Source organism: Canis lupus, chromosome 15 (genome assembly GCF_011100685.1).
Source record: "Canis lupus familiaris isolate Mischka breed German Shepherd chromosome 15, alternate assembly UU_Cfam_GSD_1.0, whole genome shotgun sequence".
Classification (NCBI taxonomy): Eukaryota; Metazoa; Chordata; class Mammalia; order Carnivora; family Canidae; genus Canis; species Canis lupus.
The window spans coordinates 61137340-61209428 of record NC_049236.1 but is presented as its reverse complement, the minus strand read 5'-3'; the positions used below and the strand labels follow the sequence as shown (position 1 = coordinate 61209428).

At 39.0% G+C, this 72089-nt stretch overlaps 1 long non-coding RNA gene across 2 annotated transcripts; it reads left to right on the top strand.

Moving 5' to 3' along the window:
- Positions 1 to 25589: 25589 nt before the first annotated feature.
- Positions 25590 to 57380, top strand: LOC119874590. Of its 2 annotated transcripts, XR_005370028.1 has the most exons (7): positions 25590 to 25659; positions 47644 to 47751; positions 47944 to 48129; positions 48702 to 48829; positions 50127 to 50177; positions 53677 to 53825; positions 56681 to 57380. It is a non-coding gene; the product is annotated as an uncharacterized LOC119874590 (long non-coding RNA). The 2 variants fall into 2 exon arrangements; XR_005370029.1 differs by lacking the exon at positions 48702 to 48829.
- The last annotated feature ends 14709 nt before the right edge of the window (positions 57381 to 72089 follow it).

Sequence of the window (72089 nt, the reverse complement as noted above, 5' to 3'; positions counted from 1 at the left end):
ATCTAACCTTTTGTGACTTGAATTCAGATCTAACCTTTGAAAGTTTGTGTAGCGTTCACTTTTACTCAGTTTTTCCTGTTTAAGAAGCTAATTTGGCTTTACATTTAAATTCTTCCCACTCCAGCCTCCATTTGAACAGTTTCTATGTGTCTTCCTTTTTTTTCCATTCTCTTCCAAATGAAAGTTTGTTTTCTCAGTAGGAATAGTGAATGACTTTAAATCGGACAACCTAAAGAACTACTAGTTTCCATGGACCTGTGATTGACCTTAATCAGAGGATCTAAACTCAAATGCATCAAAAATTTTGGGGAAGAGGGAATGCAGGGAACAGGGTGTGAATCAAAAGGCAGTTACTTCAAACTGATAAGTGTATGACCTGCCTAAAAACATTAAAAATGCAAAACAAAGCACTGTGTCATCAGAATACCATATGATTTCACTCATAGGTGGAATTATAGGGGAAGGGAAGGAAAAATAAAATTAGACAAAAACAGAGAGAGGGGCAAATCATAAGAGACTCTTAACTCTAGGAAACAAACAGGGTTGATGGAGGGGAGGAGAGGATAGGGTATCCGGGTGATGGGCATTAAAGAGGGTACTGGAAGTAATGAGTGCTGGGTGTTGTATGCAACTGATGAATCACTAAATTCTACCTCTGAAACTACTAATACAACATATGTTAATTACAATGAATTTAAATAAGAAATTAAAAGAAAAAAAACAGGTCTTCAGACCAAATTTTGATGACCACCGTTCTATTTATGTCCTTGACTTAAAAGTCTTACATTGGTCAACCTGTAGACCCTATCTCAGTTGGTTATGACTTCTTAGTGATACTATTTGAGTGACACTGCAACAAAATGCTGTGTGCATATTAGAACACAAGATGGTACAACAGGAATTTGGGGATATATTAGGAAGAGCAAGAATAAGTAGATAGAGAAGAGAGAGAGAGAGAGAGAGGGAACATACAAGCAAACTACCTACTATATGCATGACCTTGAGTAAGCTACAAAGATTCTCTGAGCCTATTTCATGTGTAAAATGGAGACTGCCTTAAGGTTCAAAGGAGATAATACTTATAAAACTTAATACACTGCTGGATACATAGTAGGCACTAAATAAAATCCCTTAATTGACTTTATGTGACAAAATTTACTGAGAATATTCTGAAGAAGATGGGATGTCTGTAGCACTAACATACTATATATTACGTATAGAGGGAGAGGGAGTAGACTAGTATCAATATAATAGTATGAATATAACATCTATAATGTAAATATATATTTATATGTAAATATACTATATGCTTATATATAGTATATATTTTTCTAGCACTAATATACTATATATATATATTTGGTGGTGTGAAATATGATACAGAGCCCTGTCCAAGGCTAAGTTGGAAATGTTAGATGCAGATTGCTCACAGCTGAGAACAAGGCAGACCACGTCCTATGGCTACTAAATTCAGAGGCACACTCCTACTGAATTTGTTTTCGTCTTTGTTTTCCCTTTCTCTGTCACTTCTTGCCAAATCCAGGAAAGGCACTCTTTTCTTGAGTTTTTCTGAAAGGCAATCCCACCCAGAGGTTATGGAGGGAACCACTGCTCTGGGTTTGGGAAAAGGGTAGGCAAAAGAAGTCAATTTCTACCCAATGACAAAGAGCAGGTTTCAAGGACGGCCTAGCTGGGCACCTTAGACGCTCCGATACGCCCACACAAAAGAGCCAGGGCCAGATTTTTCCTAGAGAACAGAGCTTGAACTCCTCAGCTTTGGAAATTTCCTGTGGTCTTGGAGAAGCTGCATATCCAAATGAGTAGTGGCCGGATCCATTCCTTTTCCATTGATGTCCCATTACCTTTCTTTCACACGTGTTCTGTGAAAAAAGGGGTCACCAAAAGAAGGTGAAGAGAACTGTGGGGAAAAGATATTACCGAACTAAATGATAAGATTATCTGAACTGGATTATCTGTAGGAGAGAGATAAAATCTTACATCATACTTGAGGGAAAGTTTGTTGGATTCGACCGGGCATACTGAAACGGGCACAAGAAGTGTTGTGGTCTGGGCAGGCTGTGGGGAGGAGTAATACTGCAGTTTTAACAACATAGCACGCTTCGGGCAGCACATGTCTGAGGTCTTACTCATACTCATACCTGCCACACAGGTATTGCTCTGAGCAATCTCCCCTCTTATGTTTATCTTGGTAGCTCCCCTGTTCATTGTCCTAACCTCCCTATAAATAGCTGCATGCAGGTTACAATGAAGGGACCCCAGTGTGGAGCTGGGCTCCCGGACTCATTTCTGCTCGGAACTGCTTCATTTCTATGGTTATCACATCAGCAACCTTGACCTCATTAAGCTGAGAATCCAAAATATTGTCTGAATACCTAATGTGAGTCAAGTGCTGTACTCCGTTAATTTTCGCATTTCTTCATTCAAGATTAATATTTGTTGAGAGCCTGTTTTGTTCCAGATACTCTTCTAGGTGCTGGGAACACATCTTTGAACAAAACAAAGCCCCCCTTTCTCATAAAGTTTACACTCCAGCGGAGGCATGCAGATACACAAACAAGCACACCAAACTAAGCTATGTTCTATGTCAGGGTAGAAGATGTGATCCAGAGGGGGAAGTAGTGTTTGAGCAAGGATCCAAAGCAAACGTTACATGAGGCCATGTAAATACCCACAAGAGTGTTCAAGGTAGAAGTTACAGGTCCACAGTGGCCTTGAGACAGAAGAGTACCTGGCACGTCTGAGAAACAGCAAGGAGACCCACAAGGCTGGAGATGAAATAGTTGGTGACATGGAAGTAGTTATCAGGGAGCTCACCAGGGGCCAGATTGTGACCCATCATTGAAGGCCCTCAGAAGGATTTTGGATTTTATTCCACTGAAATGGAAAGGCCTTGGAGGGTTAGAGTGTAGAACTGACGTTTTGAAAAGATCATTGCTACGTGTATGGAATGTGTCGATTGCATGGACTGTGCTGTGATGAACACGGTGTCACTTTGTTCCCATGTACGATGATAATGCACACACTCAACCCGGAGTGTTGTCCTGTTTATAAGGCAAAGTGTGCTTCAATTATTGTTCCACGGAATGATATGCCTCATGTGATGAGATGCCTCAGACGATGCAGTGCTTGAAGGACTTGCTGTTGCCTACGCGTGTCTTTAGTTGAAGTCTGTAGAATAGTTTAGCCTATTTCAAAAGTTGTCGTGACACTGAAATCTGGAAATGTTCTGTTCCACGCTTTTTGCTCTTTACATTTCATAAATGCTCTAGCAGACCCGAGTCTGTCTGCTGGAATTAGGAAGTGGTGGTAAGTATCTTAGTTCAGTAAGTCCTAACTTAAAGTGTTGTGGCTTAAAAAACATCGTATTGTATAAAAACTGGGATCTTTTTCAAGCCTTATTAAGAAGTTTTGCCTAATGTCAAAAGTGACTAATAAAGGAACAAGGCATCTTGTTTCCACATAATTGTAAATTAAAGCACCCCAGAGATGGGCAAAATCTTTCCGAAAAAAGAAAATAAACATTAAAAGAAACAATTAAAAAATAAAAAGTGTTGTAAGGCTTCAATTAAAACCAAGAGAGAGCTAGGGTCAAAGACAAAGGAAAATGTATGAGCCACAAAAAGAGACTTCAGAAGACAGCAAAACACCACTTTTAAACCATGTTTGAAATGTCTTGGTGATCCTCATTAAATGTTCTTTATTTTTAGAATAAGCTGAAATGTTCCTGGAAACTATTGTGACATGGCTAAAAAATAAGATAATATATTCAACACATAAGCTAGGAAGGCCGTAGAGAAAGAGAATATGGTGTTTTCCCTCACAGCTGAGTTCCTTGGTGAATTAGGCTCTAAACGTCTGTGAGAAATTATTACTGAGAAATGAGATAATACCCCAATACGAAATAGAATATATTGTCACTGAAAACAAACTTGCATATTTTATTTTTCTCCATAAAACAATAAATTATACCCATTTTGTCAGTAATGGACTTAATAGTGAGCTAAAATATAATTAAAAATGAGGGAATTAAGTCAATTTTTTATTAGGGGAACACTAAACTAGAAATATGAACTTCTCTACTTCAAGAGGTAAAAGGTCTCGATATGCTGATTGATGTCTTTTTAAAAGATGCACAACTTTTGGTGATTTAGGCTGTTGTCAGGCTACTTTTGACTGTGCCCATTAATCAAAATATTTCATGCTAAATAATTTTTATATATTTCTTCCAAATACAATAGAATTGTTAGTTTCTATATACAGTTATACTTACTTGTTTTTGAAACGTGAAACTATCTGGAAGGACTCGTTACTTGTGCACTCCACGGTGGTGTGTGGATTCCAAACCCTGAAATAACTCAGTTGTGAAGGCTAATGGAAAAGAAATCCTTGTGCAAATCAAGTAGACGGAAACCCAGGAACATATATGACCTCGGTCAGTCGGCCTAATCTTTTTATTTTTTAAAGATTTTATTTATTTATTCATGAGAGACACACAGAGAGGCAGAGACACAGGCAGAGGGAGAAGCAGGCTCCATGCAGGGAGCCCAATGCCGGACTCGATCCTGGGACCCAGGATCACACCCTGGGCTGAAGGCAGTGCTTAACCGCTGAGCCCCCCGGGCTGCCCAGCCTAATCTTTTTAATTACAATTTTCTTCATCTATGAAAATACAGTTACAGAAATATTAAATGAAATATCATCTATAAACATCTAGCATAGTAGATGCTACATAAAATTTTTGTTCCTTTACTATCTAATGAATCAATTGAGGGATATCTTGATGGTGGTTATATATAAAAATTGACCCCAATAGGTAAATTCACGCTAATTCATGAATTTAAAGCAAAAGGGAATCGAATCAGTATTCCCTAAACTGTAATCTTGCAGCTAACATGACATAATATTTAGCTCCAAGCACAGACAAATTGGGAGTAAATGGCTTGTTTTGATGCCTTCAGGTTTTTAAAATTTTGCACTCCTTTTCTTGTTCTGTTGTTGTTCTCTCACTGCTTGCTTTTTGAGCAACCTATATCATAGATTTACAGAGTCCTAGAGTATGAAAGACTCTTGATTAGAACATGAGAAGCCTTTGTTCTTATGTAGCAGTTCCATTGACAGCCTGCCTAACAGGTGGTCATCCATCCTCTACTTGCATACTTTCAACCAAAGTGAGTTGTAACTTGTCTAAACACACTTATATTTTTTAAGATTTTATTTATTTATAATAAATACTCAGAGAGAGAGCACAAGCAGGGGGAGTGGCAGGCAGAGGGAGAGGGAGAAGCAGGCTCCCCTCTGAGCAGGACCCTGGGATCATGACCTGAGCCAACTGAGCCACCCAGGTGTCCTAAACACACTTAGATGGAGCAGTAATCATTTTTTCAGACCCCCTGGAAGCTGAGCATTTACTTGCTTTGTTTATAACAATGGAATGTGAGCAAAAATGATACACATCATTTCAAATCAGAGATTTAAGCCATTGAAGCACCCATCCTCCATATACTCTCTACTTCCTTCGAATGAGCCAGATCTTGGATTACAGCTCCATGCAGCTTTAACCAGGCAAACAAATAAGCAACAATAAAATGAAAAACCTCAAAACAATATTGAAGAGCCCGGGCTCCAGAATGACAATCACCCTCTGTCTGGAATACTGTGGATTGTTACATAATAAAATAATAAAATTCTATCTTCTTTAGGCAATTGAATTAGCATTCTCTCTCTATTATTATTATTATACTCTATTATTATCCTAACTCATGCAAGAATTAGGCTATTCTATTCTCTGGAAAAGATTGGTTAAGACTGGGTTTATCTATTTTTTTGAATCTTTCCTAGCACTGGCTTATAAAATCATCCAAATAGATGTTTAGAGTTCATCATAATGTTTTTAAAATTTTTAAAATCACTGCTACATAACTAGAAATTGGTTATGTCCCTCTTTTTACTCTTTTTAAAATATAAATATGTTTATATGTTTTATTTTATTTTTTAATATTTTATTTAAATTCAGTTTGCCAACTATATAGTATAATATCCAGCCTCTTTTTACTCTTGATATTGTTTAGTTATTTAAATTTTTTCTTTACCATTCTCACCAGTTATAATTTTAGATTATATCTGTCATTTCACAGAAGCAACTTTGGCTTTGTTGATTTTTTATTTAATTGTTTTGTATTTAATTCAGGTTCTTTATTTTTTATTTTATTCTTGTTTTTTTGGGAGTTGATTCTATTCTTTCTATCCTAAGTTATTAAGTGAGAAATTTTAATTAATTTCTAATAGGAAACCAGTACTATATAGAAGTATGTTTTTAAATTTCAAAATTTAGAAATGAAGTAGACATCTCAAGGAATTAGTATCAATTACTGAGAAGGATATATTAAAATATTCTGATATTAAATTTGTCAGTTTCTCTTTGAGGTTCAATTCCCTTTTCCATCTTTTTTTGCTTTATATAATTTAAAGATATGTTAGTTGGTGCAAATAAAAATATATATATATTTACTGTTTTTAATGTCTTTGGACTTACTGATACATTTTCTATTTGTTTTCTTTCTTTTTGCCTTTTCTTGAATGAAATTTTATTTTCTTTTTGGTCCATTTTCCCTCTTTACTGTGTTGAAAATTAAACACTGTTATCCTAAAAGTTTAAACATGCACATTAAACACAACAAAGATTTAATCTAATAACGCTACCCTCTCCCCAAACAATGCAAGGATTTTCTAAATGCTCTAACATCATTGCTATCTCATACAGTCAATGTTTATTCAGATTTCAATATGCTTACCATTTTCTGCGGAGGTTGCTTTTAGGCAACAGGGTTGAGCAATGGAAACTAGATGGAAGTGAAAGGGCCACCTCAACTACCAAGCTGAAGGCAAATATGCTCACAAGTGACACACCTCAAAATAGCCGTAGACCCTAACCAACCATGGGGTACTTACAACCAGGCCCAGTTACCAAGTAGGGAAAATCCCCTATGTTCCCATATTGCCTCACTCCCACCTATAACTGTGACCCCTTGCCATTGCCTGGTGGCAGGCAGTCTCTGCTTTACCATCTTGCCCATGACTCCCTGGTGGTGTATTCAGTAAACTTCTATCTCCTTTGTTCTGCCTTGCGTGAATCCTCCATCCCATGGGGTTGCTGCACATTTGGTGACCCCCTCATCCTATCAAGGAGACTCCCACATTTTCTTTACTCAATTTGTCTTTTTCATATTTTATTTATTCCTTCTGGAATCATATTCTTTTTCCTGAAAAAATGTTTTTTTCTTGCAAAAAGTCTTATTGTTTCCATTTGGTCTTAAGCTTGAGAGAGGGCTCCTGGGTTATTGAAAAGCTGCCAGGTGGCTGGAAGGAGAGGCGGAGGCAGAAGGACTGGTACCAGGGGAATGTCAGAGGATCGCTTCCAGGCCACCGGGCTCCAGAGACTCCTAGTCATGCTTGAGGGTGAGCCTTTGGAAGAAATAACTTGTCCAGTGAGCCTGGGGGCCAGCCAGCCTGCAGTTAGTCAGGTGGTCGCCATCCTCTAGATGACTCTCACCTCCTCATCCAGGAAGTGGTTCTCTAGGAAGTCTTAGAGGTGGGGTCTGCACAGGTGGAACCCAGGGCATGCAGATCCAAAGAGCCTATTTCAGGTTCTCCAGGACTATGGCACCTTCCACAGTGTCCAAGGTTTTACCCCACTTATCTTGGGACAGCTTCTGCACATGTCTGAAGAGGATGCCCTGCCTGTCCCCACCTCCTGCGCTGGTTTTGCATTTTCTTCTTTTTTTTTTTTATTTGTTTTTATTGAAGTTCAATTTGCCAATATATAGTATAACACCCAGTGCTCATCCCATCAAGTGCCCTCTTCAGTGCCTGTCACCCAGTCACCCCATCTCCCCACCCACCTTCCTTTCTTCAACCCTTTCTTTGTTTCCCAGAGTTAGGAATTTCTCATGGTTTGTCTCCCTCTCTAATTTTTCCCACTCAGTTCCCCTCTTTTTCCTCAAAGTCCCTTTCACAATTTCTTATATTCTACATATGACTGAAACCATATGATGATTGTCCTTCTCCAATTGACTTACTTCACTCAGCATAATACCCTCCAGTTCCATCCACATCGAAGCAAATGGTGGGTATTTGTCCTTTCTAATGGCTGAGGAATATTCCATTGTATACATAAACCACAGCTTCTTTATCCATTCATCTGTCGAAGGACATCTCAGCTCGTTCCACAGTTAGGCTATTGTGGACATTGCTGCTATAAACATCGGGGCGCAGGTGTCCCGGCATTTCACTGCATCTGAATCTTTGGGGTAAATCCCCAGCAGCGCAATTGCTGGGTCGTAGGGCAGGTCTATTTTTATCTCTTTGAGGAACCTCCACACAGTTTTCCAGAGTGGCTGCACCAGTTCATATTCCCACCAACAGTGCAGGAGGGTTCCCCTCTCGCCACATCCTCTCCAACATGTGTGGTTTCCTGTCTTGTTAATGTTCCCCATTCTCACTGGGGTGAGGTGGGATCTCATTGTGGTTTTGATTTGTATTTCCCTGATGGCAGGTGATGCGGAGCATTTTCTCATGTGCGTGTTGGCCATGTCTAGGTCTTCCTCTGTGAAATTTCTGTTCATGTCTTTTGCCCCGTTCATGATTGGATTGTTTGTTTCATTCCTGTTGAGTTTAATAAGTTCTTTATAGATCTTCGATACTGGCCCTTTATCTGATAGGTCATTTGCAAATATCTTCTCCCATTCTGTAGGTTGTCTTTGAGTTTTGTGGACTGTTTCTTTTGCTGTGCAGAAGCTTCTTATCTTGATGAAGTCCCAATAGTTCATTTTTGCTTTTGTTTTTCTTGCCTTCGTGGATGTATCTTGCAAGAAGTTGCTGTGGCCAAGTTCAAAAAGGGTGTTGCCTGTGTTCTCCAGGATTTGGATGGAATCTTGTCTCACATTTAGATCTTTCATCCATTTGAGTTTATCTTTGTGTCTGGTGCAAGAGAGTGGTCTAGTTTCATTCTTCTGCATGTGGATGTCCAATTTTCCCAGCACCATTTATTGAAGAGACTGTCTTTTTTCCAGTGGATAGTCTTTCCTGCTTTGTCTAATATTATTGACCATAGAGTTGAGGGCCCACTTCTGGATTCTCTATTCTGTTCCATTGATCTCTGTGTCTGTTTTTGTGCCAGGACCACACTGTCTTGATGACCACAGCTTTGTAGTACAACCTGAAATCTGGCATTGTGATGCCCCCAGATATGGTTTTCTTTTTTAATATATTCCCCTGGCTATTCGGGGTCTTTTCTGATTCCATATAAATCTTAAAATGATTTGTTCCCATTCTCTGAAGAAAGTACATGGTATTTTGATAGGGATTGCATTAAGTGTGTGAATTGCCCTGGGTAACATTGACATTTTCACAATATTAATTCTGCCAATCCATGAGCTTGGAATATTTTTCCATCTCTTTGTGTCTTCCTCAATTTCTTTCAGAAGTGTTCTGTAGTATTTAGGGTATTGATCCTTTACCTCTTTGGTGAGGTTTATTCCTAGGTATCTTATACTTTTGGGTGCAATTGTAAATGGGATTGACTCCTCAATTTCTCTTTCTTCAGTCTCTTTGTTAGTGTATAGAAATGCCACTGATTTCTGGGCATTGATTTTGTATCCTGCCACGCTACCGAATTGCTGTATGAGTTCTAGCAATATTGGGCTGGAGTCTTTTGGGTTTTCTATGTACAGTATCATGTCATCTGTGAAGAGGGAGAGTTTGACTTCTTCGCCAATTCGAATGCCTTTTATTTTTTTTTTTTGTTGTCTGATTGCTGACGCTAGGACTTCTAGTACTATGTTGAATAGCAGTGGTGAGAGTGGACATCCCTGTCTTGTTCCTGATCTTAGGGGAAAGGCTCCCAGTGTTTCCCCATTGAGGATGCTATTTGCTGTGGGCTTTTCGTAGATGGCTTTTAAGATGCTGAGGAATGTTCCCTCTATCCCTACACTCTGAAGAGTTTTGATCAGGAATGGATGCTGTATTTTGTCAAACACTTTCTCTGCATCTATTGAGAGGATCCTATGGTTCTTGTTTTCTCTCTTGTTGATATGATTTATCATGTTGATTGTTTTACAAGTGTTGAACCAGCCTTGCATGCCAGGGATAAATCCCACTTGGTCATGGCAAATAATCTTCTTAATGTACTGTTGGATCCTATTGGCTACTATCTTGGTGAGAATTTTTGCATCTATGTTCATCAGGGATATTGGTCTTAGAATTCTCCTTTTTGGTGGGGTCTTTGTCTGGTTTTGGAATCAAGGTGATGCTGGCCTCATAAAATGAGTTTGGAAATATTCCATCCCTTTCTATCCTTTGAAATAGCTTTAGTAGAATAGGTATTATTTCTTCTTTCTTTCTTTCTTTCTTTCTTTCTTTCTTTCTTTCTTTCTTTCTTTCTTTCTTTCTTTCTTTTTCTTTCTTTCTTCCTTCTTTCCTTCTTTAAATGTTTGATAGAATTCCCCCAGGGAAGCCATCTGGCCCTGGACTTTGTGTCTTGGGAGGTTTATGATGATGCTTCAATTTCCTCCCTGGTTATTGGCATGTTCAGGTTTTCTGTTTCATCCTGCTCCAGTTCTGGTAATTCATGGTTTCCCAGAAATGCATCCATTTATTCTAGATTCCCTAATTTGTTGGCATATAGCAGCTCCTAATATGTTTTTAAAATCGTTTGTATTTCCTTGGTATTGGTTGTGATCTCTCCTCTTTCATTCATGATTTTATTAATTTGAGTCTTTTTTCTTTTTAATAAGGCTGGGTAGGGGCTTATCTATCTTATGAATTCTTTCAAGGAAACAGCTCCTGGTGTTGTTGATCTGTTCTACAGTTCTTCTTCTGGTCTCTGTTTCATTGAGTTCTGCTCAAATGCTTATTAACTCTCTTCTGTTTGGTGTAGGTTTTAGTTGCTGTTCTTTCTCCAGCTCCTTTAGGTGCAAGGTTAGCTTGTGTATTTGAGTTTTTTCCAATTTTTTGAGGGAGGCTTGTATTGCGATGTATTTCCTTCTTAGGACTGCTTTTGCTGTATCCCAAAGATTTTGAATGGTTGTATCTTCATTTTCATTAGTTTCCATGAATCTTTTAAATTCTTCTCTAATTTCCTCATTGACCCATTCATCGTTTAGCAGGATACTCTTTAACCTCCATGTGTTTAAGGTTCTTCCAAATTTCTTCTTGTGATTGAGTTCTAGTTTCAAAGCATTGTGGTCTGAAAATATACAGGGGACAATCCCAATCTTTTGGTACCAGTTGAGACCTGATTTGTGACTCAGTATGTGGTCTATTCTGGAGAAAGTTCCATGTACACTTGAGAAGAATGTGTATTCAGTTGCATTTGGATGGAAAGTTCTGTAAATATCTGTGAAATCCATCTGGGTCCAGTGTATCATTTAAAGCCCTTGTTTCTTTGGAGATATTGTGCTTAGAATATCTGTCATTTGCAGAAAGGGCTGTGTTGAAGTCTCCCAGTATAAGTGTATTATTATCTAAGTATGCCTTAACTTTGGTTATTATTTGATTGATATACTTGGCAGCTCCCACATTAGGGGCATATTCATGATTGTTAGGTCTTCTTGTTGAATATACCCTTTAAGTATGATATTGTGTCCCCCTTCATTTCTTACTATAGTCTTTGGGATAAGCTTTAATTTATTTGATATGAGGATTACTACCCCTGCTTCCTTCTGAAGACCATTTGAATGGTAAATGGTTCTCCAACCTTTCATTTTCAGGTTGGAGATGTCCTTAGGTCTCAAATGAGTCTCTTGTAGACAGCAAATAGATGGGTTTTGCTTTTTTATCCAGTCTGAAACCCTGCATCTTTTGATGGGATATAGTATTCTTGGCTGCATGTTCTTCTCATTTAGGACCCTTTATATATCTTGCCAACCCTTTCTGGCCTGCCAGGTCTCTGTGGAGAGGTCTGCTGTTCATCTGATATTTCTCCCCATATAAGTTACAAATCTCTTGTCTCAAGTTGCTTTAAGAATTTTCTCTTTATCTTTGGGCAGCCTGGGTGGCTCAGTGATTTAGAGCCACCTTCAGCCCAGAGCATGATCCTGGAGACCCAGGATCGAATCCCACATCCGGCTCCCTGCATGGAGCCTGCTTCTCCCTCTGGCTATGTCTCTGCCTCTTTCTCTCTGTGTGTCTTTCATGAATAAATAAAATCTTTAAAAAAAAAGACTTTTTATCTTTGAAATTTGCAAGTTTCACTATTAAATGTCGAGGCATTGAATGGTTTTTATTCAATGATTTTGGGGGGGGGGGTTCTTCTCTATCTCTTGGATCTGAATGCCCGTTTCCTTCCCCAGATTTGGGAAGTTCTCAGCTATGATTTATTCAGATATGCTTTGTGGTCCTCTCTCCCTCTCTCAGTCTCTTCTGGAATCCCAATTATATGTAGATTCTTCCTTCTGAGGCTGTCATTTATTTCTCTAAGCCTTTCCTTATGGGCTCTTAATTTTTTTCTCTTTTATCCTCAGCTTCCTTCCTTACCATCAACTTGTCTTCTATGTCACTCACTCTTTCTTCCACCTCATTAGCCCTAGCAGTTAGGACCTCCAGTTTGGATTGCATCTCATTTCATTGATTTTTAAGTTCAGCCTGATTAGATATTAATCCTGCAGTGATGAAGTCTCTTGTGTCCTTTATGCTTTTTTTTTTTTTTCCAGAGCCCAGTAGCTTTATAATTGTACTTCTGAATTGGCTTTCTGATATCAAATTGTAATCTAAATTCTGTAACTCTGTGGCAGAGTACTGTTTCTGGTTCTTTCTTTTGTTGTGAATTCTTCCTTCTAGTCATTTTGCTCAGTGCAGAGTGGCTGTATGAGCGGGCTGCATTAAGAATATCAACCACGACCTGAGTAAATTTCACCCTAGATTATTCTTATAAGGTCAGAGACCAGAGAATGAAAGCAAAGACTTTTGTTCTAAAACAAAAGGACAAAATAAAAGGACCACTAAAGTGAAAAACAAAATTTAAGACAAAGTAATAAAAATAAAAAGCCAAAAACCAAACCAAAGAAGAAGAAAAAAGAAAAAAAAAGTAAAAAGAGGAAAAAGAAAAAAATGGAGGATGGTGGTGGTGGTGAAGAAGTTGTAGTGGTGGGAGAATGTAGTCTACCTGAGGGGTCCTAGAGGGTAATCCTTTTGGTTCTGAGTGTATTAAGTTCTGTATGTTAGAAGATGCTCAGTCCCAAATTTATTTAAATTTATTTATTTATTTATTTTAACTTAATACTTGTAGAGAGCCCCAACATTGACCACCAACACATAAACAAGATAAAAGAGGGAAGCCGAATGGGAATGGAGAGAGAATATAATCTCACAGAATGAACCAGCACAGTGTTCCACTTGGTTCTGGGTGCATGTTGGTCATATTTCGTAGGTGCTAACGTCCACCATTGTAAAACAAAACAAGGCAGAAAAAAACAAAAGAACAAAAAATAAAAACCCATATCTTGTATATCTCCTAAAATTAAATTGAGTATGTTGAAGGGAATCCAGAAGTGAAAGATGTATCTAGGACCTGTAATTGTAGAAATATGAAAGTCAAAAAGGAAAAAACTTAAAAATGAAGAGCTGGTAAAATATTGTAGTTAAGGTGGGAAAAGAGAAAAATATTGGAAATTTTTAGTCTGATATAAAAAAGAGTCTTAATGGAAAAAGAAAAAAAAAAGGAAAAAAAGGATCCTCTTGCTCTGTATACTGTTTTCCCTCAGTCCTGGAGCTTTCCAACACTGCTTGGTCAAGAGCTTGCTCTTCCCCTGTCCTTCCAGCTGGTCTTCTGGGGGAGGAGCTGCCGTGCTGATTCTCAGGTGTGTGCACCTGGGGAAGATGTTCCACCCCCCCGCTAGGTCCAGGCTCAGTGGGAGCTGTTGACCCTGTGAGGTCCCTGTACCCTGATGGCCCTGCCCCTCCCAGGCACCAGGTGAAACCAGGAGGAACAATAACACTGGTGGTGGCCAGCTCTCCAGCTCTGGAGTCAGCTCCCCACTAGTAACTAACGCAGTCTCCCAGTCTGTACTGGCCTACGTGCTCTTGGAACCAGCACAGGGGTGCTGCTCTGCACAGCTTGGGGGTGCCCAGCAGCAGGAGAGTTCTGGCTGTTCTGTGCCCTCCCTGCTTCTGCCTATCCCAGGGGAGAATGCAGGATCACTGGCTTTGTCCACTTGGGCACCCTCAGCTAAGGGCTGAGGCCAACCAGGTCTCTGCAGGGAGGAGGGTGAATCAGGGCCTGTTGTTGCATCTTCAAGAGATGCTGAGCACCTTTCCACTTCTCCTCAGCCAGCCTGTGGAAGAAGCGGCCCACACTTCTAGAGCCACATGGTTGTGGTTGAAGTTTCTAGAAGCCCAGAAAGGGGTAGTTGCTGGAGGCTTGCAGGGGCATGTTACTGGGCAGTTGATTGTGACCTCCAACCAGGTGGAGTAATTCTGACTAATCTGGGAGCTCATGGGTGATTGGTAATAAAGAGCTAAACTCAAAATAGGGTGTTGGCTGGTCCTGGAGGCAGAGGTGGCCAAGCAGCTGGCTCTGAAGTTTGCCACTGGAACAAAGGTTGGAGGTAGTGGGAGGGCTGGTAGAAAAGGGCGTGCTTGGGTCTCTTCCATCCAGACGTGGTTGAAGCAAGAGGCAGATCCCAGGACCTCTGGGTATACTGCTATCCTGAAACATATTTTTAAAAAATATAGTGGAAGTATCTTAATTGAAAGTTGTCATTTTTTTTAAACTAAAAAGGTGTAATTTCATTTCTTTTTGAAAGTTAGTTTTGCTGTTTATAAACTTATAAATTATGAGTTATTACTTATCAGCATCTTGAAAATATAATTCTAGATTGTGCTATCGCTGAGAAATCAGACGTCAGCCTCATCCTCCTTCCTATGTAATTAATTTCCTTTTTCTCTTGAACTGACTTTAAAATTTTCTATTTCTTTGTTATGTGTAGTCATACTGTGATATAATGTTTAAAAAAATGTTCTGCTGAGAGTTCATTTGGTTTATTGAATCGATATCTTAGTATGTTTAGTCAGTTCTGGATATTTCTCAACCATTATCTCATCAAATATTTTCTCTGCTCTATTGTGTCCTCCCGTGGAGCTCCCTCCAATTTGATGTAGGTCAGGTGTGCCCACCCTGTTCTTTGTGCATCATCCATTTAGTGATTGCTAACACCATTTCTCTGTCCCTTTCTCTTGTAACTAAGGAAACCCAGTTTTAGAGGTAGAAGTTTTCTGAGCAAAGATAAAGGCAAAGATTTGTTACTTAGAATCTCCTCATCCTCGTTTGATGTAGAGTCTCTTTGTCAGATGCTTCCTTTTCTTGATGGATGTTTCCAAATCTACCTATAATGAAGTTCAGACAGTAAGTGCAAATACTTTTCTCTCTGTTCTACTTTATTCTGTTAATTTCCTTGCTGTCATATTTTTAGATGTTCTTAGTCCCAGACTTGTCCAATTTTGATGGTTTCTGTATTCTTAGTTAGACAAAGCTCATTGAGTTTCTTTGATTGCTTAGATTAAAAGTGTATTATCTCATCTGCCCAGAAGGGTTAGTGAATTAGGTGCCCGAGCACCTTTGAATGACAAAGTGTCATCTCCTTTGTGAGTCATTATGCTGGGCTCCTAGATCTTTGTATTTTGTAATCATGAGCACTTATGTATCGATGAAAGTTTTAGAAAGGTGTCTGGGAAGGCCCTAGAGAATTAGGAAGAATGAACTGGTTGTCATCAACATGTACAAAGAATCCTATTTTTAATGGCCTTTGGTGGGGGTATGGTGTGTTTAATATACCACTACTTTCTTAAAGGACAATAAAGTTGGTTTCTTTACTTTTGTTCTGGTAACTTTTGAAGGTAGTCAACCATACTATATGAGGGGGCAAGACCTAATGAGTTAGTAAGACTTTAGTTTAATGAAGATGAACAGGCATTAAAAGAAAGGAATCCTGTACTTTTTGAGTAGATTCCTTATTATTGGCTAATGAGGGCCTTGAGAATGCACATTTTATCATTTACTCACTAGTTTTGGTATCTTCAATTTTAATTTATTATTTTTATTAACTAATTTTAATTTTTTTGCTGGTTTTATAGGCCAACAATGACATGTTTTAATTTTTATTTCCTTTACAGTGAGTGAAGTAAACATCATTTGCAGGTAATTATTGTAGTATTTCAAGGTAAAGAAACATGCTAGATGTATACTTTAGAAACAAATATTTGAGTACCTGCTATATAGGGTTAATTTATGGGTTCTATTAGGTGCAGAAGTTAATAGAAGGAACAGCTCAATCTAAAAATCATGGAATGTTACATGAAGGAGATAATAACTTGAAAGATGGAGATTTGTGACCTAAATACTTGGTTCAGGGTTCTGATTCACCTAACACTCATTCACTAGTAAGTAGGGTTAGAATTTTTAATCAGAGCACTTGATGTGACTTTTGTTCAAAAGGGAAAGGGACAACGATGAAAAATTTGATGTGGGAAGTAACCATATGTGAGCCAGAAATCTACATCCAGCAAGTAGGGGCCTGGCAGGTTCCAGATAATCTGTAAAGTCTTAAGTAGCCTTGACCATGGGCTGCATTCATTTAAAGGGGTCAACCTAGGGAATTAAGTCTGGCCAAGAAGGATGGAATTTCCTAGGTCATGCACTTGCTTCAATGTTCTCAGAAAGACAAGCTAAGTGGAGTAGATGGGAAGGGGTCTAGTCTGCCTTCAGAGTAATGGTGGGAGTAGAGGTGTCCTTTCTGCTCAAGCTCTTGTAGGAGCAGGGTGAGAACCTTCTCAATTTGGAAGCAGTAATTCTCCTGTCCCTTTTGATATATAGAAAATAGTTCAAATAAGAGGCAGAGGACCAAATTCCCTAACTTTTATAAAGTGAAATGTTATTCTTGAAGTGGCTGGTCAGACTGCTCATAAACACTCAGATTTGGAGCATGAGTGAATGTTAATTTAAGGGAGTGGGGGGTATGGTGAATCATTATTTACAACTCTCTGTATATGTCTTGTACCGCTAGAGTTTCTATTGTAATTCAAATGAAGGTTGTTTGGATACAGAGCTTGATCTTTTGATTACAATTATCCTGAAGTGGTTTTCTTCCTTTCAAAGGCAAGGGGGGTAGCAGAGCAGGAAAAGAGAGCATTCCCAGGTAGGCATAGGTGAGTAGGACCACACAATTGAGAATAAACCAATTTGGACATTTGCCGTCAAGGTGTGTTAGCAAATAGAAAAAGAAGTGCAAGCAAAACATTATTTTCTATGCTTAAAGGAACTGAATATGGTTCTCAGGCCGTAGAACGATACCAGCCTGAACTAAACTCTGTACAGCTTTTCATTCTTTGTGGGACTTCTGAAAGCCCTAGTTAAAGCTTCTCTTTCAGCTATTATCGAGGAGAGAGATTGAACTTGTTGGCCAAAGCAATATTTGTAGTCAAGTTTCTGACCTCTAGAATGAGGAAACAGGTAAGCAATTTCCTTTATGGAATGCTCCCTTGCACAAGGCTTATTGCTTTGTGTGTGTGTGTGTGTGTGGTTTTTTTTCTTTTTTTTTTTAAAGATTTATTTATTTATTTATTCGAGGAAGAGAGCATGGGTTTACCTGTGAGTCGGTGGGGGGTGGGAGGGCCCTAGGAGAAGGACAAGCAGACTCCCTGCTGAGCACGGAGCCCTACATGGGGCTCCACATGAGGCTTGATCCAGGGCTAGATCCCAGGACCCTAAGATCATAACCTTGAGCCAACATCAACAGTCGGACACTTAACTGACTAAGCCACCTAGGCACCTCTCTTGGGTGTGTTAAATTTGCAAGGCATCACCATCATATGTGATTCACACATTAAAACTGCTGATAGAAACAAACCTGGCCAAGAAAAAAACATTTTTTTGGTAGCACTATTATAGAATGAGAATAATAATAATATATTCTAGTTCTTTTTTCCAGTTGATATATTGCTCTCATTCTATCCACTCCGTTAAGTTTTATCTCTCTCTCCTTTTCAATCCTAGTCAACTTTTCTTTATCTGTTCCTACCTATTCTATTATCTTATTTCTACTTTTATTCTTCTAAGTATTCCTCTTCTTTATTTAGATTTAGTTTTCCTCTCTTCTTTAAAACTCTATCTCAGGAACCACCACGGGAGTCTGTGTTGCTATTATTGACCTGCTGACATTGTTTTTGATCAAAAGCCTGAATTGTAGTTCAATTACATTGTTGAAGATTTACCTACTAATTGATCTGGGATGTGAAGTCATTCTTCCGGTGAAAGACCTAAAAAGGGTTGGTGAAAAGCCTGTAATGGAGGGGAAAAAAGCAAAGAAAAACAACATGGAATTTTTACTTGTTCATTTCTAGAGCAGTGTAGGAGAGATATGTAAATAATGAGGCTATTTATATCAGCTGTCACTCGGCTTCCCCGAGAAGTAACTGCAGCTCCTTTAAACAGTTCTTCCTGGCATCTATTTGGATGGGTGATAACTGTAAAGCACTTTCAGTGTCAAGAACTATACATTTTAATGCCATTTTTCATTTTAATCGAGTTGGAAGCTTTGAGAACAGTTCTGATGGAAATCTTCAATTGGCCCTGAAGATTTACATTAAACAGTCACATTAAACAGTTCAAGGAAAAACAACAAATACATTGTTGTCTCAGCAAATGCATAATCACATACACGACCAATTTGTAATTGAGGATGAAAGAAGAAAAAGAACGCTAATGTTTTGGAACTGATTGGACATATTTCCCACTGGATATAGGATTTTTTCCCTGATTTTAAAAATGCAAACATTTGGAGTATTTAAAACAAGTCTGCTGCTGTTTTGCTAAATATTTGTTAAGACGCTTATTTTGCTTTTCTGGAAAACATCCTGTGCTCTAGGCTATGTGATTCTTTTCAAAGTTTCTTTTAGTAAATGTTTTTATTGAGCTCATGGATCCTATGCTTGAGAACATACGTTTTTATAGTTTTATTTTATTTTTTAAAAAGAGTTTATTTTTTTATTCATGAGAAACACACAGAGAGAGGCAGAGACACAGGCAGAGGGAGAAGCAGGCTCCCCACAGGAAGCCTGATGCAGGACTCAATCCCAGGACACTGACCACTGAGCCACCCAGGTGGCCCTATTTTTTAAAGATACATCAGGTATATCTTTTCCTCTTATCTTTTACGTTTTTAAGTGTACTAACTCTAAATCACATGAAGCTAACTCACTGAGCATGTATCTAGAAATAATGAAACTTAAAAATTGGACATTTAATTCTCTGGCCCACTGTATTAAAAAAGCTTTGTAAATCGTTTTTGTGTTCTTTTGTTTCCATTATACAATTCAGCATTAGGAAAATTAATATGCTTTGTGACTCATTTGTTTTCCTTTTGTTTCCATTCTATAGTTATGTATTATTAAAAATTGATACTATGCTTGCATGAGAAAAAGCTCTCTTTTTATTATCAGGACTAGGGATCTCGGTTCAATTCATTTCTCAACATGCACAATTCAAAAAAAGAATAATTCTGTCCCTTCAAAAGCTTTGCTGTGGAGTCGATGTTATGTCTTAAGAAACACACAATCTTTAGTGTTCCGAATACATATAGAATGTTAATTCTGTAAAACTGGGTAGCAAGATTCTAGCCATAGCTCCTTCTGCTGGGCACCATTTTACTTCTTTGGATCACATTCCCCTCATTGGTAAAATTGGAAGCCATACTTTTAATTTGCAGGGTTTGAATATAAGAGGAAGTAATTGATGACAAATGCTTTGCAGCACATGGATCTTTCCTAATGCAGGAGTCAAGATTGTCTTTAACTTTGCAGATCTTCACAAATAGTCCTTCTGTGACCTGTAAAACCCATGTGAAAATAAAAACTATCTGATAACCCAGACACAAAAGCGCTTATCCTAGCCATCACACTCACCTGTTAGTGATGCTAGCAGTTTATTTCACCTCTCTGTTTGTCAGTGGATTCAAATATACTGTCAAGATAAGGAGATGGACTCGTCTTACAGTACCACTGTGAAGCATAATCAATAAAAAAGAATTTCACTGTTTAGAAAAATCACAAAAGACATCATAAATGCTATACAACAGTGTTATAATTCTACCTCCCCAGCATAACCTCTGGGATTAGTGTGTTTCTGTATCCAAATAATGCACTGACTTCAGTACAAAGGAAGCAAATGTAATTTTCCTGCCCATTTTTCACATCCAAATGCTCTTACTTCCTGAAATAGTTCATTCAGATTTGATAACAGTCACATCTTCATTGTACACTGTGTAACCTCTGTTGCTTAACGTTTTCATAAACCCAGAGAATTCACACACATGTAGCCCCTGATTATTCACTGCTTTGGGAACAAAAATAGAAGGCAAAGCCACAAGCTAAATGGTGTTTAGAGAACATTCTTGGAAATGACCTCTGATCATGGGGAGAAAAGCAAAATCTTAGACGGATCAAGCCAGTTTCCTTGAAATACCTCACTCGGTCTATCAGAGTATCAGTCTGCAACAACACAAGGTGATTGGAAAGCAAAGAGATGCACAGGCCAACACTATAAATCTCCAAAAGAGCTAAGTGAGAGATGATATTATTCATACTATTTTTTAAAAAGTATTATTTATGTATTTACTCTTGAGAGACACACAGAGAGAGGCAGGGACATAGGCAGAGGGAGAAGCAGGCTCCCTGCTGGAAGGCTGATGCGGGACTTGATCCTGGAATTCTGGGATCATGCCCTGAACAGACGCTCAGCCACTGAGCCATCCAGGCATCCCTATTATTGAAACTCTTACTAGAGTTCTTGGATGTGTTAGATCGTGGTGAAGTGTGTTATTTTCGTCCTGCATCCACCTTGAGGTGGAACTCACCAACTTGCCTTGTCCTCTTTGCCCATGCCCCTGCCCAAAGTAGATACAGTTCCACTACTCATTAGCAAGTGAGTGAAATTCTACTTGAGGTTTAGTGGGGAGTAGGGGAGAGAGTATTTCAGAGAATGGGAAGAGCACAAGCGAAGAAGAAACATGAGTATTCCAGGAATTGAATGGAGGTAAGTGTGGCCGGAGCCTGGAAAATAAGTAGGAGCAGGTGTCGGATGGAGCTGAGGACAGGGAAGGGGACTGTCTTGACAGGCCTCATAGGCCAGAGTAAGGATTTTGGTCTTTAAATCCTTCAAAGGTTTTTAAACTGGGACAGGGTGTAGAGAGAATGGAGGCCATGTACCCCCGTTTCTGTTTTCCTGTGATAGCTCTGAATAGAATTAGTAAATTGAAGTAAGAGAGAGTAAGTAGGGATGGACAAATAATTAGAAAGCCTGTGGTTATCCACTTTTGACATAATGGGAGCTTGCACCTGAGAAGTAGCAGCTGAGATGGAGGGAAGTGAATACTTGTGAGAGTTCACTGGGTTTGATAGGAAAGTGAGGAAGGGAGCTTTCAGAGATGGCTGATAGGTCTGAGGCTTGCATAACAGGATGAGAGAAGGTGGCACCATTCACTGAGACTGAGACACTGGAAATAGGGAAGATCTGGCCAGGATTTCTTGTTTTATATGCTGATCTGGAGAGGCATGTGAGGAATATATATGGAGATTGGCTCTATGAGCATGGAGTTCAGAGAAGAGACCTAAGTTAGACATAACATTTTGGATCATTCCTGTATAGTTGCTTTCTTGTTCTTTATTTTTTAGATTTTGTTTTTAAGAAAGCTCTACCCCCAAGGTAGAGTTTGAACTCCCAACCCCGAAATCAAGAGTCACATGCTCTACTGACTGAGCCATCTAGGTGCCTCGTTGTTAACTTTTTAAAAAATAGATTTATTGAAATAGAGTTCACATACTGTACAATTCATCCATTTGAGGCATAGAAATAATTCCATGACTTTTAATGTATTATAAATACGCCCACACCACCAGAGTCTATCTTACAGCATTTTCATCTTTCCAAGAGGAAAATTTGCATGATTTCACTGTCACCTCAGCCTTTCCTCAACCCCAGACCCTAAGCAACTATAGATCTACTTTCTGCTTCAATGGATTTCCCTGTTCTGGACGTTTCACAGGGATAGGAGTCATATAGGATGTGGTCTTTGCATCTGGCATCTTTCACTTAGTATCCTATCTTCCGGTTTCATCCATGTGATTGCAGGTATCAGTACTTCATTTCTTTTTGTGTCTCAATAATGTTCCACGATATGGATGCACCACATTTGCTTACCCAACAGTCATGCAGCTAGGTGTGATTGTCTAAGAAAAGATTAATGTGTGAGAAGAAAATAGGGCTTCATGCCACACTTTAAGAATTTCTTACATTTAATGGCCAGATGGGAAAGAATGAGTTTGTAAAGCACATGGAGAGAGAACAGCCAGAATGATAGGGGAAAACCATGGGAATTTTGTGTCTTGGAACCTAAACAGCAAGAGTATTTCAAAAGGAAGGAAAAGTTAACAGTGCCAAACACTGATGTGGCTGAGTGAGGTGTAGACTGAAGAGTATCTCTCAAGTTTGTGGGTATGAAGCTCATTAATGACTTCAGCAAGAGCTGTCTTGGTTGAGTGATGAGGGTACACATCATCCTGGAGCAGATGGAAGAGCCAAATTGAGAAAATGGGGACAGAAGATGTTAATAACAACAGCAATGTTTTAAAGAAGCTTGACTGGTAAAGACAAGAGAAAAGGAGAAAAGAAGCTTGAGACCCAAGGCATATGTGCGGCCTAGGAAAGGTTTAAGGAATCTTAACCAGATCTGAATGATTTAATTGTGAGGAAGAGGTGGGCACCTGGGTGACTCACTTGTTGAGCATCTGCCTTTGGCTCAAGGTGTCATCCCAGGGTCCTGGGATCGAGTCCCCCATTGGGCTCCCCACAGGGACCCTTCTTCTCCCTCTGCCTTGTGTCTCTGCCTCTCTGTGTGTGTCTCTCATGCATAAATAAATACAATCTTTACCAAAAAATCAGGAAGAAGAGGTAAAAACACAAAAGAGATCTACAACAAGTGAAATGGTTCCCCACACAAGATAGAAGAATAGACCTCCTGCAGGAAAAGAATAATCCTTCCATAGTAACAAGAGGATAAAATGGATACAGTCCTAGATGGGTGTGTATATTTTTGACATTTGGAAGATGGGAGGATGCCCATTGTCAGGCTTGTGTTTTCTCTGTGAAGCGGAGGTAAGGTCATGTGGGAGGAGGCAGGGAGACAGGTGTTTGAGGAGGGTAGGGAAGGTTTGAAAATGTCATTGGGGATGCGGGAGGATGAAATGGCCAGTGGAACTTAGACTTCTGGGCAAGACTGTGGGCTTGGTTGAGGTGTGATCATGAATTTGTCATGGAATCCATCAACAATCAGATATTTATTGTCACTTCTTCTGGAGGTTTTCCTACACTCCTTAAAAATGGGTCACTTCCCTCCCATCATGGCCCATAACCTGGAAGATGAGGTTTAGACCTTGGCCTTTAATTTTCTATTTCTGTTCTATCCATCAGTGCTCATTTATTCAGAAATATTTATTTAGTGCAAGTACGTGCAAGGCTCTCCACTGCTTTGACAATTCCCTATTCTTCTCTCACGCCTACCTCTTTGCCCTTTAGACTAGCTTTCTCCTGTTTCCTTTTCACTTCCTTCTTTCCCCTTTGGTTCTATATCTGAGGATTGGGAGTTTTTAGGATTTTCCCCAGGTTCTAATGGCTTTCATTCATGGACAGAGAAGTATGTCAAGCCTGGAGGTGATATGTATTAGGACCCACAATTAGATGGGGCATGGGTAGTCTGCAAAGCCTGTGTTACCATGGTGCCCATGTAGACCTAGGATAGAATATGTGGAATGTGTTATATTTCAATGGTTTATTTATATGTTCTCCTTACTAGACTGCCAAGTATGATAATTCGTGGATTTCAGTAACCACATTTGTTTGTTTAATAAATATTTATTGAATTACTATATGCCTGTGAATTACTATGTACAAGAGGGAGGGGGATAAAATTAGAGCATTGAAAAGAAACAATATTTTTTTCATGGAACTCAGAGTCCCATAGGATAGATACATGGTTGAACATATACATTATAATATGATGTGACAAAGGCCAAAATATAAGTATGCAGGACAAAATAGTTAATATAAAAGAGTGTGGTCAGGGAATATATTTGGTGAGAATTTAAAATGATTGCAGTGGTCAGTTGTTTACCAGGCAGGAAGAAGATGGAGCAGGTGAGTGGTAGAGCCTTATAAGCAGTTGAAACCATTAGCCTTGCTAAAACCTACAAAGTTTGGGGAAGACCAACAGGAGGGAAAAAAGGAAACAGGCAGAGGCCAGATTGGGAAAGGTCTTTTTATCCACACTGAGAGGGCTTTATTTGACAGGTGATATAAAGAAGTGAAGAGCTTTAAGCAGTTAGAATGATGTGATCTAAGTTGTCTTTTTCTTTTTTTAAAATATTTTATTTATTTGAGAGAGAGGGAGAGGGACAAGCAGATCCCACGGCTCAATCCCACTACCCTGAGGTCATGACCCAAGCCGAAATCAAAAGTCAGCCACTTATCAGACTGAGCCACCCAGACACCCCTAAGTTGTGTTTTAGCATAATCATTCTGGAGGTAATATGGAAGATTGCCTAGAAAGATTGAAACTTAGAAAAAGGTGATCAATTAAGAGTTTAGACAAGAGATAAGGATGTCCTGAACTAGGTTGTAGGAGTGTCAATGCAGAGAAAAGCATAGATCCAAGATTCATGGAGAGGAAGGAATCAGGTGGACTTGTGATTGACACAACGCAGAGGAAGAGGAGAGAGAAGACTGAAAAGTGACCCCCAGATATGTAGTCTGTGTGGCTGGTGGCACCACCAATGATGACTCTGAGTACTAGGTGAGGATCAGGTGTGGAGAGAGTAAAAGATCCACATTAGACACGTTAATTTGGGAGAGCCCTTGAACCTCAAGGTGGAGGTACACAAAAGGCAGATTTACAGAGGTTAGGGAAGAGGTCTGTGTGAGGAATGAAGAATTGTAGTTTTTAAGCTTGAGAATAGCAATTAAAATCATGAGAACAGAGGAGATTGCCAAGCAAGGGGTAAGAGTGAAAAGAGGAGAGACTGAAACATAGAAGCTTGGGAAATACGAATAGTTAAGGGTGTGATAGAAGGAAAAGAGAAGACAACATAATAGCATAAAAGGGCTAGAGAGGTAGAGGAGAAGAACCAAGAGAAGCCAGTGAAGGAGACAGGTTCAAGGTGAAGGGTAACGAGTGTGAAAAATGGAAAGTGGTGAGGATCTGGTCTTGTTCATTGGTTTGAGAATTAGCGTATCTTAATGTCTTTTGTAAGTACAATTCCAAACGTAGGCATGAGGATCGTAGATTGGTGTCAAAAATTATCAGCAATCAGATATTGCCGGGTTGAGGGATAAATGTTAAGTGAGGAAAACAAGAAATGAAGTGTACGTTCAAATACTTTTAAGTGTTAACACCTGCCAAGACGATGAAAGGGTAAAAATAATTTAGTGTCCTCCAGTAAGGGCTCATTAAGCTTTTTTTTTTTTTTTCTTTTAGGTACTCTAGGGCCAACAGGTGGGATGCAGATTGTTCTGTATGGCTCCACATGCCACTATAATCAATGGTGAGTAGATATTACCAAGAGAGAAAGTATTATAATAATTAAGAGCTATAGAAATGTCCCTCTTAGCAAGGAGGGAAATTCGTTACCCTAAGACATGTTGAAGATCTCTGAGTAGCCACTTATCACAACACTGGAGATGAAAGTTCTGTATCATTTAAGGGTTTGAGAGAGAGCCTCTTTCACATGAGACTCTGTTCAATTATTATCTTTTGTTTATAATGGCGGAGAGCGGTAATTTGAATTTAGATTATAACTCTAGGTGACAGGCCTCTAGACTTGCTTTATAATTCTCATTTTTTGTACTTTTTTCTTCCTGTTAAACCTAAGCATGTGCTACCAGGAAACTCTTTGCCTTTGATCCCTACCCCATTTTGCACACACCACACCCAATTGACCAAAGTGGTCTCTTCTCTCATCCACGTTAACCTCCTTTCCCTCCCAAAGCCCTCTCAGATTAGCCTCGTCCAAGTTCCTGTCCCGTTGGTTGTTCCAGCCGACTCTTCTCTTACTGGCATGTGCCAATCCACAGGTCAGTGACACAGCCACCACTCGTCAGGGTGTCAGAAAATCTACATGTACTTATATGGTTTCCCAATTTGGCAGGCAACTGCCATCCTGTATCAGTGTCCCCTGAGTCCACCCAAAAATTTAAAAAAGAGTGACCTTGCAAACAAAGAGCTGATAGGAAAAAAGAGATTATTGTATAAGATGATACACTGTTTAGATATGTCATGGTTTCCTACGAGGAAAAAAAGCCAGGTTCAAATAAATAAATAATAATAACGAGGAGGGGACAACAACAGGAATGTGATTACTGTTTTCTATTTATATGTGTTAATTGATTCATGAATGATAGTCCTGAACTGTATCCGTTCCTGTTATACGTACACATTACCACCAGGGCTCAGAATTCATTTAAAGTGAAGCTATTAGAGGTAACTGTTTTCTGACTCGTTGACCTGCGTATAAATACTGCTTTATCTTTCCATAATATATTATACATTAAATCGCTTTCTTGAGATGAAAGTGCTAAATATAAATTGACATTTCGCTGGTTCAGAATTAACATTATAAGATCAATTGATATACTTACCTCACGGAATTACTTATTCCTTTTATGGAGCCCCAGCAGCTATCAAAAGCCAGGTTAGGCTGTAGGGTAGTGCAGTACGGGGCTGAGGCTGTAGGGTAGTGCAGTACGGGGAGGTGGCTGGGCTTGCTGGCACCTAATGGCCGGAGCTTGCTCTGACTTCACACTTTCTATTTTGGACTGCCTTGCCGTCGGGCTCCTGGTATCAGCTGTTTTTGAGAATGGACTCACCTCTAAACAACCTCCTTCCCTGCCTCCCTCTCTCTCTCTCTCTCTTTTTGGATAGCTTTTCTGTACACATAATAAAAATAAATATATGAAGCAAGTATATAAATCAAATGTAAATCTGCTATGAGTGTGTTAAGGGGCTCTCCTTTGAGTAATTGCATAATTTTTAGAGCACAAACATGTCATCAATTTTAGGTTCTGAGAGACCACACATGCATATATTACCAATGAAATAGATTGGTCAAGGGAGCACAAACCATAATTGATTATGCAGTTGCTATTGCTTCTTGTTTTCATTTGGATTCTGGATGTATAAACAATATTTATTAAATCATGATTTTTTGGTTTTATACTCAGAACTTTAAGGTTTTTAGCATTCTTCCATTTATTGGGTACAGCTGTTGGCTTTACTGACGTAGCCGAGATGGAAAAATTTTATTAATAGAATAATGAATAGAGGTTGGGCTTGCTTCAATAATAAATAGCTCCTTGAGAATAAGTAGTATTGTACTTCCCAGGCAGCTGTGGGCAGTGAGGAGGGGGAGCTGGACGGGAGTGTAGTCTTTGGGATGTAATCTGGCACAGAAGGAGAGGAGGAGCCACTAATATGGCAAAAAACTGTGAGATAGATGGTCTAAAATCCACCCCCCCCCCATAATGCCTATAATCTTCGGGAAGTGTATCATACTCTGAAAATCAGGTGACCAGATATTTTGTGGAAACATGGATGGGACTGAGCTTCATTTCTGAGATAGAGCCCAAGGAAATAAGGTTAAGAATTTACAGAAATCACAGAAAGGAGGATTCTGAACTTAACAGGCCATGATATTGACTGTTCAATCCAAATTTACTTAAATTTTTAAGGGAAGCAATGCCCCCAAATAATTAGTAGGTTACATCTAAATAAGAGTTAGCATAAAAGTGAAAGACTAAGTAGAAATATTGCTCACATTCTTACAAATGGCTTTTAACTGCATGTTGGCATAAACCTGTAGCTACCATATAGACAGGATATTACCTTTATGTAGTATAAACATACATGGACTTTTTTTTTTTATTACTCATCTCAGATTGATTTGGTATTTCTGGGTGGGGATCTACTAGCCTTTCCATTCTCGCAACTTCTCACAGAGTCTAGTAGATTTCAAGGGTAGTTAATTAATGTCATTGATTGGCCTGCTAACTGAGTGACAGCAAGAGTAGGTTTCCTGTCTGCACGAGTGAACCCAAATATGGAAGGGACAAAGGCATTGACAAGAGAGTTGGAAAAAATGGAATAAAAGAATTAGTAGAAAAAAAAAAGAATTAGTAGAAAGAAAGAAATATTGAGTACTCGAGATCTACATAATGGACTTACATAAAAATTAGGGTAAAAACCTTAATTTTGTTCCACGTTGTGATATGTCATTAAAGTTTCAGTAAGTGATACATGCCATCCATCAAACAAAAACCAAAATTAAACAAAACCCAAAACTCTGTGGCTTAACAGAAAAAGAGAGGCATTTTAATGTGAGGCAAGCTTAGGTGTGATCCAGTGGGGGTATAAATAGAAACGGAGTCTGTGTTTCTCCAAGTATGATTTGCAGACCATCTGTATTATAATCACGTGACGCACTCGTTAAAATGCAGAGGTATGAGCCCCACTCCAAAGCACCACGTCAGAGTTTCTGGAAGAGAGGGCTCAAAAGTCTGTTTTTAATCTGCACCCCAAGTAATTCTGATGTACTCAGGTTCGGAATCACTGTCCTGGAATGCAGATTTCCCTATGGTTTCAGAGTTGATGGATAGGATGGATATTACAGAGGAGGAGGAAATGACGAGGGAATACTTGTTGGACACTAGACAGGCTGATGTGGCAGTGAACTTGGCTCTATAATAAAACAGACCAGGAGTTGACTAGATAATACCTTGGGCAAGCCCTTTAATTTTTCTGATCCTCTGTCTTCCTTCCTGTGAAATGCAAGAAAGAGTAGTCCTTTAGGGTCATCGTCATGAATAACGATCATTTGTGTAAAGAGCCTGACAGGTTGTAGGGCTCCTCGTAAATCAGGGCTCTAATCCCCTCCCTGGGAAAGGAGGTTTCACTGTGCTCAAAGTTAACAACCCTAGATCCCAGAAAACTGCCTGGAAGTGTAGGGATCTCACATTTGAAGAAAATGTTTTATAAATAGGCCACCTAACCCAATCCAAACATCACCAACACCACATACATGGAGGACAAATAAGATTCCATAAGAAACCCATGCCCGAGAGAAAAGGAAATAAAATTTGTCCTAAGAACGTGGTAAAATAATACATACTTCCTACTGCTTTGTGCCAGGACATGATTAAAAAGGAAAAGTGTGATTTCCTAAAGAGCGAAATAAATTATTTCAGCTAAATTTGATGGGCTTGGAAAGATAAATGCCGCAGATAACAAAGAAACTAAAATTATAGCTCCAAGGAAGTAGGAGACGAACATCAAGTTTTTGTTGTGTGGGTGATTTAATCTCAGAGGAGCATGACAAGAAGACCTGAAGTGAGGAGAAAAGAAATGGTGGGTAAAGCTTGTAAACGCTCAGTGTCCCTGTAGCAAATCGATATAGTTCTGACTTTGTTTCTAGGAGGAAATAGCCGTTTCAGGCCCCCGGTCCTGATATAGCAAGTTAGGGTTGCAAGATCACGTAGTTGCAAAGGACTTTTTTGAAGTGGGGAGTGTAATCCATTTTTTTAAAGTTTTCAAAGTGAGCATTTGGATGATTGTCGGAGGTAGATTTTAATTTTTATAGCCTTTTTAAAAAAAGTGGGGGAAGGGGCATAATGTCTTCTTAGAGGATCCTAGCATCATTTCTTTTTTGTAGTTAATTACGTGGTTGAGGCTCTGGTGTTGAACCACTAAAAAGAGAAATATTCTGGTAGTAGTTAGATAGTTGGCATCAGGCACTTAGCAAAGAAAACAAGACGTCTTTATAAGTTAGTTGGTGTAGTTTCCCACCCCCAGCTTTATTGAGATATAATCGACCTATAACATCGTGCCAGTGTAAGCTGTATAGTGTGTTGATTTGATGGGTTCATATATTACAAAATTATTACCGCCACAATGTCAGCTAACACCTCTATCACATCACATGATTCCTATTTCTTTTTTGTGGTGAGAACATTTAAGATCCGCTCTCTTAGCAACTGCCAAGTATATAATACAGCATTATTAACTATTATCACCATATTGAACATTAGATCCCAGAACGTATTCATCTTATACCTGGCATTCTGTATCCTTTGAGCACATCTAGCCCATTCTCCTTCACTGCTAACCACTACTCTGGTCTCTATTTCTGAGTCTTTTTTTTTTTTTTTTTTTTAGATTTTATCTGTGAGATCATGCAATATTTGACTTTCTCTGTTTGACTTAGGCCTTCATGGTGCATCCATTTTTGTCTCAAATGTGGGACTTCCTTCTTATTCATGGCTGAATCATATTCCATTATATATATATGTATATACATATATATATATATATATGGCACATTTTCTTTATTCATTCATCCATTGACAGACACTTGAGTTGTTTCCTATTTTGCCTATTGTGAATGATACTGATTTCATTCCTTTGGATATATATCTAAAAGTCAGATTTCTGGATCATATGGTATTTCTAGTTTTATTTATTTATTTTTTTTGAGGAACCTATGTTATTTTCCATAGTGGCTGTCCCAATTTACATTCCCACCAACAGTGTCTGAGGGGGTCCCTTTTCTCAATAAACCCACCAACACTTCTTATCCCTTATGTTTTTGATGATAGTCATTCTGACAGGTATGAGATGGTATCTCATGGTTTTGATTTGCATTTTCCTGAAAATTAGTGATGTTTAGCACTTTTCACATACCTTTTGGCCATTTGTGGAGCTTCTTAATATCTATTCAATTCCTCTGCCCATTTTTATTTTTATATATTTATTTTTGAAAGATTTTTATTTATTTATTCATGAGAGACAGAGAGAGAGACGGCGGGGGGGGGGGGCAGAGACACAGGCAGAGGGAGAAGCAGGCTCCATGCAGGGAGCCTGACGTGGGACTCGATCCCGGGTCTCCAGGATCATGCCCTGGGCTGAAGGCAGGACACTAAACTGCTGAGCCACCCGGGCTGCCCCCTCTGCCCATTTTTAATCTAATTGTTTTTCTCATATTGAGTTGAGTTCTTTATTGACTTTAGATATTAACCCCTTGTTAGATATATTATTTATAAATATTTTCTCCCATTTCAAAAGTCGCCTTGTCATTTTGTTGATTGTTTCTTTGCTGTCCAGAAGCTTTGTGTGTATGTGTGTGTGCAGAAACTTTTTAGTTTAATATAGTCCTACTTATTTATTTTTGCCTTTGCTACCTTTGCTTTTGGTATCAGATTTAAAAAAAAAAAAAAAAAACATTGCCAAGACCATGTCAAGGAGATTTATCCACATGTTTTCTTCTAGGAGTTTTATAGTTTGGGACTTTAAATCTTTAACACATTTCAAATTAATTTTTGTCAGTGATGTCAGATGGAGATGCAATTTCATTTTTCTGCATTTGATTTTCCAGTTTCCTCAGTGGCATGTTTTGAAGAGATTATACTTTCCTCATTGAATATTATTGTCTCTTTTATAAAAAATTACTTGATTGTATATCTGAATATCCTTTTCCATTGGTCTATGCGTTTATTTTTACACCAGGATCATAGTGTTTTTATTAGTATAGCTTTGTAGTATAGATTTTTTAAAAAGATTTTATTTATTTATTCATGAGAGACACAGAGAGAGGCAGAGACACAGGCAGAGCGAGAAGCAGGCTCCATGAGGGGAGCCTGATGCGGGACTCGATCCTGGGATCACGCCCTGAGCCAAACAAAGGCACATGCTTAACTGCCGAGCCACCCAGGTGTCCCTGTAGTATAGTTTGAAATCAGGAAATATAATGCCTCCAGCTTTGTTCTTTCTCAGGGTTGCTTTGGCTATCTGGGGTCATTTGTGGTCCCATACAAATTTTAGAATTGTTTTTTCTATTTCTGTGAAAAATGCCATTACAATTTTCATAGGGATTTCATGGAATCTTTTTTTTTTTTAAATAATGCCATCCAAGAAATAGATTTGACAATACTACTCAAGAATTTTTTTTAATGATTATGTTTTTTGCCCGATGCTAGGATTGATTCTTAGCTTAAATTGAACCCAAAAGTCCTTTCAGAAACAAAAGATCAACCGTTTTTCTATTACTAATAAAGAAGAAACCACCAGTAAAGAAAGAAAAAGGAGAGAAAGCTGTGGACCACAGAACCCAACAGGGAGGTCCTTCCTCATTTTGTGTACACCTGACAGTTCATCAGACCCTATTGAAAAAAGGATAAAGTTCCCTAGAAATGAGTTTATCATAATTTTATTATTTATGCTATTAGTTTATCATAATTTTATTATTTATGCTATTAACACTAGATGACAATAGACAATCTGATAATTGTAGATTTCCATGGGAAAAATGCAAGACATCCAAAATAGAATGATCAGAATAAAAAAGGAGCATCCCAGATTAATCTAGAAGAAAATTGTTCATTTGACCATACCTGACCAAAGGTTTTCACCATTTGCTAGGTATTGGATATTTAGAATACATGCTCCATGATATTACTAAGCACCTAGTAAATACCCAACACATGCGGGAGAGTCAGTGGCCAATTAAAACATAGACTATGTTGTCAAAGAGTCTAAGGAAACTAGAATTCCACATATTGTCTCTGTGTGTGTGTGTGTGTGTGTGTGTGGACACGTGTATTAAATATGAGCTTAATGTGTTCTAAACTATAAATGGTCATATTTTGTAGAATAAACTTTTTCATTCATTATCAATCTTTTCACTGTATTTCTTAATGAACTGCAAGACTACGCTACTGAGAGATAGCTAGAAGAGGCACGTTTACCTGGTTTTTCAGTCTGGATAGCAGTGACTCTTTATGACCAGGCCACCTGTTATATCCTCTGAGGAACATGGCTCTAGCAGGCTTATTTGAAGCTCGAAGTGCTATACATTCTGAACAAAGACACATTATTCCTTTAAAATAAGAAAAAAAAATCACTGTGAATGGTTGTACAGAAAAAAGCGATGCTAAGTACAATAGATAAAATAGTTATTAGCTTCCCTTTAAGAGATTTCAACAAGAATCTAAATCTTTTTATGGGGGAGAATCCAATTTTTTCACAAGGTGTATCATTATCATCTGGGCATAATTCATTGGCAGGGAATGATTCCTTACACAGATACTGGTGATAATATAGCATTTGCATTTTTCAGAACTTTATGTTTAAAAATGAATAATGGGTGAGAATAGAATCCTAATGTGTTTCTATCTTCACTGAGACACCAACACCTCGCTAGCATGACTTCATTGTGCCAGACCCGGCTGAAACTGCCAGCTTGATATTTTTAAAAGTATCCCTTCTAACCACCTCACCTAAAACTTCAAAGATGATTATTATAAGCTTATTACATCCTCTTGGTGATTTTTGGTATTTCTGGTAGAGGAAGTTTGCTTTATTTTGACATATGGTATAATGATCACATCCAAATGGACAGCATGGACTTCCACCAAGAGGCCTTGACTTGTTCCTTCCAAAGCTATTTAGTGTCCTCAACCAGACAGCCGTAGTCATGCTTTTAAGTTTTCCACCTGATTTGAAGGGGAGGCGAGAGACCAGCTTGACTATTAATATATCATATATAATATATATGAGTTCAAAAGCCTTCAGTTAGTTTTTTCTCCTCAAATTCATACAAATGGAGTCACATGTGAGAGTAGTGCCTTCAATTGCTTCCATAATGATTAATTGCTGAGCAACAAAGGCTTCCGCAAATCCTCTGAAAGAACATCTTGCTGGCTTACAATTAATGCCTCTCCTTTGACAAAGTCACTAGCAGGAAGAGGGGGAAAGAGCTGATGTTCAATAGTGAGCACACCTCCATTTGTCATAAGCCCAAGCTAAGCTTTTCACAGCTGCTTTTCATTTTCTTTGTCTCCAGCCCAATAACCTCTAAACAAGGGAAATCTCTCCTTAGTTATGACATGACTGAAGCACAAAGTGTTAGCTTTTTGAAACATTCCAACCCAATCTCCTTCCTTTCTCTTAAATACTAAGCATGAAGTCATAAATTAGAAAATGCATAGATTTTCGGTTATAATCCCATTTATTAAGGTCTGACAGAGTAACTCCATCTCGTTAAATCTAGTTGCAGTGCAGTAAGATTTATTAAAGGGAACTGTAATGCATCTCGTTAAAAGAAGAGCTGGGCACGTCTACTATATTCAGAGTTAATGGTGATTTAGAAGAAATGTGCAGAACATTTATTTTTCTTTCTGACTTTATGACATTTTTGAAAGCCACAAAAATAATAAACTATAAAATGTAATTCTTCTCTCTAAAAGATTGTCTTGTGGGTCTGGTATTTCTCACTATCTAAAATGCATTACTGTACAAATTTTGCAGGTACACGCATCTCTGTTAACAGCAGAACACTTGATAACAAGGAAGCCAATTGCAACAAGTCCACGTACTGTGGAGCCGGAGGTGTTCTTCAGTTACTTTCTCATCTAAACGGTCCCATAAGACAATGTAATCTTGGTCCTTTGGCTCTTGCATAACAAACCATTAAAAATAGAAAAATCATCTTAGTGGTAGGGTTATTCTTAAAACTCTGATGAAATAAGCAACAGCAGACTAGTTAAATGGCTAAATAGCAAGATAATAGAGATCACTAGTCGGTTGTTTTTTTAAAATTTTGCCAGGAATGAAAAAAAAATCTGCAAATGTTGCAAATGTTGCTTCGTTGCATTGGCCATTCATATAGGAATGCTTCGACTGGGCCATAAGATCATTCAGTGGTGTATGCCTGAAGCGTATCGAATAAATGTGAAAGAATATTTTCACAGCATTCTGTGAACATGAAAAAATAACTGGCTTCAAAGGCACATATGGGTGTTTTCTTCTATAGGTCCCTCTGGCTGCTGCACACCACTGGGTCAACTGTTTTAATAGGCAAGCGTCTGTGAGCAGCAAACCCAATGTTTTCTGTATCTATTGGTCCTATGGGCACGCAGCAGTCATTCATCTCTATTGGTCAAATCAGTGATGGAATGACTAAGTTGATAGGAGATTTTTATTTTTTTGACTTATAGGTCTCTTTACGTTTTTAGCCAATAAAAGATAAAGTATCAGTAATAGGGAGAAAAAATATATTAATGTCAGTGGTTGGAAATGCAATAATTTGCCAGTTCTTCTATGTGAATTGTCTGCTCTTTGATTTGTGGGCACTGCCTTTGGGCTTTCTGGCTGCCTTTTTTCTTCTACACGATGTATCCTTTTTACTTTTTCTCCCATTATTCCCATGCTTTAGGACCTGGCTTTCCAACTACAGTCCATCCTTATTATCACCTCCTTCATTAGCATAGTGGAGTGTTAATTGTATTTTGACAACTGCTTTCTATTTTTGTGTCTTCTCTTCAATGCCCTAAATCAAGAAGGGATCATTTCTTCACTGAAAGGAAAATCTTCAGTGGAATAATAACAATAAATAGTTTAGTTATTTTTTTTAAACAGAGATATAATTTGGTCTGAATAAAGATGAAATATTTCCATTATGTTTTGAGCTGAAAAGTTAAGGTCACAGGAATGAAGATTAAAAAAAGGCAAGCCAAAAAAAAAAAAAAAAAGGCAAGCCAAATGAGAAATAAGTAAGAAGAAGGATCAATTGTTAACTAGCATTAGCCAATTATCCAGGTAAATGCACTTTGCTCTTTCATTCCCTGTTTGTGGCCAGTTTACAGAATGGAGACAAGAAGGTTAAAGCAACACTCACAATTGAAATATTTTTGTAACTTCACTCATTTCACTAGTAGCAAAGATTGCCATCATTTATTGGAATTACTATGTGTCAGTCTTTGTAGTGAGAACTCGACCCACATCAGCACACATTTAATCTTCAGAGCAACTCTATGACTTAGACTAAATCTCCATTTTATAGATGTGAAAACTGAGATTTATAGAGGCTGAGATCATATAGCTACTTAGCGGCAGAGTTATGTGGATCCAAAATCCATGCTTGTAACTGAATACTCATCTATGAATTTTTTTTAAAGATTTTATTTATTTATTCATGAGAGAGAGAGAGAGAGAGAGAGAGAGAGGCAGAGACACAGGCAGAGGGAGAAGCAGGCTCCATGCAGGGAGCCTGAGGTGGGATTCGATCCCAGGACTCCGGGATCATGAGCTGGGCCAAAGGCAGATGCTCAACCACTGAGCCACCCAGGGATCCCCTCATCTATGAATTTAATGAACATTACTCTGCTGCTGCTCTCAAGAGGACACAGACTATTTGGGGGCACAGGCTTAAATTAATCATTAAGGCTATGTTTGAATTTATATCTTTATTTTATTTACTCATTCCTTTTTTAAAAAAATATTTCATTTATTTATTCATGAGACACACACACACACACACAGAGAGAGAGAGAGAGAGAGAGAGAGAGAGAGGCAGAGGCACAGGCAGAGGGAGAAGCAGGCTCCATTCAGGGAGCCTGACATGGGACTCGATCCCAGGACTCCAGGATTACGCCCTCGGCCGAAGGCGGGTGCTAAACCACTGAGCCACCCAGGGATCCCCCCCCCCTTACTCGTTCTTTTTTTAAAAGAAGATTTTGATTATTTGAAAGAGAGAGCACAAGCAGGGGGAGGGGCAGGGGGAGGGAGAAACAGATTCCCCTCTGAGCAGGGAGCCTGATGCGGGTCAATCTCAGGACACTGGGATCATGACCTGAGCTAAAGGCAGACGCATAACCAACTGAGCCACCCCAGCGCCCCTGTTTCAGGTCTTATATTCAAGTCCTTACCTCACTTTTAGTTGATTTTTGTGTATGGTGTAAAATAGTGGCTATTTCATGCTTTTCTGGCTGTCTAGTTATCTCAACACTATTCGTTGAAGAGATTGGATGTTCTTGGTTCCTTTGTTGGAAATTAACTGATCATAAACATATGGGTTTATTTCTGGGCTGTCTATTCTGTTCTATTGATTTTTTATGCCATTTCCATATTGTTTTGATCATCATAGTTTGGTAATATAGTTTGAAATCTGGAAATGTGCTCCTTCTAGTTTTGTTCTTTCTCAAGATTTCTTTGGCTATTCTTTTGTGGTTCCATAGAAATTTTGGGATTGTTTTTCTACTTCTGTGAAAAGTGCCATTGAAATTTTTATAGGGATTGCGTTGGATCTTTAGATGTTTTTAAGTAGCATAGAGATTTTAACAGTATTAATTTCTAATCCATGAGCATAGAATATCTTTCCATTTATTTGTGTCTTCAAAAATATGGAGTAGCTGATGGATTAAAAAAAAGACCCAACCATCTGTTGCTTATAAGGGCCTCACTCCAGCTTTTTTTTTTTTTTTAATTTTTTTTTTATTTATTCATGATAGTCACACACAGAGAGAGAGAGAGAGAGAGAGAGAGAGAGAGAGGCAGAGACATAGGCAGAGGGAGAAGCAGGCTCCATGCACCGGGAGCCTGATGTGGGATTCGATCCCGGGTCTCCAGGATCGCGCCTTGGGCCAAAGGCAGGCGCTAAATCGCTGCGCCACCCAGGGATCCCCTCACTCCAGCTTTAAGGACACATAGAGACTGAAAGTGAAGAGATGAAAAAAGTATTCCATGCAAATGGAAACCAAAAGAAAAGCAGAGGTATCTGTGCCTACATCAGGAAAAGAAATAGACCTTAAGCCAAAGGCTGTAACAAGAGACAAAGATTGTCTTTATGTAATGATAAAGACGTCAATTCATCAAAAGGATATAACAGCTGTAAATATTTCTGCATTCAACATAGGAGTACCTAAATGTATAAAACAAATATTAATGGACCTGAAGGGAGAAATAGGTAGCAATATAATAGCAGAGAACTTCAAGACCCCACTTTCAACAATGGATAGATCATCCAGACAGAAAGTCGATAAGAAAAAATTGGCTTTAAGCTACATGTTAGATCAGATGGACTTAACAGACATTTACAGAACATTCCATCCAACAGCGACAGAGTATAAATTCTTCTTTAGGAGAATGTTAGGCAACAAAACAAGCCTGCGTAAATTTAAGAAGATTGAAATCATATCAAGCGTCTTTTCTGACCACAATGGTATGGAGCTAGAAATCAATTATAAGAAACTGGAAAATTCACAAATATGTGAAGATTAAGCAAATGCACCTGAATAACCAATGAGTCAAAAAAGAAATCAAAAGGTACTATTTTTTTTTTTTAAAGATTCTATTGATTTATTAGAGATAGAGAGAGAGAGAGACAGAGACACAGGCAGAGGGGAGAAGGAGACTCCATGCAGGGAGCCCGATGTGGGACTCGATCCCAGGTCTCCAGGATCACACTCTGGGCTGAAGGCGGCGCTAAACCGCTAAGCCACTGGAACTGACCCAAAAGATACTGTCTTGATGCAAATGAAAGTAGAAATACAACATACCACAGCTTATGGGATGCAGTAAAAGCAGGTCTAACAGGAAACTTTATAGTGATAAATGCCTACGTTAAGGAAAAGGAAAGATCTCAAATAAAGAAGCTAACTTCACACCTCAAAGAACCAGAAAAAGAAGAACAAACTAAGCCCAAAGTTCTAGAAAGAAGCAAATAACAAAGATCAGAGAGAAAAATAAATGAAAAGAGACTAAAATAGAAAAAAAATAAAAGAAACTAAAAACTGTTTTCCTTTTAAATTTGCCACTTTAAAAAAGTTATTTATTTATTTATTTATTTATTTATTTATTTATTTATTTATTTAAAAGGGAAAGCATGCACATGCATGTGGGGTGAGGGACAGAGGGCAAGGAAGAGGGAGAGAGAATCTGAGGGCAGAGCCCAACTTGGGGCTTGATCTCAGGACTGCAAGATCATGACCTCAGCTGAAATCAAGAGTTGAACATTTAACTAACTGAGCCACCCGGGCACCCCTTGTTGTTTTTCTGGGTTTTGTTTGCTTGTTTGTTTGTTTTAGAGAGAAAGCACATGCGCATAAGCAGGGAGTAGATAGGAAATGTAGAAGGAGAGGGACAGAGAGAATCTTAAGCAGGTTCCATACCCAGTGTGGAGCCCATCTGGGGCTCAGTCTCATGACCTTGAGATCATGACCTGAGCCAAAATCAAGAGTTGGATTCTTAACTGACTGAGCCACCCAGGACCCTAAGAGCTGGTTTTTTTTAACTATAAATAAAACAAACTGTTAGGTAGACTTACCAAGAAAAAAAGAGGACTCAAATAAACAAAATTATAAATCAAAGAAGAGACGTTACGATTGATACCACAGAAATACAAAGCATCCTAAGAGACTACTGTGAACAATTATATGCTAACAAACTGGATAAATTCCTAGAAGCACACAATATACCAAGACTGAATCATGAGGAAATAGAAAGTCTGAACAGATTAATCATTGGTAAGGAGATCAGATCAGTAATCATAAACCTCCTAACAAAGAAAACCCCAGGACCTGATGGTTTCACTGGTGAATTCTATCAAATATTTAAAGAAGAATGAATACCCATCTTTCTCAAATTCTTCCAAAAAATAGAAGAGGAGGAAATACTCTCAAACTCACTTTATGATGCCTGCATTACCATGTTACCGAAGCCAGGAAAGGACATTGCGAGAAAAGAAAACTATAGGCCGATATCCCCGATTGAACATAGGTACAAAAACCCTCAACAAGTTACTAGCAAACTGAACTGAACAATATATTAAAAGAATCATTCAGGGCAGCCCGAATGGCTCAGTGGCTTAGCGCCGCCTTCAGCCCAGGGCCTGATCCTGGAGACCTGGGATCGAGTCCCACGTCAGGCTCCCTGCATGGAGCCTGCTTCTCCCTCTGCCTGGGTCTCTGCCTCTCTCTCTCTGTGTCTCTCATGAATCAATAAAATCTTTAAAAAAATAAAAAAAATAAGAGAATCATTCAGCACAATCAGTTGGGATTTGTTCAAGGATGTTTCAACATCTGCAAATTGTGATACAGTACAATTAACAAAATAAGGGTAAAAAAATCCTATGATCACCTCAATAGATGCAGAAAAAGAATTTGACAAAATTCAATATGCTTTTGTGATAAAAATGCTGAACATCCTGGGGACAGAAGGAGCTTCCCTCAAAGTAATAAAGGCCATATATGACAAACCTACAGCTGATGCCACACAGTAGTGAAATGCTGAAAGCCTTTCCTCTAAGATTAGATTCATCTCTTTTCTTCTTGTCCAATATATCCATCAGAACAGTTCTTGGTTCTAACTCCAAAATACATTCTTTCCAACGTTCTCAATCATGATCACTATCACTTTAGACCAAGATACTACTGTTGTGATGCCCTCACTATTGTAGGACCTCACCAGTCGGGTCCTGTGTTTCCACAGTCTTGTCTCCTCTACGAATGACTTCTTGCATTCACCCATTTAAATAATTTCTCAGTACAAAGGAATTCTTCCTTTAAGTCATAGGAACAGACGTGTTCTTAAAAATAAACACTACCTTTAATTCCACAAAAGATTCAGGTTTGGATTTCTTTGTAGATTCTCCCCAATTAGTAGTTATTTTGCAAGTTGCCATCCAGATTAAGCCATCAATGAGCACAGGGGAGGAGTGTTGGCATTTTTTTATTCTTGGGGAAATAGACGTAGGTTTCAAATATTTTACATACAAACGATGTTTTTATTACAATTTCTTTGCTGTACAAAATTGAGAAACAAGCTTCCGTTTGTGGATTCCTGCTTAAAGGTCAAGAACATAGTCCACTGACTACAATGAATCTGTGTGTTTTTACCATGATCGTGAATAAACAAAAGGCAAGCCACCATTTCTGTGATTGCAATGTTCCTCCTATTTCATTTGGTTCTTATAAAAGCATCAGGTGAATAGCTCTGCCTCTATTTTCACTGTGTGACCATAATAGTAAACAATTACAACCAGGCTCGTTTTTCTTATTTACAAACAACAATTTTTATTAATACTTCACTATTTTAGCTTGTGGATGACAAAAGTCACAGGGCTTAGGGGCTAAAGAGGAGGGGAAAGTTAGGGTATGTATTCTACTTAGATTTGTATCTTCGTTAGTTAATGCTCTGTTTTGCTTCCTGAAATGTCCTCTGATGTCAAATCAATAACACTTAAACCATAAGAGAACCCAAAGACTAAACACTTCTAAGGGGGAAAAAAAAAAGATTTGTATGAGCGAATTGGGTTCCAAACATACTAAGAAGCAGAAGTGATGGTTGTTAACTTGGTTATGGTATGGAAATTCGGTTAATAGGGATTCTGAGGATGACCGCTGGTCACATCCTCACTCTGGTGTGTAGATTAGAGCCTAAGAACTGTTCTCCTCCTCCTTCTCCCCTTTTTCTCCTCCTCCTTCTCCCCTTTACCTCCTCCTCCTTGTCCTCCTCCTTGTCCTCCTCCTTTCCTCCTTCTCCTCCTCCTCCTTCTCCCCTTTACCTCCTCCTCCTTCTCCTTCTTCTCTTCCTTCTCCCCCTTCTCTCCTCACATCCTCCTCCTCCTCCTTTTTTCTCTTAAGAAGTCTTCTAATTAATGCCCCTCTGACAGTGCACATACAAAAGACAGATATGCCTGTTTGTGGATTCCAGGGCCTATTACTCATTTTGTTTCTCAGCTCTTGGATTCATCCTCTTGTCTGGTCTCCTCATCCTCATCCTCCCCAGATCTTGGATATTACTAACTTAGCGACTTCCACTTTACTACTGTATTTACTCCTCTGTGTATTCAGTTGAAAGCACTGCTGGGCGGGAAGTAGAGAAGAAGGAAGTGTTAATGCTATGAAGTTTCATTTGACTACATCTCTAAGATGTATAATGAAAAGCTCTTGCAACTTTAAATTTGATTTGCTATAATTGAATTGTGGTTGCAACTCCCTAGCAACATGTCTATTAAGTGAGGAAGACCTGTGTTACTGTTTCTTGGCAAACTGGCTAACCGGAAGGCAAATTTTTATCAAGTGGTATGTAGTGCTTGTGCTAATGGAAGAGGTATTTCAAAACTGTTCATAATGATAGGTATTTTTTAAAATATTTTATTTGTTTATTCATGACACACACACACACACAGAGAGAGAGAGAGAGAGAGAGAGAGAGAGAGAGAGAAGCAGGCTCCATGCAGGGAGCCTGATGTGGGACTCGATCCCAGGACTCCAGGATCACGCCCTGGGCCGAAGGCAGGTGCTAAACCGCTGAGCCACCCAGGGATCCCCATAATGATAGGTATTTAATGTATTAAAGGATACATACAATATTTGTGGTTATTTTTGAATTCTTTGTATAAATTATTTACTATATAGGCCTCACGAAAAATTCGTTACTAGCTTCTTGGTGAGGCTGGCATTTTTTATATATACTTTTGGGCTACTCCTCATTGTTAAAATATAAGTTAGCTGTGTTGCAAGTTATTTCTAAAATGCATCCTGGTTATTTTGGTTCCAAACTCCTCCAGTGCTGACTAGGAGGGTCTCAGTTGTTTTCAGCTGTTCTTTTTTAAGAGGCAAATAATAATCTATATTGTTAGTGGTTAGTATAGAATTTTTTCTTGCCTTTCAGAATTGGAGAAAATCCCTAAGGGTTAAGAGCAAGGCATTCATATGGGATGGTGAGACTTCTGTGGTTTTTTTGCTGTGGTTAAATTTGCATTTAGGCGGCCAGTACATGGGAAATGAAAGATAGTCTTAGTGGTTCCTGGAATTTAAGTGTTCTTGGATTCTTGTGCTACAGAAAAAATGAACATGGGAGTTTTCTCCATCCCAGGTAGATGGCTGAGAAAAATTATTTGACTTGCAACATATTTGGGGAAAAACTAGGAAGTCCTGTGAAATTTCAAGAAAATAAGGTATAATGTATGCGGACACTTGAACTTCTCCTTTATGCTGTGTGGCCCCAAACCTCTCATGATACCTTCTTGTGTTCCTTTTCTCTAAACTAACTCTTTTCTCCCTGATGATTGTGAATATTTTTGCTATTTTGCTGTTTGGTTCTATTAACTGTTTTACTTCTTTTATTAAAAAAAATTCTCTTTGCTGTTATTCAAGTCAGTCACTGTACAGAGATGATGTTGTCTCTTATTATAAATGATGGTTCCCCATGTAGTCTGTGAGACAGTACGTCAGAAATTACAAAGGCACTTAATGTGTAGATTCCTCCCCCCCGCCGTGTGTGTGTGTGTGTGTGTGTGTGTGTGTATCTGTTTCCTGGGTTTTACCCCATTTCCCAGACAATTCTTATACAAAGCACTGTGTGAAAACCCTTCTGGCACATTCTAAACCACCACACATGACCCTTACAGAATAATGAAGGTTGTTCTCAGTTGGGTCAGATACTCAGATAGTAAAAGTTCTTTAGGGGGGTTATGAAGAGATGAATTTAATTTTTAATTTAAATTCAATTTGCCAGTATATAGTATATATCATTAGCTTCTGATGTAGTTTTCAGTAATTCATCAGTTGTGTCTAACACCCAATGCTCATCACATCACGTGCCTTCCTTGATCCCCATCATCTAGTCACCTGGCCCTCCCACCCATCTCCCCTTCAGCAACCCTCTGTTTGTTTCCCAGAGTTAAGAGTCTCATTCATGGTTTGTTTACCTCTGATTATTTCCCATCCAGTTTCCTGTTCTTCCCTTGTGGTCCTCTGCACTATTTCTTATATTCCGCCAATGAGTGAAACCATATGATGACTGTCCTTCTCTGATTGACTTATTTCACTCAGCATAATGCTCTCCATTTCTATTCACATAAATGTAAATAGTAGGTAGTCATCCTCTCTGATGGCTGAGTAATATACATATCACATCTTGTCTATCCATTCATCTGTTGAAGGACATCTTGACTCTTTCCACAGTTTGGCTATTGTGGTCATTGCTGCTATGGACATTGGGGAGCAGGTGTCCTGGTGTTTCACTGCATCAGTATCTTTAGGGTAAATCCCCAGCAGTAAAATTGCTGGGTCGTAGGGCAGGTCTATTTTTAACTTTTTGAGGAACCTCCACACAGTTTCCCAGAATGGCTGCACCAGTTCACATTCCCACCAACAGTGCAAGAGGGTTCCCCTTTCTCCACATCCTTACCAACGTTTGTTGCTTCCTCTCTTGTTGATTTTCACCATTCTCACTGGTGTGAGGTGGGATCTCCTTGTGGTTTGGTCTGTATTTCCCTGATGGCAAGTGATGCAGAGCATTTTCTCATGTGCCTGTTGGCCATGTGTATGTCTTCTTTGAATAAATGTCTGTTCATATCTTCTGCCCATTTCATGATTGGATTGTTTGTTTCTTGGGTGTTGAGTTTGGTAAGTTCTTTATAGATCTTGGATACCAGTCCTTTATCTGATGTGTCATTTGCAAATATCTTCTCCCATTCTGTAGGTTGTCTTTTAGTTTTATTGACTGTTTTGTTTACTGTGCAGAAGCTTTTTATCTTGATGAAGTCCCAAGAGTTCATTTTTGCTTTTGTTTTTCTTTCCTTTAGAGACGTGTCTTCCAAGAAGTTGTTGCTGCTGAGGTCAAAAAAGGTTGTTGCCTGTGTTCTCCTCTATGATTTTGATGGATTCCTGCCTCACATTTAGGTCTTTCATCCATTTTGAGTTTATCTTTGTGTATGGTGTTAGAGAACGGTCCAGTTTCATTCTTCTGCACATGGCTGTCCAATTTTCCCAGCACCATTTATTGAAGAAACTTTTTTTTCCAGTGGATATTCTTTCCTGCTTTGTTGAAGATTAGTTGCCCATGGAGTTGAGGGTCCATTTCTGAGTTCTCTATTCAGAGACAGAATTTTTTTCTCTCTGTGTATATGAATATCCCTCTTATGAGTTTTTTCTCTTTTACCGGAGTTTCCTGTGGGTTTGGGGTATTAGAACGAGACCAGGTCATTGTAGCTTGTGAGGATGTGCCAAAATGAGCTTAGAGGTAAGGGGAAAAGAGGCAGAAAATAGCATTGAAGCGGGCTTTCATTTTGGGGCAGTTCTTGGATTAAAGTGGACAGAGCAGATAGGGTCCTCTCAGCTTTCACAAGGTTCAGGGAATGGAGTCCTGGCTAGTAATAAGATATTTCTTTGCTTGGAAGACATCATCTTTATTGTAAATGCTCCTTGGAGAAATTGCTGGTGCAGCTAACTTCATGGAAGAAAATGTGATATGACTGGTGGAGTTACGGTTCTACTTCAAGTCCTAGGAGACATGATTAGCCAAGAATGCTACAGAGAGAAATTGTGTATGTTGTAGTTAGCAGTAAAAGTCCTAAGGTGCTTCTGAGTGTGTCACTATCCTGGGGGACCTATGCCTTTTTTGACTGTCATGTCACATTTAAAAACAAAATAAAAATAACATGATCCAAGCCCATTATTAAAAAAATCAAAGTTATCAGTATTAAAAAGCCTTTTTGAAGTCTTTCCCTTGATATGTGCTCCTGGACTATCACTATGGACTTTCTGCTCTTTAATTTCTAAAATGTAGTTTTGTTTGGGTTCCATTTGATTCTGTGTTGACTATGAGAGCCCCAGTACTCTACGTGTTCAAAGCAGGTTCAACTGCTAAAATATAGCCTACACCGCAGAGAAAGGAAGCCTTGTAGGTCCTTTCCAGGCATTTGCAGGCCTGTGGATGGGTTCGTGAACTCTCACAGAGGGATGGTTTAACCCACATTCATCCTATTTAACTTGACCATTTAAAAGGCTGACCTTTTTATAATGTAGCAACTAGAACAGATTCCACATCTCTTTTATGGTTGAACTGCTTTCTTTCTAACTTGTTATTTTTTATGTGTGAAAGGCTTTAGATCAGATACTGAGAAGCTCATCACACTAAAGGGAGCTTAATTAATGTCAATGGAAAATTCACAGAGAAAATAAAAGCAGCAAGCAATAGAAATCACATAGGCTAGATCTAGAAGCCCATTGGGAATAAGCCCACGAGGCTTAATGTCTGAACACAGTCTATCAGATCAAGGAAGGGAGAATAAAAAGTTGAATCTAAGTTAAAAGAGAAATCCCTCATTGCTAGCTCAAAATTCTGCATTCAGAAAATCCTAAAGGACCAGACATCCAACAGAGTCAAATCCCTTTGCTTTTTTTCTTTTTTATTTATGTTAAACTAGATTTTTGTATGATATGGCATGTGATAGGGCAGGCCTCCAGGGAAGCCTTTCACAGGTGGACCTAGGGCCTGGTTTGGGAGTGAAAGTATGGCTTGGAGTATGATCACCTTGGTGACCTTTATCACACAAGTATGAATGTTCTTTCAGGCGAAGCCAGGAGAATCATCAAGCACTTAGCATATGTTGGGTCTATGACAATTGTAGATTCTTTGGGTCACTGTTTTCTAATGGCTTCTATCTTCTTGCTCTAGTCTTCACTTGATTTGACCCTTTGGTGGTGTGACATGGCACCGTGGACCAGTACTCTTGAGACTAATTCAAAAGACTGAATCTAACAAGATGTTTAACATTTCTTAATTCTCCTGCAACCTCTGATTATGCTTGCCATTTGTGGATTATGTATTTTCTAAGGTCTAGGTTATAAAAATAATCAGACATTTCCCAAATAGTTGTTTGGCTGTTGAGGGTTCTGATAGAAACGCCAACAGACTTTTGTGCATATTGCATAGATTGTCGTGGGAATGTCAAGAGCTTGCAGTCTTTTTGGTAGCATAGCAACAATTCCAGGCATGACTGTTGTCAGCACACTCAACAGAACAGCATGTTCAGGGCTTTCTTGTAAGGCAGTAGTAGCTGAGCCAGTCTGACCCAAGCTTGCCCTGGACTGATTATGCCATGCAAGGTGCTAATCCCGTGGAAGGGAACTGAATTGTGTTTCAAAACATTCCCCTTTTGTTGTCTTATGAATCAAGTTGTGTTTAAGGGCTTTTGTTATTTATGTCCACACATGAAACACATCTTATGGTATTAAGATAAAAAAAAATCCTCTTATATTTCATTTAAGATGTTAGCTCCAAAATGACTAAATATTTACTGAAAAAGGAGAGCTTTCTGTCCATTGATGTGATTGTCTGGACATTAGCTTATAGTTATTGGTTTAATTTGCTCCACTCCTCTCCCCTCAACAGTGATTTTCTTTTTTTTTTTTTTTTAAATTCTTTATTTATTTATGATAGTCACACAGAGAGAGAGAGAGAGAGGCAGAGACATAGGCAGAGGGAGAAGCAGGCTCCATGCACTGGGAGCCCGACGTGGGATTCGATCCCGGGTCTCCAGGATCGCGCCCTGGGCCAAAGGCAGGCACCAAACCACTGCGCCACCCAGGGATCCCAACAGTGATTTTCTAAAACAAAGTAAAACCAAACCAAACCAAATCCAACCAAAGAAAGACCAAGTAAGTTCTGCAACACCAAGCAGCTAACGTTTGGGCATCTCCACTATTTGCACAAACAAAACCAAGCATTTCACTAATATCATCTGATATTCATGAACCCTAGGGGTTATTATTATCCCCATTTTACAGATACAGAATCTGAGGCCTAGAGAAAATGATTTTATCAAAACCACAGAGAAAGTTGGAGGTGGGATGGAGGGCCAGGTCTATCAGACTTCAAAACCTGTTCTACAAGCCACTTTCTCTTTTTCTTCAAGGACTGTGATTTGCCCAGCACGGGGCCTGACACGTTAGGCCTAGAGTGACTATGTTTGGACTGATTTGATCCAGCTTGACACATATATTCAGTTATAAAATAGTGGAAGGTAAGAGGGTGCTCTCCATTTCTCTAGATACTTTTTTTTTTTGTTATTAAGGTTTTAATTTTAATTCCGGTATAGTTAATATACAGTGTTAAATTAGTTTCAGGTATACAATACAGTAATTCAACACTTCTGTACCTTAGTCCATGCTCATCATGATATGTGTATGTACTCTTTAATCCCCCTCATCTCTAGGTTCCTTAAATTATATTTGGGATTCTTTTGGAGAAGTCGGAACGCCAGGAACCCAATATAAAACTCAAGAACCTTATAGATGTGGTATAGACAGCTCTCTTACTTGGGAACTTAGTTTTCATGGCCCACATGACAAGCTGGCAAATGGGAGAAGTGAGGGACATTTTGCTGAAGGAGTCGAATGAGGTGAGTAAAAGGGAAAGGAAATGGATAAATTTGTTGTTGCCTCAGAGGTTAATGGAAAATATCCATGCTTTGCTGAGCATAACTCACTGCATAAAAGATGTAGCAAAGTTGCTTAACAAGGTCACTCAGCTCTGGGGAGATTTTTGATCTATGTTCAGTCAAATCCTTTCACCTGCAGTGGCCGGTCAAACTTTGCAAGTGGAGTCAACCAAATTAGTCACCCGAAATTCAAGCGCCTGGATTGCACTTTCTTAGGATTTAATTCCTTGTCACTGTCGCCACCTGGGAATGACACCTCCTAATTGAGTGTATTCAGTGATGCCCAGAGGCTTCTCTGCTATAAGCCCCAGAGGACACCTATTTATCTTATTTAGATTCAGGCTATTTGCTGACGAAAGGCATTTGTGTCAGCAGAAGGAGCCAGCTTTGGAAAATAAGGAAGATTCCAACAGTGTAGTGATCAGTTATCACTGCATCACTTTCTAGATAAACAAAAAAGAAATAAAATTGTTTAAAATGTTGAAAGAATAAACATCGGGTTAAATATTAAAACCAGCATTTTTTGGTCTCAGCTGCCATCATGAAGCATAGTGCCTTGGCCCAATTCCAAGCCACTCAGTATAATGTTTCTATCCAGAGCCCACAGTAATGAGAGGAGATGTCAAAACCACCTATTCATGGTGATGCTGCATTACTCGAGGTCAGTCTCCTGGAAATCCTTGAACCTTACTATTTGAATTTTATCATAATGAGCTGTGATGACATGCCTTGATGGATTCTGTTTCTGAGAATATTACAACACGTTGACTGCTTACTATGATGTTCTAGCAAAAGACTTGTTTTCGTAGGATTAGATCTATTGACTTCTTGTGCAGTGACTGAGCTCTTCAACAATTGTCACCACCATCTTGGCTGAAGTATTGGGTTTAATTAGATGCCTCTCACCTGAACTATGGCGGCTACTTTGGTCTTCCCCGCTCTTGTTACTTCCCACACCAATTATTCCTATGCCTGCCTATTGCTGAGATATGAATCATAACTTTGTCTGTGACACTTTTTCTGCACATGCAATTTTTATGTCTCCGTATTGCCTACAAATGAAATCTAAAAATCTTAACCCAACACAGTCTTCCAAGTATTTGTCCCACATTTAACGGTCCTGCATTGAAATCTAGCAGTGCCCTCTGTATGCAACAGATATTCTTCTCCCATATTTTTGCTCATGTTTCCATTGTCTCCTGAAATTCTCACCTGCCCTGTCTTATGGACATATTTTCCCTCTGAAAGCCTATCTTCTTCCTTGAAGTTCTCTGTTGCTCTCAACAAGGTATATTTTCTTTCCTTTGAACCTTTGTGGTATTTAGCATCTCTCAATGGTAATTATCTTTACTCTTCATTTTCATTCTTTATTTTGTCTCTATGGTCATTTATAAATGTGTATCCTCTAACCAGGTTGTAAGTAATACGAGGTTTATGTCTTATCTTTGTTTTACATACAGGAGGATCTTAGTTAAAATTTATTGATATGAATTGAGCTCTTGCTATTAAGGCCAATTTAATTTCTTCCAAGCTTCCACTTGTTTCTTTTCCATCAAGAGAATAGTATCATTGGTGATACTCTAGCACCTGTAAGTTCATTTAACAGTATTTGAAATACTAATGTCTGTTGGATGTGATCCATCTCTAATGTGGAAAGCAAGTGGGTTAAAGCTCATAGGAAGAGGTTACATTTTTGTCTGAATTTCCTCCTACTTTGAGTTCTGTCATCACAGGAATTAGCCTCCTGTGGCATTTAATTACTTACAATGCTCCAAACTACTTGTCATTCCACAAAATTGGTTAAACATTGTGTTTTGTTAAAGATGATAAGTAAAGCTCATTTTCCTGTAATTCTACATATATTTACTCTGGCAGGAACTTGAAGGTGGAGATTGTACCCAGTAGCCTTTTTACACTTAACTGTTGTTGTTGTTGTTGTTGTCATTTTTTTGTTTTAGTTCTCAACGTCTCCTCTGGCATTTCAAGTACTCCAGAGACGAAAGTGATGGGTATGTGTTTCAACAGTTTGAAACTATACTGAGACTCCACTCAAGAATAGTAGCATTTCAAACTGAATTGAAGTGAAAGTTCATCTTACAGGCTATCATGCTTCATGAGGGACGCACAGGACAAGAATTTGCTAAAGGGTCAGTGGGCCATTCAATGATATCTAGTTCTCTCCGGTTCACATACATGCCTGAAGACTTAAAAGCCAGCTCAGAACTCCAATGACGTTTCAGGCAGAAACATAAATTGGAATTAAAGTCTAAGTTTAATTAAAGTTAAGTTAAAACTATTGTTCAAAATATTATTTTGGCAGCTTATACACCATAATTTAAGCTTTCTGTGTAAACTCTTCAAGATCTGATATGTGTGTATAATTATACCCAATCATTAACTTCCTTAATGCCTCTGTAATGGCACCTATTGTACTTTTGTTGTCTAGGGCCTTTTAGGACAATCTAGAACAGTTAAATAATTTCAAGATAAAACAGAAAAAAAAAATCCCTCTCCATTTTTAGGCATGGACTAGATACCATTTTTTTGGCCTAACTAAACTCTGAACTGCAATGACAGTGACTCTATTTATATATATCATAGTTACCATCAAGAAAAAGGTGTTTAGGGGCACCTAGGTGGCTCAATGGGTTAAGCATTTGTGTGGTTAAGCGTCTAGTTTTGGCTCAGGTCATGATCTCAGGGTCCTGGGATCTAGCCCTGCATTAGGCTCCCTGTTCAGTGGGGAGCCTGCTTCTCCCTCTCCCTCTGCCTCCTCCCCCTTGCTCATGCTCTGTTTCTCTCAAATAAATAAATAAAATATTTTTATTTTTTAAAGAAAAAGGTAAGGTGTTTATATCTATTCCTGCTGGTGTTAGAACTTGTATACTTGCCAGCCTATACAGCTTTGAGATGTTGTTATAATGGGCTTTTTATAAGCATGATGATACATCTAACTTCCAGTTTCTGTTGTTACTTTCCTCTTTATTGGAATATAGCAGCAAAATTAATGACCTTTAAAATAAATATGCACTAATTTTAGAATAATATGCCTTAAGTTGCTCTAGAAATAGCGGTACTGCAGAGGCACAGTCTGGTGAGCAAACTTAGCTAGTAATCATCCCAGCATGATGCCAGGTACTTTTCAGTTGATATCAGTCATTCTCAGCCACGTAGTGCTATGGGGCGCAGAGGCTTTGGGATTATGCTCAGTGACATTGTTTTGTGATTGTTAGCATTAGAAGGTGGCTCCTGGATGAAGGAGCAATGGAGATTATTCTGGAGCCTACGTTTGAAAAAGGCAGCAGATCACCAACACTGGCAATGTGTTGTATCTTAGAGAAATCTTAGCAGACAAACACTTGACAGGACCACAAAATTAAAAAGACTGCCAAGTCTGGGACGTTTTTGAATATATTAACTTTTTATGCAGTAAAGACAGAATGGCCCAACTGATAATTGTACATGAATTCTGGCTGCTATTCCAGTGCACATTTTCATAACTTATATTTAAACTTTTTAAGTTGAGGTATAATTGACATACAATAATTATGTTAGTTTCAGGTGTACAATGGTTTGATATTGTGTATATCAAAATAATCACCACATAAGTCCAGTCTAGTCTATGTCACTACATAGTCCCCAATTTTTTTTCTTGTGATGAAGATTTTTAAGATGCCCTTCTCACAATTCTAAAGACGTAATACATTATTAACTATAGTCACCATGCTGTATATTGCATCCACTTGACTTATTTTATTTTATTATTATTTTTTAAAGATTTTATTTATTTATTTAAGAGAGAGAGAGAGAGAGAATGAGAGAATGTGGCAGGTAGAGGGAGGGGGAGAAGCAGAACTCCCACCAAGCGAGGAGCCCACTGCAGAGCTTGATCCCAGGATCCCGGGATCATGACCTGAGCTGAAGGCAGATGCCTGACTGACTGAGCCACCTAGGTGCTCTGACTTATTTTATACTTGGAAATTTATACTTTGTGACCTCCTTTGCCTCTATAGCCCACTCCCTGCCCCCTGCCTTTGGCAACCACCAATCTGTTCTCTGTATCTATGAGCTTGTGTTTTTTGTCTTTTGGGTTTTACGGTATTACTTTTTCTGTGTCTGATTTATTTCACTTGGTATAATGCCCCTGAGGTCCATCTATGTTGCCACAAATGGCAAGATTTCATTCTTTTTTTATGGCTGAATAATATTTCATTGTGTATTTTCTCTTTCTGTTCATCTATGGATGAGCAGATAGGTTGTTTCCATATCTTGGCTGTTGTAAATAACCAATATGCGATAAACCCCTATGCAATAACCATAGGGGTACTTATATATTTTTTTCAAATTCGTATTTTGTTTCTTTGGATAAATGCCAAAAAGTGGAATTGCTGCATTATATGGTAGCTCTATTTTAAATTTTTTTGAGGAACCTCCATAATATTTTCTATGCTGGCTGCACCCATTTAAATTCCCACAAATAGTGCACAAGTATTCCCTTTGCTCTACAACCTCACTCACTAACACTTGTTATTTCTTGTCTTTCTGATGTAGCCATTCTAACAGGTGTCAGGTGGTATCTCATTGTGGTTTTGATTTGCATATCCCTGGTGACTAGTGATGTTGAGCATCTTTCCATGTACCTGTTGGATAAATATTTTTTGAATATTTGTTTAAAATCAGCTATTATCTCGATTTTATAAAATGGTAAAAATATATAACTGACAATGTTTTAAAGTATTGGAAACTATCTCAATGTTTTTTCTTTTTAAAAAAGATTTTATTTATTTGAGAGAGAGAGTGCGAGTGAGGAGGGGTGGTGGGTAGAGGAAGAGGGAGAAGTAGACTCCCCACTGGGCAGGGTACCCTACTTGGGGCTGGATCCTAGAACCCCGAGATCATGACCTGAGCCAGGGAAGACACTTAACTGACTGAGCCACCCCAGGGTCCCCTCATTTTTTATTTTCTTATGAGAAAACTAATACTTCTTTAAACATTTTAAAAGTAACTTGATTTTTTTGTGTGTGTGACCCAAACCAACCTGTTAGTAGAAAAAGCTATTTTTGGAGCCAAGCATATTGCAGTATGAAGGGTGGGTGAAAACTGTTTACTTTGTTATTTTTAATTCATAGGATTCATAGGCATTTCATATAGACCACCCCTGGGTCAGTTCTATGTTTATAAATTTGTGTCTATCCATATTTTGGTCAGAGTGCTGGCAGGAAGCAAGTGACCTTTGAGGTATGTTTGATGAAGGGGCTGTTTTAAAGTTGCGGGTAGCTCGGACTCCTGGATGGCTCAGTTGGTTAAGTGACCTGCTCAGGTCATTGTCTCAGGTTGTGTGATCAAGCCCCAGGTTGCTTGCTCAGCAAGAAGTCTGCTTGTCCCTCTCCCTCCTCCTCCCCCTCCCCCTCTGTCCCTCTAGTACAAGTGCCTGCTCTCTCTTTCAGTCTTAAATAAATAAATAAATAAATAAATAAATAAATAAATAAATAATTTTTTTTTTTAAAGGTTGTGGGTAGCTTAAGCTAACCAATAGGGAATGCTAATAGCAATTATGGGAAATCATTACCATCTTTGGCCTGATGGAACAATGAAGGCATTTTTACTGGAACCATGGGAAAGGTGTGGCTGCAAGAAAGGGACACTCAACAAAACAGGTATGTAGCTACTGTCTCCCTGCTGGCACGGAGGGAGCTGGGGAATCACTACATTCTTTTTCAGATAGCATTCCAGCACCCTGCTGTTCTCCGCTGGCCACACCCAACCAGAAGCCAGGGGCAAGGTAATTGGTTGATCTGATCCTCAGGGGCTAGCCCCTGGGTCATAGAACAGGAGGGCAGTAGTGGATCTGGACAGTGTGGATCTGGAAGGTCAAATGGAAATGCTAGCATACCTATTATATCGTCAGATCTTTTAAATAATGACAGTGAACATGTTCATTCACATGTGTTGGTAGAAAATCTTACTGGCAAAATATCTCAAAACCTTAAAAAAATTCTAATTTTAAAATGTATTGTAAGCAAATTTTATAAATATGCACAATGACCAAGCTTACGAGAATGTTATTCAAAATAGTGCTTAAAATAGTATAGAATTGGAAATAGTTCTAAATGCCTTAAAGCAAGAAATTGATGAAGTAAGCTGTTTATTTAAATTTTTTTTTTTTTTTTTTTTAGTTTTAGTTTAAATTCTCATTAGCGAACATACCATGTAATATTAGTTTCAGGTGTACAATATAATGATTTAACATTTCCATACAACACCCAGTACACATCACAAGTCGTAAGTTGCTGTTAATTGATACAGAGAAGTAATATTAAATCATGTAAAATGATACAGAAGCATATCTTATGATGTGAAACTCCATCTCATAATTTTTTTTTAAGATTTATTTCAGAGAAAGAGAGTGTGGGTGAGTGGAGGAGGAGCAGAAGGAGAGGGAGAAGGGAAGCAGACTCCCCACTGAACATGGATCCAGATATGGGGCTCAATCTCACAACCCTGAAATCATGATGAGCCAAAACCAAGAGTTAGAGGCTTAACTAACTGAGCCACCCAGGCACCCCCCATTTCATAACTTCTTATAAAATAGTCTTAGGGTATGACCTTATTTTTGTATGTAAAGAAACAAAAGATTAGAACGGAGGTCATCAAAAAACAGTAGCTTTTCTGGTATATTATAGATGATTTTTTTAAATACATGTATTGGTTTGTCCGTAATTTCAGTATGTTTTTCATGGTGAATATACATAGTGACTTGGTAATTCAAATAATATTTTCAGTTAGGTCAAATAAAAACTATGCTGAAAGGGGAGCCCTTGAAGGCCTTGCATAAGGAACAAGGCAATTTTGCTTCAGTTAGGAAGCATAAGGTCCATGAAAGTCCCTGTTGGGATTGTAGAAATCCCAAACTGAATCAGGAGTCAGGCCGACGGAGGGGCACCTGAGTGGTTCAGGCAGCTAAGCGTCTGCCTTTGGCTCAGGTCGTGATCCTGGGGTCCTGGGCTGGAGCCCTGGGTCTCTGGCTCCCTGCTCAATGGGGAGCCTGCTTCCCTCTCTTCCCTCTGCTCCCACCCCCACTCATGCACACTCATCTTTCAAATAAATAAATAGAAATCTTTAAAAAAGAAACAGGAGTCCAACAGATGGAGTTCAAAACATTCATGTTACCACTGATGAAACTTTTAGACCAGAGCTTAGGTAGACAGAAGCAATAGGTCGCCAAGTTCTATTCTCAGACTAAGACAGCTAGCTCTTTCCGTTAGAGCTGGCTCCTTACCCTCTCGTCTGTGCGCTCCGGGGCCCTGTCCCTGGGTGGTGTAGACAAGCAGAGCAGTGTGCTCCGGCGGGAAGGCCAGTCACAGAAATAGCTGTGTAGGCCCAGTTCTTTGTCTAAACTCAGTAGTCTGAAAAGTCAGTTCTTCTCTCAGGATGGAGAAAATAATGAAAGAACTGCATGGGAAAAAACCCACCAAATACTTCACTCTTACATTAAAAAAAAATCAATATATGGGTGCTCATAAGCTCCTGTTATCATTTCTTTGATACCGAGCTAATAGGAATTATATTCAAATTGATACAACAGACATTATGTCACCTGCTATCAGCTACGTCATTGACAGCTGCTAGGGATGTACATATGAATAAGACCTGGCCCCTGAAGAGCTCACACCCTAGAGGAAGTAATAGGATCACACCCCGCAAAACTAACCCGCAGCCCTCTCTGTATGTTCAACTGCCTCGCTCACCTGTTTATACTTTAGGCTCTCAAAGTCAGCATGTCCACAACAAAATTCATTATCCTTCCTTGTGAAATTGTACCTGTTCTTGGTTTCCCTTTTTTGGTGAGGGGAACGGTCAACCCAGTGGCTCATGCTGAAACCTGGAAGTCCTCTTCAGCAACTCTTCTCCTTTAATCCCACATCCAACAGAGGATCAAGTCTGGTCAAATCTATCCCTAATTATCACTTGATTTCGTAATCCCTTTTCCATTTAAATGGTCTCTTTCATCTGGGTGATGCCAGATGCTGCCTAATGGATCTTCCTGCCCACAAATTCCTATCCTAAAATGCTGCCTCATGTTGGCACTAGAGTGACTTGTATTATATGCATAATTATGTTCTTTCCTTATATAAAAAGTATTGGATGACTCCAAGGTTAGACTACAGCCCTGTGGGCAAAGATTCCTCTTATCTTCTCTCTCTAGTTTTTGCACCTCATTTCTCAGCACATGCTTTTTGTTGTTTATTTTTATTTTGGTGTTCCCAGCATAACAAAATATATGTGGTCTCCTTGTGTGGCATTCTCTTACTTGTCTGGTCCTTGAACCTATTGTAATTTTTGTTTGGGATACTCTCTCCCACTCTGACAAACTCCAAATTGTTCTAAAAATGCTATTAAAGCAGCACTCCAGTGGTTGAGTTGAATTGCCATCTTCCAAAAGCTATATCTAAGACCTAACCCATAGGTATCTATGAATGTGACCTTATTTAGAGAAATTACACTTTTACAGATGTGATTAAGGCAAAGATCTCAAGGTGAGATCATCCCCAATTAGGATGGGCCACAAATCCAATGGCCAGTGTCCTTATAAGAGACGAAAAGAGAGAAGACACAGAGACATGCAGAAGGCCACATGGGTGAGGAGGCAGAGATCAGCATTGTGCTTCCACAAGCCCAGGAACAGCTGGCATCACCAAATCGGGAAGGGAAAGGAAAGATCATCCCCTGGAGGATGGCCATGCCAACAGCACATTGATTTTGGACTTGTAGCCTCCAGAACTTCGAGAAAACGGATTTCTGTTGTTTTAATCCATCCATTTTGTGGTCCTTCGTTATAGCAGCCCTAGGAAACTAATGAAACCCCTTCCATGGTAAGCCTGTCTTGGGGAAGCAGTATCAAGTTTACGGCTGTACATGCGGATTTTGGTCTCAGGCAGACCTGTATAGTGAACTCACCTTAGTAAAGAATAATTGTAATTTGGGGCTAGATTTCTGATTTCTCTGAGCCCCAGTTTTTTCATCTGTAAAAGGAGTCATAATATTGACCCTATGGGATTGAGGGGTAAATCATGGGAATCCCTGGATGATGTATAAGACAATAAAGACAACCGATGGTATTATTATTCTTCTAAAACCCTTACCCCCTGTCAAAATTAAGTACCTCCTTTTTCTGTGTTCCCTTAAGCAACTTTTACAAACTCCCATTATGGTGCTCATTACTTTGTAATCCCTTTATTTTTATATAAAATATGTTTACAAATATTTTCCCCCAGCTGCCTATCACACTCATTAAAGGCACAACCATATCTTATTCACTCTCATCTGCCCAGTATGTCAAACAGAGCCAAGCATGTGGTAGGCAGGGACAGTTGAATCGAGGGACTGTGGTACCGTGGTGCTTTCCAGGACGGGGCCTGGCGCTACACTACAGAAGTGGATGTTATTCTGTGGTGCTCTGCAGGACTCAAAGATCTATAGGACTTATGGGAAAACTCTTGCAATTTATGCAGAGACAGCAATTGACCCATATAAACCCATTTATTATTGAACTGCTTTATTGTTTTTTTTTTAAGATTTTTATTTATTTACTCATGGGAGACACAGAGAGAGGGGCAGAGACATAGGCAGAAGGGGAAGCAGGCTTTCTGCAGGGAGACTGATACGGGGTCTGATCCCAGGACCCGCATCACAACCTGGGCCAAAGGCAGATGCTCAACCACTGAGGCACCCAGGTGCCCCTGAACTATTTTATTTTCAATTTTAAAATCACAGAATCATAAACTAATGCAGGCCTATATCTTCATGACATTGCGCAATAATTTCTTCCTCTAAGTCTATGCTGAGACTCCTCCCCTCCCCCCTTCCTGGGCCACGTTAATACTTTCATTTTCTGTTTTATACATTTCTACTGTTGCACTTTCAGAACAGAATAGTTCACATTTATTTACCTAATTGTCTAGGCTATACAGTGTTTGAGGACAAGCTCCACGTATTATGTCTTTATCTTTAGTGCCTAGCCAGGTGCTTAAGTGTGTAATAGGCAATAATGTGTATTTCTTGAATGAACAAATGAATGAATAGAATCCTATTGTTTACAGGTGATAAGAGGCAAGATCAGAGATATTTAAATTGCTCCCAGTTACCTATTTGAAAATATGAGATCAAAACACAGAACTATCAGGACCACGTTTTATACTTTTGCCCCACTACACTGAAAGGCAGATACTATTTGGGGAAATACTGAGTCCTATCCAGTATGGATTCTAATTCTCACATGGAGTCGTAGACTTTGCCTACAAGTTAATCATTCACCGCTTCCTATTTTCCAGCCCATTGAAACTTGGAACACAGAAGAATTGCGAAGCCTGGATGGCTTGTCATGGACGAGGCTGGTCTCTTCCCAGGAGGCTGCTTTCCCATTTGAATCATAATTCATATGCTGTGCTTTTTAAATTTAGGCTTCATGGAATGTCAAACGTTTTTTATCATGGGTTGCATAATGCAGCCCATTTATGGAATGGCCGTGGGTATAATAATCTTTTCCATAAGGCTAGTCCCACAGAGGGGAGGGTTCCATCATGACACGGTGATGAAAGCTAATTACGTGTCTCCATCCGTAATCCTTCTTCCGTCAGGCCAAAGAATGACTATCAGGAGATTGCCAGCTGGACCACGCTCCTCTCTCGCTCACACTCTGTCAAGGACTTTATTTACCACGGAGACGGAAAGTCTCTTTCCTCCTGCCTTAGGGCTTCTCCGTATAATTTTGACAGCCTTTACTTTATCAAAGAAATTGCGTCAATTTAAAAACTGTAGCCTCCCCCTCACTATGGGCGAATATCAAATTTTAGATACAGAAGGAACTATTTAATGCCGATTCAAAAGAGAATTTAAGGCCAAATTAGAAAAGATTTATCCTCTTGAAAGGCCATTAGTGTCATAATGATCCCTGTGGCATCCATCCCTTCAACAAGATTTCTTCAAGTTTGAGTTTTCTCCAGCCTCCCCTATTGTTGGATGCTCTAAGAGGGAATACATGGCCCGGGCGTGTCAGGGTACGTATATCCTCACCAAAGGGGGGCCACGTTGAAGATCCCAACCTGTATAGCTGTAGGGAAGGATTCCTGATCGATGAGGTAGTTGGTAGAGAGACGTAGAGGCCAGCATCTCCGAGGCTGATACATCTCATCAAGTGGCAGAGCCAGGGCCACTAAGGACTTCGTGGGTCTTTTCCAAACAGCAGCAGACACGTCCTTACAGATCAGGGCGTACCCTGACTTGGTGTGTGGTTTTTCTCCTGCTTTTCTAGGCATAAAGCAAGGGTGCCATGGCTTAGCTGCGCACTGGAAACTTGCACATTGTTAATATCTGGGAGCTCTTTAAGGAAATCTAACGATTGGGCCCCATCCTGGTCCAATTAAATCACAATGTCCCGGGATGAGAGCCAGGCATGGGTACTTTAAAAGAGTTTCCTAGAGCATTCTTTTGGGCTTTAAAGCCATATCCAATCTTCAGTTTTAACTTGTGGTCACTTAGGGGTCTGACATAGTCCTCAGAAATGTATTTGAAACGTCACAGCACGACCTTCCACTGTGCACAGGCTACCAGATTGGTTATAAACTGTGTTCTCTTGCCTCGGTTACCCTTCGTGCTCACCACCACAAACTCCCTCCCCAAGGCACAGTTTCCAAACAAGTACGAAATGCCAAATTTAACTGAAAGGTCAAATCAGAGTAAGACCAGGGTGAACAGATGCTACGCCCCGAAGAGTTCTCGCTTGAAATGCCTAAACAAACACGACCAGGGGCAGGTAAGTGGCACCGGGGAAATGTTCTAGGGACACAAAGTCTTTGCTCCATTCCATCTGCTCTTACTTCCATTTAGTCCGGCCGTCGGAGGTACCCTTGTGTGCCTCTCGCACTGCTCCCTGACCGTAATCGGTTGCATCTTCCCCAGAGTTGGACTCAAGGTGAAGTCATCAGGAAAGACCTTATATATCCAGTTAAGAACCAGTTGAGATGGAAAGAAAGTGCCTTATGTGATCAAATCAAGCCTTTTCTCCCAGCGATCCACCTGAACACCTGGCTGACAAGCGCTCCGAGAGAGTTGGCTCCTGAGGCCAGGCCCCGGGTCTGGGGCCTCCACCATCTGCTGACCTGAGAGGAGAAGTGTTAGGGTTGCTCCTTCCTAAGTAGGATTCACTACTTGTGCTGACAGACTGCAGCTGTGGTGAAACCTCTATTTGTTCCAGTAGGTTCTTTCGTTCCCTACCGGACCGTCTTGTAAATTGGCAGTTATAAGTCATGACAAAGAGACCCTCTCGAGGTTGGCAGGTGTGATGAGTAAGTAACATGCCGACGTATCACCTGCAGTGCCACGACCTCTCAGCTGTCCCGCTGAGATAGGAGAAACCTCTCCACCTTTATCAGCTCTCGCCAGTAAGTATGAAATCTCAGTTTCTCTTCACCACGAGCCTTGGACCTTAGTTGGATTTAATCTTGTAGCAGCCTCTAGTTTTCCTGCTCTTTGAAAAGTCGAATCTATGTAAAAGGAAATGGAAGTAAGCTGGCATCGCTATCGGGCTCACTCCAAGTAAATTCACTGGCTGATGAAAAACACCATCCCCTAGAGTGGAAAGAGCCACTGAGGAGCAATCCCTCGACGGATTAGCAGTTTAGGGCTAGATTGGATTATGGCCATCAGATTTAACAACTAGAGTTTAAGGGGCGCCTGGGTGGCTCAGTCGGTCAAGCACCTGCCTTTGGCTCCGGTCATGATCCCAGGGTCCTGGGGTTGAGCCCCTAGTCAGGCTCCCTGCTCAGTGGTGGTCTGCTTATCTCTCTCCCTCCCCCTCATTTTGTGCTCTCTCTTACCCGCTCTCTCAAATAAATAAATAAAACATTTTTAAAAAAGAAAAATCAGTTATAGAGTCATTATGTTTTATTTTGTTTATTTATTCATGAGAGACACAGAGAGAGAGGCAGAGACACAGAAGGAGAAGCAGGCTCCATGCAGGGAGCCCTACATGGGACTCGATCCCGGGACTCCAGGATCATGCCCTGGGCCAAAGGCAGGCGCCAAACCATTGAGCCACCCAGGGATCCCCATAGAGTCATTATGTTTTTAAAATTGGGTCCACTTCATCAGATTGTCCTCTATTTAGGTTTAGAAGACTCATATTTATTTGTATTTATTTTATTTTGTTCTATTTTGTATGTGGCATCAAAGGTAAATAGTATGATTTCACCCCATCTTTCACATAGTCCATTTCCTGCATGTCAAACACTAGTAACTGAGTTTCTATAAAAAAATAAACTTACATTGATGAGGCCTTTGTTTGGGAGTATCATAATTCAAACCTCCCCCGTTTTTTGGAGTGGCTACTGATCCTGATGGGTTTTTTGTTTGTTTTGAGTTACCATTATGGCCATATTTCTGAAACTAAATTCAATAATAAATTCTCTCTACTAATCTCCCAGAGAAGTTAATTTAGTTTTCATGCACTTAGATTATAATAGCTTTTAAAAGAAATATGGATTATAAGGTGACATTCAAAATTCTTGACCTATTATTAAAAAGAGCTATAATATATTACTACATTTATAATATTATCAGAAACTCTTAATCCACTGATTATTCACTTGCTAGACAGTGAATGAGTCACAATTCTTTAGAAACATTGTGATTTATCATCTTAATAGGAACTTGAATATTTTAGAAATGAGACAGGGTATAACCTCAGGACTCTTTTCTGCTATTGCCAGAATGGTTATTCACCTGGGAAGTTTATATAACTGTTAGCAGGATATGCTCAGTGAATGGTGTCTGTGCTGCACAGCCTGGAATTGCTTTTCTATTTTTCTTATAAATCCCTCTAGTCATTAGGCCACCATGGAATAATGGCCAATGACTCATTGCTTTTAAAATGGAAAGGACCCAAATTCATCTCAGCCTTCTGCCTTTCTCCTTATTTTGTAAATATATATAACTTGATATCTCTGGTTATTGTTTTGTATTTGTATATTTTTTAAAAAGACTCATTTATGAGAAAGAGAGAGAGAGAGGAAGAAGTGTGTGCAGGTAGGGAGAGGGGCAGAGAGAGAGGGAGAGAGAGAGAATCCCTAAGCAGACTCCTGCTGAGCGCGGAGCTGGAAGCGGGTCTCAATCCCAGGACCCCGAGATTACCACCTGTGCCAAAAGCCAGAGCTGGATGGTCAACCAACTGAACCACCCAGATGCTCCCCCCCCATTATTGAATTTTTTAAAATAAAAATATCCTCTCTTTGTAGTCTACTTGCAGCCCATTCCCAACTGTTGGAACCACGGTGGTGAGTGGAACTATGCGGAGCTGCTGGGTCAGGTATAGATTGGGCTTGTAACACAGAAGGAATCCTGAGGTTCCTAGGAAAAGCAATTCAAGCTGCTTGGAAACAGTGGTGCTTTCATAATTGTTGGCTAATGTCTTGTCCTTTCTCATCTCATTACAGTTTTCTCCTTTTTTTGGAGAGCCCCGTTTCCTTCCATTGTAATTATAATACTTCATCCTCCTGATCCTAGGAGTGCTAGCATAACCCAAGCTGGAATACAGAGTAATTGCTTTTCATTTTGTTGCGTGTGCTTTAGGGATTATGTCCAAAACATCTGTGCCAAAACCATGTCAAGGGAGTTTCCCCCTCTGTTTCCTTCTAGGAGTTTCATGGTTTCAGGTCTTTAAGTCTTCGATCCATTTCAATTTCATTTTTGTGAGTGGTATAAGCCAGGGTCTAGTTTCATTGTTTTACATGCGAAGATCCAAATTTCCCAGTCCCACTTACTGAAGAGACTCTTTTTTTCCCCCATTAAGTAGTCTTGACTCCCTTCTCAAATATTACTTGAGCGTGCAAGCACAGGTTTATTTCTGGGCTCCTGATTCCGTTCCATGGTGTATGTGTCTGTTTTTATGCCAGTACCATATTGTTTTGATAACTACAGCCTTAATATATAGCTTGATGTCAGAAAGTGTGATGCCTTCAGGTATGACCTTCTTTCTCAGGATTGCTTTGGCTGCTTAGGGTCTTTTGTGCTGTATTTTCCACTATCAGGGCAAATAGCCACTATCACCAAAACTAATACACTTACATGAAAAGCATCTTATTATGAATATTTTCTTAGCAATAAACATGTTTATTTTGTAATGATATTTTTATTTTTCGAATATCAATATTTTGATTAAAATTTTAAAAGACTAAGTCTGAACTGTCCAATGACCCTGAGATTAAGAGTCGTGTGCTCTACCAATGGAGCCAGCCAGGCAGGCATTCATGAAATGTGCTTTATATAAAAAAAAACGTTGAACAGTTTAGTCTTCACAATTCTTGTCTTATTTATTTATTTATTTATTTATTTATTTATTTATTTATTTATTCATTCTTGTCTTATTTAAAGTTTAAAAAAGCCAGACAAAATATTCTGCTTTTTCCTCTCATAAATAGTTTCTTCATTTAGATCGAATGAATAATATATGAAAAAGAAATATTCATTCTCTAACTGCAGGAGCAATTATTACTCTTACAAGCTAGATTATCTTTAATGGCATCTGATTACCCAGGACTCCAATGTCTTTCCATGAGTTCACTTGGGGAGATACTCTTGCAAACCTCACTGGCCTCCTGAAGTTCACTGTGGTCAATATTATAAACCGTATTTACAGCATTCCCGTGTCACTTGGGGTTGATCACTTCGAGAGATTTCCTTTTGTGTCACACTGACTGGGGCTGAGGCTTTGGGGCGTCAGCAAAGGCCCAGTGATAGAGCAGGACTGAGGTCTCTGCAGTGTGACAGGGCTGGGTGTGTCAACAGGAGAAAGAAACAGGAGACTGTTTTGGGTGTGAATCAAAGCCCTTTGAGCCTGGGAAACCTGATGTAGAGGGGAAAAGACAGCAAGAGCACCATGGTGGAGAGGATCAGAGCAAGGGGAGCGTCAGCTATCTGCTCTGATACGTGCAGTTGGAGGTCTAGAGGAGCAGAGCCGGCTGCTGGGAAGACTTAGGAATGGCTCTCAGGGAGCTGATTGTGGGAATGTTGGGATAGGGCAACCAGAAGTCTAGACGTCGGGCAGACCAGACCCCAGGCAGGGAATATCATCACTGGAAGGAATGTGCTTAGTCCAGAATCCAGGTAATGCAGGACTTAAGTCACTGAGGACCTGTGTAAGGGCCGGGAAGCTCACATTGTACTGGAACGTGAGGAAGGGCCCAGTGGGCGGGACTCAGTCAATCCACAGTGCCATGGGCTTCCTTGCTCTGAAGAAGATGTTTACTGATTCCCAACTTCAGCTAAAATCAGACTAAAAATAGTATCACTGATAATATTAGTAGCTAAGACTTACTGAGGAATTTCTACATTCTAAGCACTGTTCTAGGTCCCTTCTATGTATTAACTCATTTAAATCTCAAAGCAACCCTATGAGGTAGGTTCTGTCTTTATCTACAGTTTATGGAAAATGAAATCAAGGCTCAGTAACTTGCCCACAGCCACACAGCCAGGAAGCGGTGGAGCCCAGGTTAGAAGCGGGCAGTCTAGTTTCAGAGCCTGTGGTCACTTTGCCTTTGGGCCATTACAGTACTACGCATCATATCGATGTCAAGCGCTGTCCCGGGTTGGGATTTCTGGGAAGCAGATTCTGAGACTGTCCTTGAGATCCATACCTGTGGGAAATGAAACAGGATTGGGGAGATGGAGAAGTTAATCCATGGGAGCTCTGGAGTCAAAATGACTTGAGAGCGTTGTTCCACGTTGGAATAGAATGACCTGGCTGCCCCAGGAATGGCATGATCTTGGGACAAGACAGTCCTCGGTAACTGAGGCATTTATAAAGGAGCATACAGCGAAGGCTGCCCATTGACACCATTCCTAGAAATTGAAGAATTTTCTTTTTTTTTTTTAAAGATTATTTATTTGAAGTAGGGGAGGGGTTAGAAAGGAGAGGGATAAGCAGACTCTGAGCTGAGTGTGGAGCCTGATATGGGGCTCGATCCCATGACCCTGAGATCACAACCTGAGATGAAACCAAGCGTCAGATGTCTAATTGACTGCACCCCCAGATGTCCCTGGAGAACTTTCTTAAGGGGGATTTTATCTGAGCAGTGCATCTCTATGTCCATTACAACTGCACTCATATTTTCTGAAAGAATCTAGAAAGTATTAATTGGACTTTAGTCCACTATTCATGTTCCTTCATAGAATGACCTTAAATTCCAATTTGCTCAACACAATTCTGGTTCACACTTGTATTTCCAGAGTAATTATTCATAAAAGTGTTTGGGTTGGATATAAATTGTTTTGCTTCCTGATGTCCTTCTCTTTCTTCTTATTCCTCTACTAACCCTCTTTTTTTAGTTCAGTTTCTAGAAAACTTTTATTTTTATAGAGATAAGCACCCTGACTTTGTTTATAAAATCTTTCAAAGATAAAACAATTACCAGGTCTGCCATCATCTATCTTTTATAAGCATGCTAGCTGAAAGAAAAACTCGAAGTTTGAAAATCACAATTAAATATCTTTTCTTATACTAATACTCATGGGATGGTATTACCCAAGGATAAGTTTTCTTTAGTCTTGTAAAATATAAAGATGACTCTCGAATTCCTTAAGACTGGGTACATAAATAGAATAAGGTCTGTTGCAAAACTTTCACAGAAATTTTGTTTTAAAAGCCGGAATGAATGAAAAAATCTTCAGGTCTCCTTACGCTGTATTCGAATGAAGCAATATCAATATAAACGTGTGAATTTTGCTAGGACGGTCACACCCCATATCCTTTACCTTGGAACCAAAATAGCTTTGCCAATTTTTCTCAATTATTTGTGTGAGTTACAAGGCAGTGTCCCCTAAGACCTGAGAAATAAGACTGTACATATCCTTCTGCAATGGCCTCCCAACTAAATTTCTTTTCTCACAACCTATCAGGAAGGGTTGCCTGGCTTTTAGAGGACAGTCGTGATTGTGATTTTCCCTGGTGATGCTCTGCAGTGCTCAAGGCCTTCTGCCTCATGGCCCCTCCTACCTACTGGGAAGGGGAGTCGCCCTGCGCCCTCTCAGGGCTGAGCTAGATGCAGCACTGATTGTTTTGAGCTACATCAAGTCAGTCCTGTTGCTTGCACACCTTGGTCATGGATCACATGTGGATCACATCAAATCCCTGGAGTGGGGCCAAGGACACACCACAGGTCCTCTCTGCTCTCTTGTTTCGCTCAAGTTTGGTCCAGGCATCTAAACACAAAATATCAAAGGTAATATTTGTGCCCTGCACATGAGCTCACTAAACAGATGCCTGGAGGGTCACTGACCTATCAGTTTATCAGATAACATTTTATTAAGGTAACAAACATATTGTTATAGTTAACATTTTATTAACATTTCATGAATGTCGTTAAGATTACATTTTCAAAGAGCTAAATTGGTAAGTCCCTTAGTGGGCACATGTTAAAGATTCATAGATTTATTTGACTTACTGATGTTATAGAATGACAAAGTTGAAACTACACACATATACACATGTGCCTGCGAAAAATGAATTATGGGAAGAATGCTAACTAAGAGTGAAAACTGGAAAATGCTCTACAGGGCAATACAATGGTAACTTCTAGGTTATCTTTTCTAATAGTAATCATTTTCATCTCTCCTGCACAAAAATAATTTGCAACTTACCCATCTCTTTTTTAAGTCTGAGCCCTAATAACTAATAAATAGTAATTCAAATAAAGTCACATTTCTTCGGGAGTCAAACAACCTTCAGGGAATCAGATATCCCTTGGGTGGACTTGTTATATAATGTGCTGGCATGATTTTGAAAGAGCTTGCTGTAATATTCTTATTTTGAAAAAATATTTTATTTATTTGACAGAGAGGAAGAGCAGAGAGAACTACTTATTTATTTGACACACACACAGAACTTGTACAAACAGGGGGAGCTGCAGCAGAAGGGAGAGAAGCAGACTCCCCACTGAGCAGGGAGCCTGATGTGGGGCTCCATCCTGGGAGCCCCAAATGAGCTCATGACCTGGGCCAAATGAGCCACCCAGGTGCCCGTTTGCTGTAATATTCTTGCCTTATTTTCAAGTTTTAGATCATTTTTGCTAATACAGATACACCATAGCAGGACTCTGATTCCCTATTTAGGCTGAACTGAAACCCCAATACATACATAAGGATGTGCAGAAATAGAGTTCACATTTAGTGAATATCAGGGGCCCCAGTAGCTCAGTATGGGGACAACTTGATTAACATTAAATTTTTTACAAGATCATCTGTTTCTGAAAAACATCCCCAATTCTACATGTGGCTAGCCACATGACACATACCAACATATCAGTCTGTTAGTGTCTCAAAGCACTTTCTGAATTTTAATTAAAAATTATTTTGTAAATCCATATGCTTTGTGCATATAAACATTAAAAATAAAGTAATTATATGTAATGTAATTGAAATTGTAAAGATTGTTCCACTTCCGATGCACGAGGGAATATAAGAGTTTGCTAATCTCATATGGCAGCAGCCTTTGCCAACTGGCTTTTCTCCAGAACTATTACTCGTTAATGTTCCTAAATGTGCTACTATCATCACTGTTCAATAACAGAACGTTGTACAGTAATCTGAAGTATCTAGAGAGAATTGAGAAAAACATACTGCTCTCATTTTTGAACCATTTCCTTTTTCTTTCTATAGGAGGAAACCAAGAACTGGATTAAATAATAATAATTATTTATTTACTTAAATATGTCTATTTATAGGCTGTAAAAGATATTGGCAATCAAGGGCACTTAGTTGCGCATGAAGAAAATTTGGAACTGGTTTTTCCAGTGAAAAGACACATTTTACTAATTCTAAACTGCTACCTACATTAACCCACATTTTTGAATATATATTTATCTTTTCAAAGAGTTTTGTCTCATTACTTGTATTTTTATATGGCTCGTATATGAAATAAGCCTTCAGATGGGGCTCACTCCTGTGCAGTATCTTTCTTTACTCTGCAGTGAAACTCACTTACTAAGAAAAATAATCGTTCGTGAAGACTTCAGTTTTTCTAGGAAGGCACAAAGAAAATGTGAGATATTCATTATAATGGGAACACAAACATTTTTCTTTGACTTATTCTGCTGCAGAGAATTTACTATTATCTACTATGAAGTTCACATTTGTGTGTTTTTAAAGAATTTCAAATAATTGGTGATGTTGACCTTCTAATTCTGTTAGAGAATAAACTGTTAACCCAGTTTCTCTCTTTCTTTCTTTCTTTCTTTTTCTTTCTTTCTTTCTTTCTTTCTTTCTTTCTTTTCTTCTTTAAGGTTAGGTTTATGAGTGATTTATGTATTTTAGTTGCGGTACTTTCTTTCTTTGTAGATCCATCTCCTCTCTCTTCTTTCTTTTTCTTTCTTTCTTTCTTTCTTTCTTTCTTTCTTTCTTTCTTTCTTTCTTTCTTTCTTTTCTCCTTCTTCTTCTTGCAAGTCACATTAACCTCTCTGCCTCCTAAATATTTTTTTATTAAAATTCTATGTCTACCACACTGTAGAAGTATCCTATGGAAAATCACAGAAAATTAAGCTTCCTTGTCTATTGTTGATTTGATATTCAATGGAGTTATATTAAAATTTGTCTTCAGTGACTGCTTTTTCAGAGGTCATAGATCTCAGCTTTTGGATGCCCATCATTGAATGTTCTTTTTCCCATGTTACTTGGTAAAATGATATATTTCAGATCAGGGAGATAAGTTAAGAAGCCAACTTGATCAGATTACAAAAGGTCATTCAAGTACCTTTTTTTTTTCAAAGTGGTTTGTTTATAGTCGGACTAAGCGTCAAGAAATTCTGTTATGCAGTTGTGCACAGCAGGGATAAGATAAAATGTACACAGGACTAATAGCAGTGTGGGAAATGAAGTAAAATCCAGGAGTGATAGCATCATTCTTAAGTGGGATAAAAGTTACTATTTTTTGATTGAATGACTCTAATATAGCATCAATTTTACACATATTAAAGAAGTATGGACATGCTTCTTAAAAGTATAAAAAGTGTAAAATTATTATGGACTTAATAGTTCTTCCAGTTGCCATAGGACACAGAAATATTTTGAATATCTGTTTGGTCCTTCTTATCTGCAGTACTTGCACTATATTCATCCAGAATAAGGAAAGAAATTCCTTAAATATATGGGTTCACTTTTGAGTCACAGTGCAAAGATTCACTATGCTTTAAGTACTCAGCAGATATTTCTTAAAGGCACAAAATTGAAGACAATTCCTATATTTGTTACTGAATTGTAAATGAAGTCTTAAAGCTGCATAGCTGAGATATGCTTAACTACATCATTTAAGGAGGGATCATTACTTAACATTCTTACTACAAGTCCATATGAAACAAACAAAAACTTTTTATCTTTTAGCATCCATATGATAGGGAGAAAAATTACTTCTTCATTGAAGTCAAATGCTTTAAAATTCTATTTATTTGTCTAGTTTTTTTTTTTTTTGAAGATTTTATTTATTTGAGAAAGAGAGCATGTGAGTGGGGGAGGGAGCAGAAGGGGAGGGAGAAGTAGGGGAAAAGAATCTCAAGCCGACTCTGCACTGAGTGTAGAGCCCTATGCAGGACTCCATCGCAGGACCCTGGGGTCGTGACTTTAGTAGAAACCAGGAGTTGGATACTTAACCACCTGAGCCCCCCCAGGTGCCCCTAGTTATTAACAGAGAACTAGTAAAATAAATTATGGTGTATCATTGCAATGGAATGTTCTATAGTTCATTAAAAATAAGAGTAGATCCATATTTCCAGGAGAAAAGTCATGTGTTATATAGCACTAATTGCTTAAACAAAGTTTTAAAAGACTCCCTTCTGTATGTCTTTTATCTTTGTGTATGCTAACAGTTTCCTAGAAGGAAATCTAGAAATCTCCAGTGAAAAGTTTGGCTGTGGATTTGAGTGGGAAAACTTTTATTTTTGTACTCTTATGTAATGTTTGGTTTTTAAAATTCATGTTGATGTTTTACTTGTAAAATTTAAAAAAAAATGAATTTGATTATTTTAAAGATTGGCTGGTTTTCCTCAGACCCTACTTTCTCAATGTTGTATTCTGGAAGGGGGAGGTTTAAAATAGCAGAAACTCTGCTTAAACTAGCTTATGCAAAACATGGAAGATATTTTTTTTTTCATTTATCATCTTTTCTTTCTGCTGTTCTTTATGGGTTGGCTCCATTCCAACTTTACAGTGTTGTGAAGGAGACAGCTCCTGCCAGCATTGAGGCTCACATCCTCATGGCTTTATTTACCATTAGACACAAAAAGGGCTCTCCACCCCCAACACCCTCAGCCACACAAAGGAACTCTGATTATTCCAACTTGTGTCATTTGCCAAAACCCTGAACCAATCCAAACATAAGGAATGGTGTTTGCAGACATATGTGATGTGATTGCTCCAAGACCCAAAGCCAATTATTGTGGTAAAGAAAATGCAACCAGAATTTAAAGAGGGCAGCCTCTTTCCCAGATAAGGGAGAGGTTCTAGGCAGGCAGAAACCACAACACATAAGCACTACATTTGGGAAATATATTTAGATATTATTATGATTAATAAAGTGGAAATTATTTAAATGTGTTAATAAGTCAACAATGGCTTTTGCCATCATAGATTTTCTCAAACATTAGACACTAAAAATATAAGTTCCTTTTCATAGGAAGGGGATACAATTTTATTGACATTTTACATTTTCTCATGTTCAGAGAGTTGAGACCACTTGGTTGAGGTCTGGAGTAGATTGTTGCTAGTATCCAGGGAGAGTGAGAACAGATGGGGAGAGATTTGGATAGTAGAAAGTAGAGAAGTTGGAAACAGCCAGTTATGGGGGCAGAAAAGAGGAGAGTAAAAATTATGTTATTCTAATGTTCTGGTAGTTATTTTTAAAACTTCATCATGAAATAAGAGTATCTAGATATATAACAGCCATGAATCAAGCCTAGTAAGGAATATTTTGTCTTCCACTTTTCCTTTTACTCAATACAATTATGTAGAAGCAATATCTTTTATTATTGTTTATTTAAGACAAGAGTATTACTGTGCAAAAGGGTATGGGAATGCCAAACCTAGGGAGAAGTGAGCAAATTAGGGAGACAGGTGCAGGACTTTTGGATTTGGGTTTGGTTTTTATAAGAAGCATTTTCAATAGCAAGTGCTTGATGGTACTATCAAAATGTTTTTGGCAGAGCGGTACTGAGAAAATCCCACTGGGCTCCAAGGGCGAGAAAGAGTGATTTAATAGTGACACTGTGTCTTGGTGCTGCTGTTTTGGTCAGATAGTGAGTATACCTGCAGCTATGGGTAAACTGAGGTGCTAAGGGAGGTTGAAAGGATCAGCTATTACATTTGAAAAATGTTTTTTACTGTAAGAAACATCACTTCCATCATGAACAACACATATTTCTTTTTTTTTTTTTTTAAATCTTTTTTTTTTAATTTTTATTTATTTATGATAGTCACAGAGAGAGAGGCAGAGACATAGGCAGAGGGAGAAGCAGGCTCCATGCACCGGGAGCCTGATGTGGGATTCGATCCCGGGTCTCCAGGATCGCGCCCTGGGCCAAAGGCAGGCGCCAAACCGCTGCGCCACCCAGGGATCCCCTAAACACCTACTATTTGATGTAGGTTTTTAAGTTTCTGGGATGAATTTGAACTGCCCCTTGCAGCAAGGAAATTCATTAAGGGAGAATCTGCCATCAGCCTCTGCTTCCTAATAGAACTTAATGAATACATGGACCATATAAATCACCGGTAATTCAATGCTTACTTAATGTTTATGGCCCAAAGAGGAATCGGTTGGTTCTACTGAAATGCATTACAGTAGAACCTGTAGAAAATACAGGGTATTTTCTGGGATTGTCCAATCTGGG